The 72,089-nt window shown below is 35.0% G+C and overlaps 3 protein-coding genes and 1 pseudogene across 6 annotated transcripts; 1 reads left to right on the top strand and 3 right to left on the bottom strand.

The window, feature by feature from the left end:
• Positions 1 to 6,701: 6,701 nt before the first annotated feature.
• LOC111985028 (G-type lectin S-receptor-like serine/threonine-protein kinase RKS1) lies at positions 6,702 to 12,595 on the bottom strand. 2 transcript variants are annotated; one of them, XM_065774453.1, is made up of 6 exons: positions 11,330 to 12,595; positions 9,890 to 10,018; positions 8,369 to 8,568; positions 7,955 to 8,165; positions 7,564 to 7,801; positions 6,702 to 7,098 (listed from the first exon to the last, which is right to left on the bottom strand). In XM_065774453.1, coding segments are annotated over exons 1-6 (2,043 nt in total). In that variant the 5' UTR covers positions 12,594 to 12,595; the 3' UTR covers positions 6,702 to 7,097. The 2 variants fall into 2 exon arrangements, with proteins under 2 accessions (XP_065630525.1, XP_065630524.1); XM_065774452.1 differs by lacking the exon at positions 6,702 to 7,098 and adding an exon at positions 7,224 to 7,326.
• A 17,044-nt stretch (positions 12,596 to 29,639) lies between these two features.
• On the bottom strand, positions 29,640 to 40,689 carry LOC111985004 (G-type lectin S-receptor-like serine/threonine-protein kinase RKS1; annotated as a pseudogene).
• An 8,387-nt stretch (positions 40,690 to 49,076) lies between these two features.
• LOC111984996 (G-type lectin S-receptor-like serine/threonine-protein kinase RKS1) lies at positions 49,077 to 50,860 on the bottom strand. The gene is made up of 4 exons (XM_065774429.1): positions 50,654 to 50,860; positions 50,240 to 50,450; positions 49,457 to 49,524; positions 49,077 to 49,379 (listed from the first exon to the last, which is right to left on the bottom strand). Exons 1-4 carry the CDS (start codon positions 50,858 to 50,860, stop codon positions 49,077 to 49,079), a joined length of 789 nt encoding a protein of 262 aa, XP_065630501.1.
• Positions 50,861 to 56,719: 5,859 nt separating this feature from the next.
• LOC112003243 (protein ACCELERATED CELL DEATH 6) lies at positions 56,720 to 70,105 on the top strand. Of its 3 annotated transcripts, XM_065774451.1 has the most exons (8): positions 56,720 to 56,931; positions 57,369 to 57,438; positions 58,188 to 58,237; positions 64,471 to 65,278; positions 65,374 to 65,906; positions 67,790 to 67,828; positions 69,087 to 69,521; positions 69,657 to 70,105. In XM_065774451.1, the coding sequence occupies exons 4-8, from the start codon at positions 64,519 to 64,521 to the stop codon at positions 69,810 to 69,812; spliced, it is 1,923 nt and encodes a 640-aa protein (XP_065630523.1). In that variant the 5' UTR covers positions 56,720 to 56,931; positions 57,369 to 57,438; positions 58,188 to 58,237; positions 64,471 to 64,518; the 3' UTR covers positions 69,813 to 70,105. The 3 variants fall into 3 exon arrangements, with proteins under 3 accessions (XP_065630523.1, XP_065630521.1, XP_065630522.1); XM_065774449.1 differs by having other exon boundaries at positions 56,722 to 56,931; positions 69,087 to 70,105; XM_065774450.1 differs by lacking the exon at positions 67,790 to 67,828 and having other exon boundaries at positions 56,725 to 56,931; positions 69,087 to 70,105.
• Positions 70,106 to 72,089: the final 1,984 nt, after the last annotated feature.

Genomic DNA, 72,089 nt, shown 5'->3' with positions numbered 1-72,089 from the left:
TTGTTAAAGTTTTTATAAAAACAATGTTGTAATTTTTTGCATTATCAAACTTCCACTTATAATTCTCATGTAATTATTTTTAGTTATTAAAGAAGCCTCAATACAGCTTATATTAATTTTTGTTAAGGTTATAAAATGATTAAATTATAAAAATTTTAAGACATTGTAAACATTATTCCTCATGTAAATGTCAGGCACCACTGGGTGCCTCAATACCATCAATGTCCCAAAGCTCTAAAAAAGGTTCTCAACCATAAACTCGATACTGAACTTAGGTTTTGGGGGCCTCAGAACTAACCAAACCAAATTTAGTTAGTTCAGACACAGATTTTTAATCCAGACCCAACTCAAGCCGTAACACCAATAAATTCTTTTAAAGCGTATATACACAACCCTTTTTCATTAAAACAAAAATATTATCCAATTTCGTGGTTTCCCTTGATTTAATACCCGATGACAAGGCTGCCAGAGGCTCAAGAGTAAAATAGTAAGTACACCAAGGCATTGGGAATAGGCACACACACAAACACCTGCTAATAATTCAATGGATAATGATTACAAGCTTCATGTTATCCTAAAGAGGTATGCAATAAACAATATGGGACAACTAGTACATATTTGCGAGTACCAAATTTTTTTCTTATGAAAATTTTTTAAAATTATATATAAACAAATATTTCTTTGAAAAAAGCTTTACATTGACAAAGGAGGCCTAAACATAATGGTAATAATGATGAAAGACATTGATGATAGATTAGATTGTGATTTTCATAAGTGATTCTTAAGAATAATTATTACTAATAAAAAATGAGAAACTTACATTGTGAGCCAACCTCGCACATAGTCAGAAATTAGTTTCTGGTCCCTATCAATGAAGGAAGATTTATAGTGTAATTTGGGCCGGTCAACTCAACACTGCTTTTGACGATCTAATTGCATCCTCATTAAAAAACATAATCTTATTATTTGATGCTAATTTTACTAGTAAATAAATGAAAAGGTATAGTATATTACTGTTTATAGTCCACCATGAAATAATGCTCTTTCTAGTAGCCAACACGTCCCAAATAATGACATTGACACCAGCTACCTATTAGAATTTTATGGTTATGGTTGAATATTTTTGGGGCCTTTGGGCCTAGTCCAAAATACTCAACAGAATTCACATGCTTGGAGTCATCAAGCACAAACAGTATCTGAAGTCTGAAGTACATGGATAGAGGATGGAGCAACTTTGAGCCATTTAAATATTTGCAATAATAATTAAAAAAAAAAAAAACAATACGTTGAAACTGTTAATAATGTCTATTTAATAAAATCACACACGTCTTCGATCTTTAGAACTGTACCCATGATCTCCAACCTTTTTCACTTTACCACCTAAACCAAGGGCCAAGGCTTGGAAATATCACTAACCTAGGTTTTAAGACAGGGTCAAGCAATGGCTCAGCTAAAGAAAGGTATATGAGACTAATAGAAGATGATGTTTATTTTATTTAGTTTGCCAATCAGCTCATAGTACCTCCTCTTCTTGTAAGAAGTTGGAGGATGAGATCGTTGGTTCAATATCCACCAAGTGTTTCCTCATTGACAAATAATGAAGGGCTAAAATGAACACGTTTAAAATAGAGTTAAATATCAAACACGTGTTATTAAAGACTAAATTTATATGGAAACGGCTGAGAGAACCCACACACACACATACACACAAGAAGACCCTGTCCACGAGTCCCTTAAGTAGTCCAATGCAACAAATATAAACAAATGCATAGAGAGATGATATGTCCACAACATTTTTATAACAAATTTTAAGTGACAGATTGTTACTGGATGTTATTGTTAAGGCAAAAAGGTAATCTTAGTGTTAGGTTTAAATTTGAACCAATAACAACTAACCGCCTATAATTTGTTGTGAAAATATTGTAGACGTAACACCTCTCAAAATGCATATCCATTTTCACACAAATTATAGTCTGCATGAAGAGATATAGGAGACACTGTCTCATGGAGGTTAGCTTGACTTCAGCTAAGCGCACAGAGGGGGGAGTATAGCCGACGCACTACTTAATTGTCTGGCCAGCACAGTTGAGTAAAAACCTTAAAAGAGATTCAAGTAAACTACTACCTAGTCTCTTTCCCTCCTCAAATTACTCGGTCTCTGAACCATTCATAGGCGAAGAATATAAAGTTGACAATAACAATCCCTACATCCACTTAAAAATAAAAAATTTACAAAAGAAAAAAAAAATTCAATAATTGATTTTTTGAAATTAAAGTACTATACAAAAAGAAAAAAAAAACAAAAAGATAAAAGATAAATTACTTCACGGTCCACACCCTCAAAACTAATTACTATCTTAAATATTTATAATCTACTTAATAATATAAAATTTACAAAAGAAAAAAAAAATTACCCAATACTTGATTTCTTGAAAATAAAGTACCACACAAAAAGAAAAAGAATAAGATAAATCACTCCACAGTCCACACTTTAAATACTAATTACTATCTTAAATATTTATAATCCACTTAATAATATAAAATTTACAAAAAAAAAAAGTGAAAAAAAATTACCCAATACTTGATTTCTTGAAAGTAAAGTACCATACAAAAAGAAAAAGAAAAGGTAAAGATAAAAATAAATCATTTCATAGTTCACACTCTAAATAATAATAACTATCTTAAATATTTATTGTTAGGTTCTAAATGTGTTGAACAATTGGCAAATCGTGAACACAAACTTGTCTAGATATAGATCTTAGAGTCTATAGGTTTTATTAGACAATGCTCAAGGTGATTCAAGTCAAGATTCAAGAACATACAAGCTGCAGGAAGAAGACTTCATATTCTGCCTGGTTCGATCGATCGAAGAACAGGCTCGATCTGTTGATTCAATTGAGCTGCTGTCTACACTTGCAACTGATGGATAGTAGTTAGGTTGAATTTGTTGTAATGAGCATTTTATTGTATTGGGTTGTTCTTGTATTTGAGCATTTCATTCTGTATGGAAGTTTTGTCACGAATTGCCAAAGGGGGAGATTGTTAGGTTCTAAATGTTTAGAACAATTGGCAAATCGTGAACACAAACTTGTCTAAATATAGATCTTAGAGTCTATAGGTTTTATTGGACAATGCTCAAGGTGATTCAAGTCAAGATTCAAGAACATACAAGCTGCAGGAAGAAGACTTCATATTCTGCCTGGTTCGATCGATCGAAAATCGTATCTGTAGAATTTTAAGTCGGCCTAAACAGCAGCTTAAGCCCATTAAGGGTTAGGGTTTCAGATCTAATTCTCCTACTATATAAAGGAAACCCTAAGCCACGTTTTTTAGAGTTTTTTTGGAGAGAGAGAAGAGAGTGTCTCTTTTGTATCTAGGGTTTTGTACCCAAACCTCTCTAAGTCTTTGTTGCTCATATTGCTGTTTATGTGAATCTCTTGTGAGATCTTTGAGGAGCTTTCCTTCACATAAACTTAGGGTTATCAACATCTTGATAATCATTCAGTTGCAGATTCAAGAACTTAAAGATACACAAGCGGGGGTGCTTGTACTTGATTGAAGAGTTCAAGAAAGAAGGAGTCCGTGGATTCGGAACTTGCACGTGGTCGTGTCAGTAAGTTCTACTGGTGGGTAGCATTAGGAAGTCGAGCGGGGAGCTTGTAGTCCTTCTGTATGAACTTCGATTCTTTCATAGTGGATTCAGATTTGCCTTGAGGATCGGTGGGTCAAATCCTCCCTAGGTTTTTACTGTGTGGTTTCCTGGGTGATCATATCTTGTGTTATTTTTTATTCCGTTGCATTATATTCTTGATATGATTGTTTGATTGTTTTAACCTAGAATTGTTTAATTTGACTAAGTAACAACTTGGCTAATTAACTAGGCTACGCAATCTGGTTGGTTAAAGGGGTCTAAATTTCCTACACATTGTTTCATTATAAAGGACCTGAGGCTAACAAAATATTTGAAAGAGAGAGAACGAGAAATCTGAGGGGCCGTTGCCTCTGTCATATTGGCCTCCCACCACCATCAAGACGTTGAAACCCCCATGGGTATTTTTTTTTTTTTTTTAAAATTAGGGGATTAAATATGATTTAAGTTAGGGTAATTTGGTTGGATAGTTTTTGTTTTGGGTATATAAGTAGAGAGAATATTTGGTATGCAATGTAAAGCCATATTCTACTATGGTTTTAAATCATCTATAAGACACGTGTGTACACACTTGCCCTCACCAGATTTTAATGTTACACTATTAATGGGTGGATGACAGTGAAAGAGTTAGACATACTTTTATTTCATAGTATTTAATATGTGAGCACAACACAAATTATTTAATTTTCATGACCCCGTTACTCTTTTGCATTTATTTTTGGTTTCATGGTTTAAATAAATTAAGGGCTTAAATATGATTTAGGTTTAGGTAATTTGGTTAGTTAGTTTTTGTTTTGCGTATATAAGTAGAGAGAATATTTGGTTTGCAATATTAAGTCATATTCTACTATGGTTTAATTTTAAATCATCTATAAGACACATGCATATACACTTGCCACACCATGTCTTAATGTCGCACTATCGATAAGTGGAAGACAGTTAGAGAGTTGAGTATACTTATATTTTATAGTATGAAATATGTGAACACAACAAAAATTAGTTGATTTTCATGGTCCCGTTACTCTTTTGCATTTATTTTTGGTTTCATGATTTAAAAAAAATAATAATCTTACCTTAAGAAGGCTACAAATATGTAGTGAAGCTACTAAACCAATTTTTAATATCTCAAAATATATACGTTTTTTTACTCTAATTTAGTTTACTTTTTCTTTATAATTTATGTATAACATTATTCAAAGCTGTTTTACATAAAATATCACAAAATTATCCGTGCATCGTATAGGCAACTTATTAGTTATAAATAGTTTCGTTAAACCATCCCAAAAAATATTAAAATTCTCTCAATGGATCTTCTCTTTTTCTTAACATTTTTACAAACCTATCCCCATTTTGCCAATAAAATAATTTAAAATAAAATTGGCAAACCTATAAGCAGCAGGTTGACAAATAGAAATTGTTTAAAATTTGTAGATGTCTAACATAATAAGAATTTCTACAATTATATTTATCACTTGTGTCCTGCTATATAACATTAATTTGGTCCATATGATGCTGATGTTGTCAAAACTAGCTTGAGCATTTTTTGTTTCCAGTTAAACTTCAAGGAGAGAATTACACACTCTCAATAAGGCACCTTCACATGTATAAGTGACCACAAAAGTAGAATTGGGCCAAATTTAAGCAAAAATGAGGAAATGATTACAACTTTTTGTCACCCATTTTCTCACACTTCTCCTTGCTGTACAAGAGGATCTGCCATCAAAGTTATAAACTGTTGTTCTAACTTATTTTGTAATATTGTCTTGGTTGAAGTGTTCTTTAATTTAAAAATATTAGCCATACCCAAGCATATCAATAGGCTTAGCACAATTCATAAATACAATGGTTTCGTTTTGAGTAAAACACCCTGAAATCCAAATTAAATTCTAGTATTATGCATTCAGCGTTCCTCTTTTAAATCTTCATGGTTAAACTTAGTAAATTTCACACCAAAAGAAAAGATCTTTGTAACTTTGGACATCTTGTTCTTGTTAGGTTCTAAACACTTAGGAACTTATGTATTTAGAATTCTAATGTGTAATGTTGGCAAACCATGATCAAAACAGGTTGTTTAGTCTTGTTTAGGCTTGCTCAAAGTTGTGTCTTTTATGTAAAGTTGGAATCGAGTTGATGCAGATGTTACTATACATTTCGGCCTGGCTTGATCGGTCGAAGCTTGGGCTCGATCAATCGAATTTCGAGTAGAATGCGTTTTTCTGCAGAATTCCAACTCAGCCCTAGCTCATTTAAAATGTTTAGAATTTTATGTTTTGCCCTAGGTATATAAGGCAAATCCTAGTCACGTTTTAGAGGTTGTTCATATTGCTGTTTGTGTGAATCTCTTGTGAAATCTGAGAGGAGCTTTCCTTCACACAAGCTTAGGATTATCAAGGAGGAGATTTCTTCAAGAACTTGATGATCATTCAATTACTACCATAAGAGCTTAAAGATAAACAAGTGGGAGTGCTTGTACTTGCTAAAGAATCCAAGAAAGAAGGAGTCTGTAGTCTCGGAGCTTGCATGTGGTCGTGTCAGTAAGTTTCTACTGGTGGGTAGCAATAAAATGTTAGTGGTCTAAATTCTATTGTAAAACTTCAATTCTTTCTATAGTGGATTTAGGTTTACCTTTAGGATAGCTAGGTTAAATTCTCCACAGGTTTTTACCGGTTTGGTTTTCCTGGGTCATCATATCATTTTGTTATTTATTTTTCTACTGCTATACATGATATGATTGTTTGATTGTGATAACCTAGATTTGCATAATTTGACTAAGTTAATCACTTGGTTAATTAACTAGGTTAATCCAATTGTGTTTTAATGGGTCTAAAAACAAACAGTTCTAAAAACCAATGAACTTATCTCCACAGAACATATATACGCAGTTAACTTTTTGTATATTAATTTCATAAACCACTTGGAAGAAAAAGCTAAAGGAGATGGTAGTGACTTCATCAAAAATTTATGGACAATAACAGTTTGTGTAATATTATATATTATCTTCTTTTTTGGAATAATTTTACAGTGCATACATTATGTACAATTGTTCATACAAAAAAAAAAAAAAAGTAATGTAGAGTAGACTTAGAGTAACTCGATCTTATGTTGTAATGGAATATTAGTACACTTGCTAAAAATTGTTTGGGGTTTTAACGACCGTCAATTGTAGAATGTGTTATTTCATTTATAGAATTAGATGCTGGACTAGTTGATCTGTTTGTACTAGTGTAAGTACCCTTCAAAATAAATGCAGGTTGTTTTGGAGAAGGAAGAGGAGTGTCATTACCCAACATGAAAACAACAGTTGACATGGTTGGCCGGTCTATTGCATGTTCTTGCACGCACAAAAGTCCAATTTGAATGCATCTTGAAACTTCATTAGTAGGGTATGTCTCATCTAGTAACGGGTCGACTACTTTCATGGAATTGTCTTCTCTCCATAGGTCCCAAACCTAAGACAAGATATTAATCATATTAGGCTCAACAATATAGGCTTAATTTTGCAGTCATTGTTTGCACATGTACTTACATGTCCAATTAAAGTTGAGGAAGGGCCATCATGATGGTAAGTACTATTCCTTTTCCCAGTTACAATCTCTAGTAGCAATACCCCAAAGCTATATACATCAGACTTTATTGAAAAAAGTCCTTACATTACATACTCAGGTGACATATAACCACTGTCATAGCACAATGAAAAGGAAGATATTGAACCTCAACATAAAATGATCAAAGATAGCCCTTTGGGCACTAACATACATGTAAAATTTGAAGTATCACAATATGAAAGCAAATTACAAAGATGTCCTTGGTATTTTTTTCTTACATAGGCCTGTAGTTTTTACTCTCCTTAGATGTAAAAATGGTAGTCAAGTAATTAGTTAAAAAAGTATATCTTTGTTTTCTAGCATACTTACTATGTTCCAACGATGCAATTTGTATTAGCTTCAATTTGGTCCCCTCCAACAATTCTAGCCATACCAAAATCTGAAATTTTTGGATTCAATGCATTGTCAAGTAGAACATTGCTGGCCTTTAAATCTCTATGGATAATTCTTAATCTTGAGTCTTGATGAAGATATAAGATCCCTCTACCAATTCCGCAAATAATCTCAAATCGCTTTTCCCAATCTAAACATGACCTTTTTGTTTCATCTAAACGAAGAAATGAGAACTTGGATTAGATTATATTGCATTCGTGCTTTCTTACTTACGTATAAATCCTGCTATTTGGAACTGATATGTTTGTAATGGGAGGATCGTTTTATACTGATGATGAGGGAGGTTAATGTGAAAAAGAAGACATACCAAAAATGAGAGAGTCCAAGCTTTTATTTGGCAAGTACTCATAGATCAACATCTTCTCTTCTTTGTGAATGCAACAACCTAGAATTCTCACAAGGTTTCTATGTTGGAGTTTAGCAATTAGTGCAACTTCTGCTTTGAATTGTTTTATTCCCTGTCTAGAGCATTTTGATAGTCTTTTTACTGCTATTTCCATTCCATTTTGTAGCAAACCCTGCAATTAAAGTCCAAATATCATTGTCATAGTGCACAATTGTTGACAGAAAATCAACTTGGTAAATTATTTGGGGAAGCCCAATTGCACACAACAAAATCGTACTCAATGAGTACCCGTAAACATTCATGATGAAATTTATGTTACATAAACACACTTGAAATGAGATTATGCAAATTTTGGGACTCGTTCAATGAGAGTACCTTATAAACTGGGCCAAAACCACCTTGGCCAAGCTTGTTAGCAATGGAGAAGTTATCTGTAGCTGCAATAATGGTTCTTAGATTAAATAATGGCAAATTTGAATTTCTTCTAATTCCATCGAGGTCCCTTCTACTTGGAGAGTCTTCGAAGTATGGTAAAGTGGAGTTAGCACTATCTAAATATGTGCTATGCCTTGTCTCTGTCATAAAACAAGTAATTAATAATGCTAGTAACCATTTTGGTCCAATTAGGAATTCTCACACAAAAGCCTGATTTAATAAAACTGAGAAACACACTAAAATAAAGGACTGAAACAAAGGAAAATAAGAGGAAAAATTGAAGTTTACAATTTTCTATTTATCATTGACAAGAAATCCCATTTGGTTAAAATGCACTTTTCTAAGAGGTAAGTGCTTATGGGTGATGAAGGTTCTTCAGTCTTGCTGATGGGGCTGGAGAAAATCTTAAAATGTCAGGGAATTGGTTGGTCCATTCATCAAGCTTTTAGTTGAAAGGGTGAAAAAACTATCCATGTGGCATGATAATTGACACCCTGAAGGTGTTTTGATCCCCAACTTTGTCCAAAAGGGGGTGTATGATACTACAATTTCTGAGTTTGCAAAAGTATCCAATATTCTGAAAGAAATGCAGTAGCCTTGGAAACCTATCAGATCAAAAGATACTACCCTACAAGCTTATTTTCATCAATTAAAATTAGCTAAGACAACTCAATGTACCGGATTTCATCTAAATATGCAAAAGTAACATGAATTTCAACCTGGAGTGAAATAAAAAACAAGGTGGATACAGCTGAATGGTGGAAAGTGGTATGGTCTAAAGTAGCTGCTTCTAAGCATTCCTTAATGCTTTGTCTTTGTTTGGCAATGAAGGACGTATTGCAATTCAGAGTAAAATTAAATAAGAAACATGTATGTCTCAATGAATGGTAGAAACTAGTATGGTCTAAAGCAGCTTTTCCCAACAAGTCCTTCATATCTTGGTTGGTAGTGAAGGACAGGTTTCCCTCCCAATAAAGGTTTGTAAAATGGGGTACAATGGTGCTCATGTATGTTTTTTTGTAGAAGCTGAAAGGGATTTTTGATCATGTCATCTTCGAGATCAAGTGTTCTTTCTTTTGAATTTGACATTTCGGTATGGTAGACATAAGAATATGCAAATGGAATGAGCCAATGCATTTATTCGTAGGCTGAAAGGCAAGAAGTTTAACAATAGCATTTGAAAAATTTCCTTGGCTGCTTCAGTATACCATCTTTGGATCCAAAGAAATGATTATGAGTATAATAACAAAATATATCCAGTTCTTTTTCATTTTTTCTTTTATCAACTTCTACGCTTGAAAAATATATCAAGTTCCATTCCATTTTATTTCATGATTTATGTATTCTGCCTATTCTTTTATAAACTCTGAAACATAGTGTTGGAGTAATCTTGGGAGCATTTGTTCACTGGCCTTAGAAGTATAAAAATAGGTGTAAAAAAATTGCTCTAAACTTCCTTACCTTTCTTCTTCTTCATTACAAAACAATACACAATTGAGACTATAAGAAGAAACATTATAGCAACAGAAACTCCCAGAATTGCCAGCATCCTCTTTTTTTGAGTATGACCATTTTTCTTAGCATATTGAGCTGAGTAAAAAAAAAAAAAAAATTATTCTAATGACATCATAAATTTCAGAAGTTGATTGAACATAAATATTTATTGATGCAGTTTTACAGGAAAATAGAGTAGGGATGAAACAATGGGTTTAAGGAAAATATGTGATTTTATTTTATTTTTTTTAAATGGAGAAAATGCATTTCTCATTTTGAGATCCAACGTATCAAAAGAACAAAACAAAAAGACAAACAAGTTCTCACAACAATTTCATGTCCATATGTGATTCTCTTTTTTGAGGCCGAAAACGTGTTAAAAGAAGAAACGAAAAACAAAAATTGCAAACTTATTTTTGTAACAACAATGTCAAATGCCAAGAGAGTATTTCTTATTAATATAAGTAGAATCACAGATCAAATTCTCTCTCTCCTATTATTGTAACTATATAAAAATAAAATAAAACAAGTATTACATAGTAGGACCTACTACAAGTGATGAATATAATTGTAGAAATCTTATGTTGTTAGGGGTATACAACTCTTAAATAATTTCGACTTCTCCACACATCATTTGAGTTTTGAATTATATGAAATAGATAAGGCAGCATTGTGAAAATTTTGAAATTTTTAGATAATTTAACAAAACCATATATAATTTCTTTTCCATATGGAATGTAATACTCATTTAGATTTGTAATATGAAATAGATCTATTTTAAATAGAGAAAATCATTTTTCAATAGTATGACCTAAATCAACTTTAGGGTTAGTACCATAGAAGGTTAGTACCATAGGGCAAATTAGATGTTGAACTAGTATTCTACATAAATTTCAGACTAATATAATACAATAGACATGAACTTTCACTAACACTCTATTTGTTTTGAAGTAAAATAAATAAAACTTTTAGGTATTTAGCTTGAGTCACTAGAATAAATAAAATAAATAAAATAAATCAGTAGCTGAGTCACTAGAATTGCTGGTGTAGGAGGTCTAGTGACCAGATTGTCATAATTGTAGCTTGAACAATGTCTTCTACAACCAGACATGAGGCAACTGCTGCCAGAGCGATGTCTCCGGCCACCAAATGGTGGCTTCGGTTATCAAACCTCTAGCAAATAGTTTTAGTGACCAGATTGCTAGCATCAATTGCTAGAGTGATGGCTCTAGCTACCAAAATGTTGGCGCTGATCATCGGAGTGGTGGCTCTAACCACCGGACTACCAACGTCATTTGCCTAGCACATGGAATTGGTGACCCAGCCACCAAATATAGTGAGAAAAGTCACTGTGTATTTTCATAAAATGTTTTACCAAATTTTTAAAGAAAAAAGATTTAAGAGTACCTAATACAACCGCATCCACACGAATGTATAAATCTTGTCCTCCATCAGGAAATGTTCTTGTGTCTACCAAGTCCCCTTGCCATGTCAAGCAACCAATCCCTCCCTCACTCTCATTTGCACTTGCGTAAGCCATGCAAGAACAATTCCTCAAACACTTTTGCTCACACTCTTTCATACTCAAACTCATGTCCACATGTGCTATTGAAGTATCCGGCACATTCATATGTGCCAACTTGACAAACCCTTCTCCGTTGTTGCACATGGACACTCCTTGCTTTTCCCTCATGCAATCACGAGATGACTTGGGTTCAAATCCAGGAAAGCACTTGCAGTCAATAATGACTTTATTGTGTGGGTCACAATAACTATTTTGACCACAATTCGAATACTTATCGCACAACTCACGTGGGGCGGACCAATAGTCAACCCATGTAGTCTCCTGCCATAAGGACCGTCGCACAATTCCTGATTCATCCACCATCATTTTAACAATAACTTTGGAGGGTAAATTTGAAAGTATACTGTACATATAGGTGGTTTCATCTTGATTATTCACAAAGCTAACTTTGAAGTAATTTGAATCAAATATGGGTACATTGCTCCATGTTAGGCCAGTCCAACATCCCAAACGAAATAATACAGTTTGACCCATGTATAAGCTCAATTGAGGGTACCCAGTTGGAACCATTCGAAATGAATAGCTACCAATTCCCGGGTCATCTTTGGACTTCCAAGATGTTAGGAACCGGTTCAGCCCGGTCCGCTGGTCCAGCCCAAGTTTCATAAATGGAAGCAGAGTATTTGTGGGATAATCAAAACTTTGCCATGTAACACGTTGGCTGTCTTGCTGAACCAAAACAAGATTTCCTATATCTAAGAGCTTAGCCATAGAATTATTTGTGGATGAGACAGAAAAAGAAACATTGGTGGACCAAATAGGAGTGGTTTGGTTTTGGGTGTGGAGTACAAGGTTTCCCTTACCGTTGATGGAGAGGACTCCGGAGGTATCATTGAGAGGAGCGCCTCTGTTTGCAACCCACACAACGGTTTTTTCGGTGATTTGGTTAAACCAAATTCCAACGTAGCGGTGACTGGAACTACCGGGGTTGAAAAACCCTAGTGCAAAGGTTTCTTGGTTTGAGAGTAGATGTTGACCATCCTTGAGGGGTTGGTCTGGTGTTATGGTGTCAAGGGAAGTGCAGATTGGGCAAACAAGAAGAAGGGAGAGAAGAAGCAATAATGTATTCCCTTTAGCAAGATTCATCATTTTTTCTAATGAAGAGTACAGTAATAGGACTTGTGGCTGAAAGACTAGTATAGACTATAGAGAACTTGATACTTGATAGCCATATAAAAAAAATCAGTTGTTCTTTTAAAAATAAAATTAAATGAGATATTTGACGTATGCAAGCTATCGTCCACTTGTCAAGGACCCACACACTTAATCGAGTTTACCTTGAAAATCCGTTCACATTAGAGTCATGCTATGGATGCATAAAAATGCATAATTTTGGCCACAACTCACCATATGGCGAGTTGTGAGTGGTGGAAGTGTGTTCCCACATGGCTCATAATTACATATTCACCATTTACAACTTGCCACGTGACGAGTTATAGCATAAAATTGTGCATTTTTATATATTCATAGTATTAATCGGTGAAAGATACTTGACAAAGCCTCCAGTCTTCTTTGGCAACTTTAATTTAAGTCTACGTAAACAATTTTTGACCCTATAACTTTGATGTACATTGACTAATGAAGAAAAATTATTGGGTTTATTTATTTATTTATTTTTAAATAAGATAGAAATTTTACTCTAGCCTAATCTAAGTGTGTATGTGTGAAACTCTCTCCTGAAAACTTGAACTCTATCTCTTGCCCCTACACCTTACAAATATTTATAATTGTGGAGTAACCATTCACCCTACAAACGTTTATAATTGTGGAGTGATTATTGTGCTAAGGGTGCACAGTGGTAATTATTGGGTTCTTTAAACAATGATTGTTTATTGCTAACAGTTGGGGGAGGTGCCAAATGTGGCCACCCTAACTTGAATTTTTTTAAAAAAATACCTTAAAAAAATTGAATTTTAAATTAATATGGGTTGTTGACCGCTTAAAAAAAAAAAAAAAACTTGACCACTCTAAAAAAACTTGAACACCTTAAATAACAATTTGAGACCATTAAAAATTAAATTCAACTTCTCCAAAATTTTGGTTAGTTGAATGTTGAACAAAAAAATTGAGAGAAATGCTATGTGTACAACATTTTCGCAATAAATCCTAAGTAGCAGGTTGTTACTTATGGACAAAAAAATAATTTTAATGATATGTTTAAATTAGAACTAGCTAGTAAAAACTTACCTCTTAGGCTTTGTTGTGTAAGTGTTGTAAAAATGTTTTGGGCATATACTTTCAAAAATTTCCCAAACAAACAAATTAGCCTAAAAGCCCAAATAAAACATTTAACTGTGATTTTTTAAATGGAGAAAATTGCTTTTTGCCCCTTTCTGAAAAAAAATCCAGCATTTTGCCCTCTTTCTCAAACTAATTAGGGAAATGCCTCTCTTTTGAAAATCGAGTTTCTGAAAATCGATTTAGACCCTATAGCGGCGTTTTTAAGGACCCTATAGTGACGTTTTAAGGACCCTATAGTGACGTTTTGTAACTCGATTTTCATAAAGTCGAGTTACAAAACGTCACTATAGGTCCTTAAAACGTCACTATAGGGTCCTTAAAAACGCCCCTATAAGGCCTAAATCGATTTTTAGAAACTCGATTTTCAAAAGAGGGGCATTTCCCTAATTAGTTTGAGAAATATGGCAAAATGCTGTATTTTTTTTCAGAAAGGGGCAAAAAGCAATTTTGTCCTTTTTTAAATTGTGTTTTCAAATGGCATATTTTAAAATTGCTGTTTTTTTTTCAAAAAAAATGCACACTTTTCAAATAGCTAGTCTGTTGGTGCTTGCTTCAGTCTTTAGTCAAATTTGTTGGATTTATGTGATACATTTTTTAAAAAAGGTAATGCATTTTGTTTATATTGTTACTTATTTAGGCAATATGTTGGTAATTGAAAAGAAGATCAGTAGTTTATTGATTGCTTAATTGTGTATATTGTTGCATAACTCCCGATTCATCCATGACCATTTTAGTAAAAACTTTGGGGCCAACTAATTTTGAAGATGTACCGTACATAATGGTGACTTCATCTTGATTATTCACAAAGTTAATTTTGAAGTAATTTGATGTCATTTTGGGTACACCGCTCCATCTTAGACCAGTCCAAGATCCAGCATGCCATAATAGAGTCCGACCCATGTATAAGCTCAATTGAGAGTACCCAGTTGGAACCATTCGATATGAGTAGTTGCCAATTCTTGGGTCATCTTCGGACTTCCAGGATGTTAGGAACCAGTCCAACCCGGTCCGCTGGTCTTGCCCAAGTTTCATAAATGGAAGCATAGTATTGGTGGGATAATCAAAACTTTCCCATGTAACACGTTGCCTGTCTTGTTGAACCAAAACAAGATTTCCTATATCTAAGAGCTTAGCCATATAATTATTTGTGGATGAGACACAAAAGAAACATTGGTGGACCAAATGGGAATGGTTTAGTTTTGGGTGTGGAGTTCAAGGTTTCCCTTACCGTTGATGGAGAGGACTCCGGAGGTATCATTGAGAGGAATGTCTCTGTTTGCAACCCACACAACGGTTTGTTCAGTAATTTGGTTATACCACATTCCAACGTAGCAGTGACTGGAATTGCAGGGGTTGAAAAACCCAAGTGCAGAGGTTTATTTGGTTTGAGAGTAGAAGTTGACCATCCTTGAGGGGCTGATCTGGTGTTATGGTGTCAAGGGTGATGGAAATAAAGATAAGTGCAGCGGAAAATAAGTTTTGAACGAATTTATTTCATTCGATATTGATAACACGTACTAAGTGAATTTCAGAATTTTGAGAACAAGAGATCGTACCTTGAAGCGGTGAATTTCAAAATCAAAGATTGAAGTACTCGGGAATACTTTTAATCTTCACTCCAATTCCACTAACGCTCAAGATGTGTGGTCTCTCAATTGGTAACAAAGGGATGACTAGTGAGTGACTAAGAACTCACTTGCACACCATTTCAATGTAGTTTTTCACACTCTGAAAAATCTGAACGTTTTTCCTTTTGTATCTAACCAACTTATCTAATTGGGCTGGCCTTTTGGGTCTTACCAATTGAGCTTAAGTGTGTGGCTTGGAGTGGGACCAAAAGGGACCAATAAGACACTAGCTCCAATGGGTCTTGGGCTTTTCTGTCAACTCTTGACAAGCCCAAAGTTACCATTAACTATATTTAATACCACTATATAAATATAGTTGCACTCTAGGTCTTATCTATAAATTATATCCCAAGACTTTATTATACATGCAACCCCTTCATAAAATATTCGTAGTAATACAAAGTCATTAGTGTAGACTGCCACTTTGTAAATTACTACATCTTAATCCTTGAGTACCCGGTTTAATCTTTTAATGTTATTCATTATATATTTATGAAATCCAATTCCATAAATATATACTTTAGTCTTACTAAAGTGGTTAGGCCTAACTCTCTGAATAACAAACTCATTAAACTTATCTCAAGGGAATACTTTATATCTCCGTTAACAGACTATGAATTCCATCTTGAGAATACATGTTCCATCAACACTAAATGTGGCTGCCCAACATACTGAGGTTTTGACCATAACTTTAGATCTCACTCCTGATATATCAAAGCAACCTACACCTCATGATCATGTCCATTATTCTCTCAGGATTAAGGGTTCATGCAAATGTAAGTCGTGAGATTTATTATTCATTTGACAGTCTTTAGGAGAATAATAAATCTCACAGCGGTCCAGTTCAATATGTCTTAACTCTTAAAACATATTAACACATCAACCAGAAGTCACCACTTCCATGACCAAGACAAATCATCATGATTGATATGTTATAGTCTTCGCAGATGAAATGCCCAATTTCATCACTGACTACGAACTATAATTCTGAGTTTACAAAGAACTTGTGATTTATATCTTCTGTGACTCTTCACATAAATCACATACTATGCATCTCATGGACTATGTGATAATGTCCGAATATTCATGTTACCATTATTTCAGATAATAATAAAACAAATTTATTAAACACAATATTAAGTCATACATAATGTCATATACAATGTCAAACTTAACATCATACATATTATCATACAATAGGATTTAAGGGCACTAATCCTAACAAAGGGAAATGCAAATTGGGCAGACAAGAAGGGAGAGAAGCAGTAACGTATTCCATGACCCTTTAGCAAGATTCCTCATTTTTTTTTTTTCTAATGAAGAGTATAGGTTGTGGCTGACCTGACTGGCTGGTATAGAGCTTGGATGTAGCTTCTTTTTATTTATTTATTTTTAACAAATATAATAGAATTTTAACTTACATGTCAGATTTTATGACAATTACTTTTTATTAGCAGACTTAAAATATTGATTGATTTTTAGTTTGGGAAGATTTGAAATCCAAATTTGACAAAAAAACTTTCCACCCACATGGATTTTGATAAAGTCTGACAAGGAAGTTGGAGATGAAACTATGAAAGCCATGACAAAGACACTACATGCAACTTAATTAACACGTCTGACTCAAAAGCTTAAGTCAGTCATTCTTCTTTTAAAAATAAAAATAAAAATAAATTAAATCAGTTAAAGAAGGAAAATGCAAGCTTTTGAATCAATCCAAAATACTCAAGGACTAAAAAAAAAAAAAAAAACCATCCACTCCACACTTCCATCGCAACAGCTTTAGCTCAAGGAAAACAATATATATCTCTATATCTTTTTTATTTTATTTATTTATTTAGAAATAATTACAATATGTTGCTAATCCTGCAACTTAAACATTTTTTCCTTGACTCTTGCAATTTGAACCTTTTCTCCCTCAAGCCTCAGACACTTTGTGTGTGGGGAGGTGCCAATTCAGCTACATGGCCCTCGATATATATATATATATATATCATTTAATAAATATAAAACTTCCTTTAAAAAAATTAATATTTTTATCATAATTAAGGGAAATCCTAAAGGGAACTTCACTTGAGCATATGTGAAAAAGGCATACGCATACCACAAATGGTAAAGGAGAAAGAAAAAGTTGCCAATCCCTTTTAATATGGCTAATTGCTTTGCCTCAATCAGTCGCCAAAACAACATACCGCTTATTCATAGCACAACTGAAAGTTCAAATAGCATGTAAAACACCAATGAACGTTTAGACCCTCAAATACAAAATTACCAACACAAACTTATAATCAAACAATATATGTGTAGAATATGAAATATAAGCTATATCCAAATTGGTAATACACTCCAAACCGAAATTAATCACAACCACAGTAGTAATTAAAAGGTAAAGAGTAAGGGAAGAGAGATGCAAATACAAAGATAACACAGCGATGTGTTATTGAAGAGGAAATTGAAGTACTCGAAGAAAAACCTCTCCGCCGCCCTCCAAGCGGTCAATAATCCACTAGAGAATGAAGTTGGGATACATGAATAGCAGAAGACCCTCCAAGCCTAATCTACCTAGTGCACTTAAGCCCTCTAAGCTTCTTGCTCCAACAGGGTTACACTAAACCTTGTCTTCTCTAGCTTACTGAATCCCGTAATCTCCCATTGCATCAACCAAAATGAATTGGTCCCTTCTTAACTGCTTCCCAAGAACCAAAAAGCCTTCTCATAGATATGGGTATGGTGAGATAAAGATTTGGCTAATGAACCTCTCAAGGATGTATCAATAGAGATGGTGAAAGTAAAGGAATTTGGAGAATCAAAAGATGAAGATTGTGGATGAGTTAATCTTGTTTTTCTCTAGGATTTCTCTCTCAAAATTCTCTCTAGAAGCCCTCTATATTTCGTGGGTATAAGAGTATATTTATAGTAGGGTGTATGAGAAATGCGAAGAGTCAGTTACAACCAAATAGAGTATTTTGATGACTCGAGCTCGCGATTGGAACGAGTTGCGAGTTTGAGTCATGAGCTAAAGCTCTGGCCTGACCGGAGGTTTTGTCCTGTAGTGCAACAGTTAGTGTGACCCTTTAGCTCCCCTTACATGCTTCACACGTGTGCCATTCTGGCGACTTGCCAGTCATGAGATCCAGTTGCGAGGCTCTTCTTGAGTGCACACTCTTGAGCTTTTCTTCGCACTCTCACACACACTACCCTTACATGATTTCTACCTAAATACAGGGTTTCTAAATGCTGAATTACAAGCAAACTTGGCACTGAATAAAGCCAACAAAATGATTGAATAAATTCAACCCTACAGCAACCACAAATGACAATGCAGCATTAGCCATCTGTAATTGCTAGTCTGAAAGTACAAATTTCTTTAATAGCTTTAATTTCATTTCTTTTGGCTAATATGTCTTTACTGAATCAAAATTAAACCACAAAAATCATATAAAAATCACCAAATTAGAGTTAAAATTATAATTAAATTTTTAAAAGATATTTAGGTACAGTTGCACAAAAATTCTATGTAACTAAGTCACACTTAGGAATATTGGACCATTTTCTTTTGTATAAATAGGGGGGTCCCAATGGGATGAGGGGGCTAATAATTTTCTCTCCAAAACATTTATTGTAGGAATATAAAAGTTTTCCATAGTATACTTTTCACGATTAAAGAATATGACTTGCCAACTAATCAAACTAGAGTTTTTAGTACCTATAGCAATTTCACAACATCAAGAACAGGGCCCAGTGTATTCATTGTCAAACTCCATAGTCTCCTTTTACATCAAATGAGTGTTTAATTTTTCTTGCAAAGTATTGAAGAGTAAATTTTCTGGGCCATAGTCTTAATTACAACTCTCAATCATGTTGGACTTGGATGACACCTATCAACAACGTATCATTATGAGATGCAGAAAAAAATTGGAGTATACACAACGTTTAGTGTGGATAGGAAGGAATTTCATCCTATTGCAATTGGTTAGGTTAGTAAGGGACCTATTCTAATTTAATGATCCTGGAATTTTGTATACAAGTAATAATCAAGGAAACTTCCGCCTAAAATAAGTTGAACTTTTCGCAAGAGAGAAAATTGATGTCTAGACAAATCAAGCTAAGGCCGGCCAAAATGGACCATATTCTTAATTTCTTATCTCTATTTGTTCCATGTACAAGACTTACAATCAATGCTTGGCATATAAAAATTAAACATTTTATCTAAAGTCCATCCTCTGAAAGCTTGAGAAAAAATTCATTTAAATCAACACAATATATAAATTATAAAGGATTCAAAGGAAAATTATGAAAAATAATGAAAATTTAATCTATGCTTTAATTCTTATAAGGATGAACACAATAGCAATATCCTTTTTCTTTTTTTTTTTCTTTTTTTTTTAATAAAGATAAAAAATCTATGCTTATTTTGTACGTATGATAAAGTCCTATCACAAAGTTTTTTGAGACTCATGTTGATTAGTGAATAGGAGTTATAAAGGAATAATTATCAATATATATATATATATAAGTAGAGATCTTATGCGGGAGTGCATGAGGTATTGCCAAGTGATGCTCTAATTTTGCATTTTGCATTTTTTTACCTCTTTCATTAAGATTTTTTTACTATTACCCAAAAGTTTACATTAACTTATTTTACTGTTATCTCATTAGTCTCTCATTAATTGCCTAAGCCTACATCACGCATTTCTCTCTTTTTAATGTCTTTTAGCATACCCACCATTTTAATATTTTAAAAAAAGAAAAAAAAATAATAATTAAGGACTAATAGTAATAACTAACCAGATAAGGCCTTAGAGGGAGATAGAGAGACACAAAAATGTTATGGATTGTTAAATAAAACGCATTGTTTCACTACAAAATTAAAACTCATTGTTTCACTATAAAAGACCTGAGGCTGACAAAACATTTGAAAGAGAGAGAAAGAGAAATCTGAGGGGCCACTACCTCTGTCATATTGGCCTTTCACCACTATTAAGATGCTGAAACACCTACGGGTATTTTTTTTTAATCTTTTTAAATTAGGGGATTAAATATGATTTAGGTTTGGGCAATTTGTTTGGATAGTTTTTGTTTTGGGTATATAAGTAGAGAGAATATTTGGTACGCAATGTAAAGCCATATTCTATCATGGTTTTAAATCATCTATAAGACACATGCATACACACTTGCCCACACTATATTTTAATGTCGCACTATCAATGAGTAGAAGACAGTGAAAGAGTTGGACATACTTTTATTTCATAGTATTTAATATGTGAACACAACACAAATTATTTGATTTTCATGGTCCCGTTACTCTTTTACGTTTAATTTTGGTTTCATGATTTAAAAAAATAATAATAATTAATCTTACCTTGAGAAGGCTTTAAATATGTAGTGAAACAACAATTATAAATTGCACACACATAACCATTATAATTATTTAATTCAAGGAATGAGTAATTTTTTTTTTTTGGGAGGAATATTGAAAAATAAAAGTTGTTACAAAATGTCTTTCTCTTAGAGGCCTTATGTGAGAGTGCATGAGGTCCTGTCAAGTGGCACTTTAATTTTGCATTTAGCATTTTTTACCTCTTCCATTAAGCATTTTTTTATTGTTACCAAAAATTTCACATTATCTTATTTTTTACCTCTTCCATTAAGCATTTTTTTATTGTTACCCAAAAGTTCACATTATCTGAGGGGTCACCACCTCCGTTATACCGGCCTCCCACCACCATCAAGACACCTAAACCCCTACGGGTAATCTTTTTTTCTTTTTAAATTAAGGGCTTAAATATGATTTAGGTTTTGGTAGTTTGGTTAGTTAGTTTTTGTTTTGGGTATATAACTAGAGAGAATATTTGGTGCGCAATACAAAGTCATATTCTATCATGGTTTAATTTTAAATCATCTATAAGACATATGCATATACATTTGCCCACATCATGTCTTAATGTCGCACTATTGATGAGTGCAAGATAGTTAGAGAGTTGAGTATACTTTTATTTCACAGTATGAAATATGTGAACACAACACAAATTAGTTGATTTTCATGGTCCTGTTACTCTTTTGCATTTATTTTTGATTTCATGATTTAAAAAAATAATAATCTTACCTTAAAAAGGCTACAAATATGCAGTGAAACTACTAAACCAATTTTTAATATATCAAAATATATATGTTTCTTTACTCTAATTTAGTTTACTTTTTCTTTATAATTTATGTACAACATTATTCAAAACTGTTTTACATAAAATATCACAAAATTATCTGTGCATCGCATGGGCATGCAACTTACTAGTATTCATAAACTTCCCATGTCACCAGAACATTGATTGCTAAAGTATAAACAAAACCCCTGGCCTTGGCTCAACCATATTTTCAGCTGTAACTTTTCACAATATGGTCCAAGTACAAAACTACCTAGGATAAATCAAGCATCTATACAATCCAAAAAAGAAAGGATAAAAAATTGTATGTGATTTTACATTTTCGTTCACAGGGCAAGGTAGTGTTGTTAAACAAGAAACATGGCTATCTGCAAATTATTTCTTGTGAATCAGTAATATCTCATATTCCAATATGTAATGGGTTTAGTCTCCCAAAAACCTATTTACTTTTTATTCCTTTGCAAATTGGTGAATATTGGATGTTTTATGCAAGAAAGGTGGGTTGATTCTGATGATCATCAAGTTCTCCTTCCCAATATTCATTAACAATCTTACCATTGCCAGTCACCAAGTCAAAAGCTTCGTATAAAGCCATAAAAATTATCTATTGGCTCTCAAGACACATATGATGGGCCTTCAAGTCACTGCTGTGCTAGAGCAAGCTATCCTTTGAGCTTCTTCCAAGTCTTTCAGAAACCTGCTTTTTTTTGGCCAAAATGATTATTGGATCAGAGGAAATCATGTAAAGCAAGGATAGTTTCCACTTAACTACATTCCATCAAATAACTAAACTAGCCTCAAATTATCACTATATAACTAAACGTATCCTATAAATATGACAAAAGTATAAAATAAATACAACTTATGGATATTTGTACTATTTGAGATTTAAGTTCAGTAAAGTGTGACTGAAGTTATAGAAGTCTGGCTTATAACAACCTTCCATTCTCTAGGCTTGGGTCGAGATTGGGTCAAAAATGGAACTTCAAAAGAATTTTGATTTGTAGATTTTAAGAAGCCACAAACCATTGCATGCTTGCAACCTACATGGGATGAATAATGCCAAACCAAAATCCACAAGTCTGTACTGTATATTCAAGAGTTAGGCCTTTTTGGATATATATCATTGTAAGTTTCTTTAAAACTTTCTCCCCTCTCTCCGTGTGTGTGTTAAAAATATTTAGTATTCTAAAAAAAAAAAAAATCCACAAGCCCAACATAGTTTCACCAAGTGTCAAATTAACATGATGCAATCCAACCCACAACTACATTCTCAAATTTGCAGCTGATGCAAGAAAGATGAAGGCCATAGAAGTTAGCATTTAGAGCTAGTGAGTGCCAAGCATGAACCACAGCTAGTACAGCAATAGTGTGCTTCTAAAATCACAATGGCGATTCAAAAGCATACATACTTGTTAGAATTCAGAACCACAGAACCACCAAGTATAAAACGAATTCCAGAATTGCTGGCATTTTGTTAAGCAACAGAACGTGACTCTTCATGTGTCGTCCCTCCAACAATGAATATGACTACTTCCTGTGGCCTGCTCAAAGATGAAGTGTTTGTCATTCAAGCTATATTACCCAAAGCCTTTTAAAAATCTTTATTTACAGGCTATAACTTTCACTTCAAAGGCTATGGCTATCTCAAATATAAATTAATATTCAATCCAACAATAGTCTGTACATGCTTGAAAAGCCTTTACTGTAGGATGTAACAGCAAAATGAAGGGGAAAGGTAGGAGACTTGAGTAAAATGGTAGAGCTTGAGAGGATAGGTGATCAGGCGCATATATAACTGATTTTGACGTTGACATCTACTTCTAGCTTACCATTACTTTTGTTTCTGGAATTTATAGACATTTTTAGTATTTTCTTACAAGGGAAGAGATTCCCTTTAAGCCGGACCTCATTAGTTTTACTTTATCTTTTGTACATGCTAATTTTATTTCTTTTGGGTCTTCTTTTTGTAAAGATCCCATGTACTAGGATTGTGCCCCCTTTTGCACTTTCTCAATGGAAAGAAAACTATTACGTACATAATTTTTAATTTAAGTGCTTTCCTTGCATACCTCCCATGCATTAGGATTTCCTTTTGTTTTTTGTTTTTTTGTTTTTTTTTTTTTTTTTTTGTTTTTCCTCTTAATACAATTTATTACTTATCAAAATTGTATATCTGATTTGGATGCTACGCAGACATAGTAATAGTTTCCATTAAATGAGCAATAATCTAAGTTCTGGGGGTTGGCTAGATGGCTTAAAAACTGTCTTCAACAAATTTAGGGAACACTGCCACCTCAGTTGACTCATATCAATCCTTATGACTATATATAGCATAGTGTCAGGGTAAAGCATAAATGCCCAAAATATGCACAGGGCCAAACTCACAAAGATAAGAAATCCCTAATTGATACCTTTGGTGTGTGACCTGCCATAAACTATGTTGATATATTCAAATGAGCCATTAGCGGACCAGCATACCTTCATTGCTTTTTTTTTGGGGGGGGGGGGGAGTTACGGACTAGCATACCTTGTTTAACAAGTGCTGAAAGCTGGACATTGGCATCATATATCTGATGAGAGATAATATGTTATTTAGACTGAGAAATTTGTGTGATGTAGGTTTTTACTCAAACTCTTCTCATTATTAAAGAGTAAAATTAGTAACATGACTAGAATTATCTTGGCACTACTTCTTGATAATATGCACACATACATGTACATACAAACCTACACACATACATAAACATGTACCACACACACATGCACAACAAGTTCCAGTTACCAGTTTTTGCAGTCTGGCCACAACCATTTAGTTAAGCCTAGTTTTTTCAGAAAATCTTCTTTTACCATTTTAGGCTATATTTGGATTGGTATAGAGTTCTTGATTGAACCAGTTGAATCAACTGGTTTGCTCCAGTTCTTGAAACAGTGGAAAGAAACCATGCTACATTCCAAAATTTGCAACAGATAAACTGCAACCTTCCTGGGAAGAAGCAGTTATTTTAGAAAATGAACCTGCCCTGCTGAAAGTGATTGCTAACATATGGGTAGTCCACATATCTCAACCGTCCCTTGGAAAAGCTTTCCATGGTTTGGAACAAAAGGAGCTGGTGCTGGGTGTAAACATTCTCAATCCCTATAGCATGTGGGAAAATGATGTATAAGCATCTAACCACATCTGCAAGCAGAAAGTGAAGTGTTTTCTAACTAACCTTCAGTCCACGAGCCATGTTGCGAGCAATATTCAAAAGATCTCGATTTCCAAAAAGATCCCCAGTTCACTTATCAACCCCTGCTTGCTTCAAGACGAACTGGACAAGCTGTTATACCATGATGGCCAATTTTTCAAAACCAGTGAATCATCTAGCAACTAGCAAGGAACACAACAATTTCAACATATTTGCAGCTTTACTAAAGCATCAAAGCATGCAAAACAGAAATGCTGGTTTGGTTATTTTACCCCTGGTTTGTACTTGACAGACCGAGAGGCTAGTTTGTTGAAAAGTTGCATCAATTGAACAGGGCTTTCCCTCTCGTAGCGCAAAGCATAAAGTGTTTGGTTTTAAGACCTTGGGGACTAATATACTAGGACTTCAATATGTAATGTGTTGGCAAACCATGATCAAAACATCGAGTCTAGGTTTAGGCTTGCTCAAAGTATGTTTTATTGTAAAGTTGGAATCGTGTAGAATTAATTTTCTGCAGAATTTTCAACTCAGCCCAAGCCCGTTTGACGTGTAGGGTTTTATGTTTTACTTCACATATAAAAAGAAAAACCCTAGCTACATTTTAGAGGCTTTTTGATATGCTGTGTGTTTGAATCTCTTGTGAGATCTAGAAGTGTTTACCTTCATACACACTTAGAGTTATCAAGATCAAGATTGATGTCAAGAGCTTGGTGATTGCTTCAATTGCTGCATAAAGAATTTAACGAAGATCTGAAATCTTTGAGTGGAGTCTCAAAGTCACAAGTAGGAGAACTTGTGGTTGCAGTGGATGAAAAAAAGAAGTAGTCCGTGGACCCGTAATTGTCATATGGTCGTGGTAATAAGTTTTCTACTCGAGGCAGCAATAGGATGTTAGTGGTCTAAGTTCTATTGTACAAACTTCAATTCTTTCATAGTGGATTCATTTTTACCTTGAGGATAGTTAGGTTAAATCCTCCACAAATTTTTTACCTATTTGGTTTTCCTAGGTCATCAAATCTTTGTGTTGTTTACTTTCCACATTATATTTGTTTAACTTAGTTAATTAACAAACTTGTTAATCAACTTGGCGTAATATTAGGTTAAACATATTGTGTTATGGGGGTCTAAAACTTTACATAAAGCATCACTAAGCGTAAACAGTCAATATCAGACACTTTCATTGTTTAAAAGATTTGTCACTGCCTGCATTGAAGTTTGAAAAGGGAAGAAGGTCATTGCTCAACATTTGAGCCATATACTAGATATTTCTGGCTCTAATTTCAAGCTGTCAAATTCAAGAATCTTAAATCATATATCAGTAGGTAAGTCTATTGACACCAAAAAGCACCAACTATCACATCTCTCCCTCCCTAGTGTTTATTGATGTGCCCATGTCAGTGTACATGCCCGGGGGGGGGGGGGGGAGGGGGGTGCTGTTTGTTGAAAAAGTCTCTAAACGGTGTTATGTAGCACAACTCAATATCAGTAGATGAACACTTTGTTTTAGACAATAACTTGTAGGGAATAAACATTTTTTTTTTTTTGGAGAATGCGAAGGGAATAAACATGATATGCTAATATAAACAATAATTCAGGAGACCAAATAGCATTATAATCTTGTAACATAGAAAGGAAAATTAGGTAATCAAACATAAGCAATATTTCTTGCATAGGCATTTTGTTTTTATGAGAAGGCATAAATTTTGTGTTAATCCTATCAGATGATGTCACTAACTGCTAATATCCCCTACCCTCCCAAAATAAAAAACAGATCCATAGCCAACCCCAAAGGACTAAGGCTAAACCTAGGTTTTGTTGGTTTCATTAAGGAAAGAAGTTTAAACCCAAAATTCAAACATTGGGCAGATTAAAAACTTGTGTGGAGCTTAAAACTAGGATGTGACTTTTCTCCCAATTGACATGGAAACATAGACACAATAACACCCAAAACACTTGAAATTGGAACTCCCCAGAATGCCCAGCACATGCTGTTTAAAATCTTCTACTTAATTTTGCAAAATGAAGCAGAGATGCAGGTTACCAAACCTTAATTCCTTGAGTTATCCATTGATCTAAACTCAAAGGGAAACTAAAGGAAATTTCCCCAAACAGTCCTTGAGTTGGATAGGGGCATCCTATTCCCCCTAATATGCTCCCTACGGCGCAACTTCTTACATAAATGATCAATCTCTAGCCTGAGATTCCTCATTTCTTCATTATGAGAGATATGACTTCTAGGCCTCAAATGACTTTTGTTAGTATGATCCGTGTAGTCCATTTCAACCCGTACACTAGGAGTTTGGTTAGCCTCTCGATCCCTTCTTCTCCCCAAGCTGACAACATGGTCTACACGTTGCAACCCAACGGACTCCTCTCTGTTTTGCCTAGAGCCTCCCATCTCTTCTCCTTGCTATTAGAAAGAAAGCCTGACTAACAAAGATTGTAGGTGCCTTTTCCCATAGATGGTGCCAATTGGAAGGACTAGGATTGTGGCCCAAGCCACTTAGAGCAATGTGACCCAGTATAACAAGCCCAAAACAATAGATTTGTAAGAGAATGAGTTTTATGAGACAACTACAATGCAGAGTAAATACAGACTTGTCATTAACTGGGCCAACGCTATTAATATGAGTGCAAGAGACGCAAATTTCATAAAATCTTCCTCAAGCAAGTCCAAGGAGGAGTTGTTCATTAAAAATCACTGTTGATAATTTTACAATGAGATTCAGTTTTCTCTACTTTTCTCTATTTCTTATGTTAAATGTGCATCCCCTATTTCTGTGGGATTCCTTTCCTTATATAGTCCCTCCCATTGCATCTCAGCCATCCATCTATATGTTTCAAGGAACCATTTGGATGCATGTCCCATCAAGACCCTTCTAGAGGTGGTAGAGAGGGCTGTGAGCTGTGAAATGTTCAAGTGTCTTTTCCTCATAAATGCGGCCAGTTCAGTTGGTGCAGTGCATTAAATGTGGAGGTGGCAGTCACATTCCAAGATATTTCCTCCTTCCATTACTTACATGGCTCTATTGTCTTCCTTGAAGCTTTACTTTCTGGAGTAGGCAATTACTTAAAGTATTCCCAAGGTGTATATGCTCCTCGGGATTCTCGGTCAGTGGACCAGTCTACCTTTTCTCCTCGAATCTCTCATTCACAGCTTTTGTCTGTTTCTGTATGATCTAGACGTCTTCCCTTCTCAGACCTGGTCCACGTGTCAAATTTTGGTTGACATATATGTGGATCTTTATTCATCCTCGAATAGGGTCATCATATCTTGTTTTATTTATTTTTCCGCTGCATGATTTTGACATGATATTGATGTTTGTTGTTTTAACAAGTTTTATTTATAATAAATCTAATTAACAACTTGGGTTAAAACTTGTTAATTCTATTAACCAGGGTCTAAATTTCCCAACATGTTGTACATGATTACATGTATGGTATGGTAGCAACTCTCAAAAGCCCATTTTTGGTGTTTAAGCCCATTCTCAGTGAAGGGCTTGGAAAGCAGGCTACATTCGTCTTTGGGTTCTTCACTAAAAAAAAATTGTATTTGGGTTACTAGCATTCTTTTTGATTACCCGACATAGTGTAATTCACATTGATAAATAAAAATAAATAAATTGGAACCACTTCTTGTTTAAAGATAGTAAAATCATCATAGCAAGGTCTTAAGAAAGGTTGTCAATACACTTGTATTTTCATTTAGATGTTAAAAATAATATCATTTAAAACAATGTCTTAAACAAAACACTATATAATATTTAGTTCTACCTTTTAACTAAATGAAGGTTTGAATAGGATGTTTAGCACATCTAGAACATCCAAATTTTATGCTTGTTGCAAAGAAATTATATATAGTTTTGTTAAACCATCCCAAAAAATATTAAAATTCTCTCAATGGATATCTTCTCTTTTTCTTAAAATTTTTAGAAACCTATCCCCATTTCACCAAAAAAATAAAATAAAATTGCAAACCCATTAGCAGCAGGTTGACAAATTGAAATTGTTTAAAATTTGTTGATGTCTAACATAATAAGATTTTTTGAAATTATATTCATCACTTGTGTCCTGCTATATAACATTAATTTGTTCCATATGATGCTGATGTAGTGAAAACTAGTTTGAGCTTTTTTTTTTTTTTTTTTTTTTTTTTTTTTTTTCACGTGAACTTCAAGGAGAGAATCACACACTCTCAATAAGGCACCTTCACAAATATAAGTGACCACAAAAGTAGAATTGGGCTAAATTTAAGCAAAAATGAGAAAATGATTACAACTTTTTGTCACCCATTTCTTCACACTTCTCCTTGCTATACAAAGAGGATCTACCATCAAAGTTATAAACTGTTGTTGTTCTAACTTATTTGGTAATATTGTCTTGGTTGAAGTGTTCTTTTAAGTTAAAAATAACAGCCATACCCAAGCATATCAATAGGCTTTGCACAATTCATAAATACAATGGTTCTATTATGAGTAAAACACCCTGAAATCCAATTAAATACCAGTACTATGCATTTAGCATTCCTCTTTTAAATCTACATGGTTAAACTTTGCAAATTTCTCTCCACAAGAAAATATCTTTGTAACTTTGGACATTTTGTTCGGAAAACCAATGAAGTTATCTCCACAGAACATATATACACAGTTAAATTTTTGTATATTAATTTTAGAAACCACTTGAAAGAAAAAGCTAAAGGAGATGGTAGTGATCTCATCACAAGTTTTGGACAATACCAATTTGTGTAATATTATATATTATCTTCTTTTTTGTGATAATTTTACACTGCATACATTATGCTCAATTGTTCATACCAAAAAAAAAAAAATTGTAATGTGGAGTAGACTTAGAGTAACTCAATCCTACGTTGTAATGGAATACTTATACACTTGCTACAAATAGTTTAGGGTTTCAACGACCGTCAATTTTAGAAAGTGTTATTTCATTTATAGAATTAGATGCTGCACTAGTTGATCTGTCTATACTATTGTAAGTACCCATCAAAATAAATGCAGGTCGTTTTGGAGAAGGAAGATGAGTGTCATTACCCAACATGAAAACAACATTTGGCATGGTTGGCTGGTTTGTTGCATGTTCTTCCACGCACAAAAGTCCAATTTGAATGCATCTTGAAACTTCATTAGCAGGGGATGTTTCATCTAGTAACGGGTTGACTATTTTCATGGAATTGTCTTCTCTCCATAGGTCCCAAACCTGAAAAAAGATATTAATCATATTAGGCTCAACAATATAGGCTTAATTTTGTAGTCATTGTTTGCACATGTACTAACATGTCCAATCAAATTTGAGGAAGGGCCATCATGGTGGTAAGTACTGTTCTTTTTACTAGTAATGATCTCTAGTAGCAATACCCGAAAGCTATATATATCAGACTTTATTGAAAATAGTCTTTGCATTGCATACTCAGGTGACATATAACAACTGTCATAGCACAATGAAAATGATGATATTGAACCCCAACATAAAATAATCAAAAATAGGCCTTTGGGCACTAACATACATGTAAAATTTGAAGTAGCACAATATGAAAATGAATTGCAAAGATATCCTTAATATTTTTTTTTCTTACAAAGGCCTATAGTTTGTACTCTCCTTAGATGTAAGAAAGGTAGTCAAGTAATCAGTTAAAAAAGTATATCTTTATTTTCTACCATACTTACTATGTTCCAACAACGCAATTTGTATTAGCTTCAATTTGGTCCCCTCCAACAATTCTAGCCATACCAAAATCTGAAATTTTTGGATTTAATGCATTGTCAAGTAGAACATTGCAGGCCTTTAAATCTCTATGAATAATTCTTAATCTTGAATCTTGATGAAGATATAAGATCCCTCGAGCAATTTCTCAAATAATTTCAAATCGGTTTCCCCAATCTAAACATGACCTTTTTGTTTCATCTAAATGAAGAAATGAGAACTTGGATTAAATTTGAATGTTCAAATAGTGTGTAAAATACCTTGAACGTTTAGACCCCCAAAATATAAATTACCAATTCAAGCTTATTATCAAACGATGTACGTGCGGAATATGAAAATAAGCTAAAACAGAATAGATAAAATAATCTAAACCAAATAAAATCACAATCACAACAGAAATTAAATGGCAAAGATTAAGAGAAGAGAGATCCGAACACAAAGACAACACATCAATGTGTTATCGAAGAGGAAACTGAAGTCCTCAGCATAAAACCTCTCCGTCGCCCTCTAAACAGTCAATAATCCACTAGAGAATGAAGTTGGGATACATGAATAGTAGAAGACTCTCAAGCCTAATCTACCCAGTGTACCTAAGCCCTCCAAACTTCTTGGTCCAACGAGGTTACGCCAAACCTTTGTTTTCTCTAGCTTACCGGATTCCGCTATAGCCCATAGCATTAACCAATATCAATTGGTCCCTTCCTAACTGCTTCCCAAGCAGCAAATAACCTTCTCATAGATATGGGTATGGTGAGAAAAGGATTTGGCTAAATGTACATCTCAAGGATGTAACAATGGAGAGGGTAAGAGTAGAGGAATTTGGAGAATCAAAGATGAAGATTGTGGACGAGTCAATCTTGTTTTTCTCTAGGGTTTCTCTCTCAAAATTCTCTCTAGAAGCTCTCTACAATATGTGGGTATAAGGGGTATTTATGCTGGTGTGTGTTTGGAATGCGAAATGTCAGTTTTTCCCAAACAAAGTGGTCTGGCAACTTGACCTAGCGACTTGACTGAGTCGTGAGCTAACGGCCTAGCCAGACTGGAAGTTTTGTCCTGTAGTGCTCCAGCTAGCGTGACTCTTCAGCTCTTTTGCATGATTCACACGTGTGCCTCCTTTAGCGACTTGCCAGTCGCAAGATCCAGTCGCGAGGCCCTACTTGAGTGCACATTCTTGAGCTTTTCATCACACTCTCTCACATACTACCCTTACATGATTCCCACCTAAATACAAGGTTTCTAAATGTTGAATTACAAGCAAATTGGTACGGAATAAAGCTAACAAAAAGGTTGATAAAATTCAACCTTACAAAATTGCATTGCATATGTGCTTTTTTACTTACATATAAAATCTTGCTACCTGGAACTGATATGTTTGGAATGGGAGGATCGTTTTCTAGTGAGGATGGGTGAAATTAAGGTGAAAAAGAAGACATACCAAAAATGAAAGAGTCCAAGCTTTTATTTGGCAAGTACTCATAGATCAACATCTTCTCTTCTTTGTGAATGCAACAACCTAAAATTCTCACAAGGTTTCTATGTTGGAGTTTAGCAATTTGTGCAACTTCTATTTTGAATTGTTCTATTCCTTGTCCAGAGCATTTTGATAGTCTTTTTACTGCTATTTCCATTCCATTTTGTAGCAAACCCTGCAATTAAAGTCCAAATATCATTTTGTCATAGTGCAAAATTGTTGAAACAAACTCAACTTAGTGAATTATTTAGGGAAGCCCAATTGCACACCACAAATTCATACTCAATGAGTACCCATAAACATTCATGATGGAATTTCTGATGCATAAACACACTTGAAATGAGATTATGCAAATTATGGGACTTTTTCAATGAGACTACCTAATAAACCAGGCCAAAACCACCTTGGCCAAGCTTGTTAGCATTAGAGAAGTTATCTGTAGCTACAATAATGGTTCTTAGATCAAATAATGGAAAATTTGAATTTCTTCTAGTTCCATCAAGGTCCCTTCTACTTGGAGAGTTTTCGAAGTATGGTAAAGTGGAGTCAGCACTATATGAATATGTGCTATGCCTATTCTCTGTCATAAAACAAGTAATTAATAATGCTGGGAACCATATTTGTCCAATTAGGAATTCCCACACAAAAGCCTAATTTAATAAAACTGAAAAACACACTAAAATAAAAGAATGAAACAGAGGAAAATAAGAGGAAAAATTAAAGTTTACATTTTCTATTTATCATTGATAGGAAATCCCGTTTGGTTAAGATGCACTTTTCTAAGAGGTAAGTGCTTAAGGGAGATGAAAGTTCCTCAGGCCTGCTGATGGTGCTAGATAAAATCTTAAAATGTCAGGGAATTGGATGGGCTATTCATCAAGCTTTTACTTGAAAGGGTGAAAAAATTATCCATGTGGCATGATAATTGACACTCTGAAGGTGTTTTGATCCCCAACTTTGTCCACAAGGTGGTGTATGATACTGCAATTTCTGAGTTTGCAAAAGTATCTAGTATTCTGAAAGAAATGCAGTAGCCTTGGAAACCTATTAGATCAAAAGATACTACCCTACAAGCTTATTTTCATCAATTAAAATTAGCTAAGACAACTCAATGTACTGGATTTCATCTAAATATGGAAAAGTCACATGGATTTCAACCTGAAGTGAAATAAGAAACAAAATGGATACAACTGAATGGTGGAAAGTGGTATGGTCTAAAGCAGCTGCTTCTAAGCATTCCTTAATACTCTGTCTTTGGCTGGTAGTGAAGGACGGATTGCAATTTAGAGCAGAATTAAATAGAAAACATGCATGTCTCAATGAATGGTAGAAATTGGTATGGTCTAAAGCAGTTTTTCCTAACAAGTCCTTCATATTTTGGCTAGCAGTGAAGGACAAGTTGCCCTTCCAAGAGAGGCTTGTAAAATGAGGTACAATGGTGCTCATGTATGTTTTCTATAGAAGTCAAATGGAATTTGTGTCCATGTTGTCTTCGAGTATTCTTTCTTATGAATTTGACATTTGTGTAAGAAGCATTTGAAAATTTTCCTTCGCTGCTTCAATATACCATCTTTCGTTCCAAAGAAATGATTATGAGTATAATAACAAAATATATCAATTTATTTTTCATTTTTCTTTTATCAACTTCTATGCTTGAAAAATAAATCAAGTTCCATCCCATTTTATTCAATTTTTCATGATCTATGAATTCTGCCTATTCTTTTATAGATCCTAAAACATAGTGTTCGAGTAACTTGGGAGCATTTGTTCACTGGCCTTAGAAATATAGAAATAGGTTTTAAAAAAAAATTGCTCTAAACTTCCTTACCTTTCTTCTTCTTCATTACAAAACAATACACAACTGGGACTACAAGAAGAAACATTACAGCAACAGAAACTCCCAGAATTGCCAGCATCCTCTTTTTCAGAGTACGATCATTTTTCTTAGCATATTGAGCTGAGTAAAAAAAAAAAAAATTCAAATGACATCATTAATTTGAGAAGTTGATTGGACATAAATAGTTATTATTGATGCAATTTTACAGGAAAATGAGAGTAGGGAGGAAACAATGGGTTTAAGGCTGTGTTTGTTTCGTGTAAAACGTTTTCCGGAAAATATGTATTTTCCGGAAATGCTATTTTCCGGAAAAGGAAAATATTTTTAAGTGTTTGGTTGAATTATGAAAATTGTTGTGGAAAATATTTTTATGCGTTTGGTTGTATTAGGAAAATGCTATTTTCCGGCATCAAATTCCGGCAACAACACAACCAAACTCCGGCAGCAACAACAACAACACAACCAAACAACAACAACAACAACAACAACAACAATAATAATCAGTTCATTAAACAACAACAACAACAATAATAATCAGTTCATTAAAAAAAAAAACAACAACAACAATCAAATTAAAAATACAACAACAACAAAATCAAATTAAAAAAAAAAAAAAATCTGAGAGATCGAGGAAGAGAGAGCGTGGAGGCGATGGGTGTGATGGCGCGATCGCGATGGGCTCTGGGCTTGGAGGCGATGGCGCGATGGAGGAGACGACGCGATCGAGGAGACGACGCGATCGAGGAGGCGATGGCGCGATCGACTGGTCGACGACGTGCGATGGCGCGATGAGGAGGCGATGGCGCGATCGACTGGTCGACGATGTGCGATGGCGCGATCGAGGAGACGACGAGGTGCGATGGCGCGACTCGTGGGTTTCGCCGACGCGGTGCGACTGGTGGGTTCGTGGTTCGAAGGTCGCCGGCGATGGGCTCTGGGCTTGGAGCGCCGGTTCGTGCTCTCTCTGGGTCGGTGCTCCTTTCTCTCTTTTCCGGTTCGTTCTCCTTTCTCTCTTTTCTTTCTCTCTTTTCCGGTGTGCTCCTTTCTCTCTTTTCCGGAAAATTTGATTTGAAGTGAAAATAAGGCCGGAAATGAATTTCACCCGTTTTTGGCCTTATTTTCGGTCAAACGGAAATCAATTTCCGTTGACCCAATTTTCCCAAGCACCCAAACACAGCAATTTTCCGGAAATTGATTTCCGGAAGTGGTTTGAAGTTGAAACAAACACAGCCTAAGGAGAACGTGTGATTTTATTTTATTTTTAAAAAAAGGAGAAAATGTGATTCTCTTTTTGAGGTCCAACAAATCAAAAGAACAAAACAAAAAAAGCAAACATGTTCTCACAACAATGTCAAGTGCCATATGTGATTTTCTTTTTTTGAGGCCGAAAATATGTTAAAAGAAGAAACAAAAAACAAAAATTGTAAACCTAACAACAATGTCAAACAACAAGAGTGTTTCTTATTAATATAAGTAGAATCATAATTCAAATCTTCCCTCCCCATTATTGTAACAATAAAAAAAATTCAAATAAAACAAGTATTACATAGTAGGAGGACCAACTACGAGTGATGCATATAATAGTAGAAATCTTGTGTTATTAGGTGTATACAACTCTTAAATAATTTTTACTTCTCCACACATAGTTCTGAACTATTATGAAATAGATAAGGTAGACATTGTGAAAATTTTGATATTTTGAGATAATTTAACAAAACCATATATAAATTCTTTCCCATATGGAACGTAATACTCGTTTAGATTTGTACTATCTAATTTGAAATGGATCTATTTTAAATGGAGAAAACCATTTTTCAATATTTTGTTGTAAATCAAATTTAAAGTAAATATCATAGGGAAAATTATATGTTGGATTAGTATTTTGTATAAACTTCAGACAAAAATAATACAATAGACATGAATCTTCACTAATGCTCTATTTGTTTTGAAGTAAAATATATATATATATATAAATATATGATTTTTAGGTGTTTAGTATGGCAAATAATTTTTTTCAAGCAAAAAACCAAGATTAGGCAACTACTGCTAGAGCAGTGTCTTTGGTCACTGGAATGGTGGCTTTGGTTATTGAACCTCTGACACGTTGCTTCAGTGACAAGACTGCTAGCATTTGTTGTCAAAGTGATGGCTTTGGCCACCAGAATGTTGGCACCAGTCGTCTGAGCGGTGGCTCCAACCACCGAAGTACCGACATCGTTTGCCTAGCTCACTGAACCGATGACCTAGCCACCAAATGGGATGTGAGAAGTCACTATGTATTTTCATAAAATGTTGTTCCAAAATTTTAAAGATAAAAGATGAAATAGTACCGAATACAACTGCATCCACTCGTATGTATAATCTTGTCCTAGATCAGGATATGTTCTTGCGTCCACCAAGTCCCCTTGCCATGTCAAGCAACCAATCCCTCCCTCACTCTCATTTGCAGTTGCGTAAGCCATACAAGAACAATTCCTCAAACAATTTTTCTCACACTCTTTCATACTCAAACTTATGTTTGGATGTGCTATTGAAGTATCTGGCGCCTTCATATGTGCCAACTTCACGAACCCTTCTCCATTGTTGCGCATGGACACTCCTTGCTTTTCCCTCACGCAATCACGAGATTACTTTGGTTCAAATCCAGGAAAGCACTTGCACTCAAAAATGACCTCATTGTATGGGTCACAATAACTATTTGGACTACAATTCAAATACTTATTACATAACTCTTGTGGGGCGGACCAATATTTGACCCATCTAGTCTTATGCCATAAGGGTCGTTGCATAATTCCTGATTCATCCACCACCATTTTAGCAAAAACTTTGGGGTTAGCTAAATTTGAAAATGTACTGTACATAATGGTGGTTTCATCTTGATTATTCACAAAGCTAACATTGAAGTAATTCGATGTCATTGTGGGTATACCGCTCCATCTTAGGCCCGTCCAAGATCCAACACACCATAATAGCGTTTGACCCATGTATAAGCATGCTTGAGGGTACCCAGTTGGAGCCATTTGATATGAGTAGTTGCCAATTCCTGGGTCATCTTTGGGCTTCCAAGATGTTAGGAACTGGTTCAGCCCAGTCCACCGGTCCAACCCAAGTTTCATAAACGGAAGCAAAGAATTGGTGGGATAATCAAAACTTTTCCATGTAACACGTTGGCTGTCTTGTTGAACCAAAACAAGATTTCCTAAATCTAAGAGCTTAGCCATAGAATTATTTGTGGACGGGACAGAAAAAGAAACATTGGTGGACCAAATAGGAATGGTTTGGTTTTGGGTGTGGAGTACAAGTTTTCCCTTACCGTTGATAGAGAGGACTCTGGAGGTATAATTGAGAGGAGTGTCTCTATTTGCAACCCACACAATGGTTTGTTCAATAGTTTGGTTATACCAAATTCCAATGTAGGGTGATTAGAGCTGTTGGGGTTGAAAAACCCAAGTGCAAAGGTTTTTTGGTTTGAGAGTAGAAGTTGACCATCCTTGAGGGGTTGGTCTGGTGTTATGGTGTCAAGTGAAATGTAGAAGGGAGAGAAGAAGGAAGAATGTATTCCCTTTAGCAAGATTTAGCATTTTTTCTAATGAAGAGTATAGTCATAGGACTTGTGGGCTGTGGCTGACTGACCAGTATAGAGAGCTTGATAGCCAAATAAAAAAATCAGTTCATCTTCTTTTAAAAATAAAATTAAATGAGTTATTCCACATTTGCAAGCTATTTTCAACTTGTCAAGGACCCACACACTTAATCACGTTTACCTTGAAAACCCATTCACATTAGTGAAAGATGAGTCATGTTAGAGACCAATAAAAATGTACAATTTTGTGCCACAACTTATCACGTGGCGAGTTGTGAGTAGTGGAAGTGTGTCCCCACAATCACACATTCACCCATCACAACTCGTCACGTGGTGAGTTGTGGCATAAAACTGTGCATTTTTATGTATCCACGGTATTAATTAGTGAAAGATACCTGACAAAAACTCTAGTCTTCTTTGGCAACTTTAATTTTTAAGTCTACATAAACAATTTTTGACCCTAGAAATCGGATGTACATTGTCTAATGAAGAAAAATTATTGGGTTTATTTAATTATTTATTTTTATACAAGATAAAAATTTTACTCTAGTCTAATTTAAATGTATATGTGTGAAACTCTTTCTTGAAAACACGAACTCTGTCTTTTGCCCCCTACACCTCACTAACATTTATAATTGTGGAGTGACCATTCACCCTACCAATGTTTATAATTGTGGAGTGACCATTATGCCAAGAATGCGCAGTGGTAAATTAAGTTCTTTAAATAGTGATTGTTTATTACTAGAAGTCGAGGGAGGTGCCAAATGTGACCACCTTGACTTGAAATTTTTTTTTAAAAAAATACCTTAAAAAATTGAATTTTAAATTAATATGGGTTGTTGACTGCTCTAAAAAAAAAAAAAAACTTGACCACTCTAAAAAAACTTGAACACCTTAAATAAAAATTTGAGCCCATTAAAAATTAAATTCAACTGCCCCAAAATTTTGGTTCGTTGAATGTTGAACAAAAAAATTGCAAGAAATGCTATGTTCACAACATTTTTACAACACTTTCTCAATAAATTCTAAGTAGCAGTTTTTTTCGTGGACAAAAAATAATTTTAGTGATATGTTCAACTTAGGACTAGCTAGTAAAAACTTACCGCTTAGGCTTTGTTGTGTAAGTGTTGTAAAATTGTTTTGGACATAGCACTTTCAAAAATTGCCAAACAAACAAATTAGCCTAAAAGCCCAAATCAAACGTTTAATTGTGATTTTTTAAATTGTGTTTTCAAATGGCATATTTTAAAATTGCTATTTTTTTTTAAAAAAAAAGGCACACTTTTCAAATAGCTAGTTTGTTAGTGTTTTCTTTAGTCTTTAGTTGAATTTGTTAAATTTATGTGAAACATTTTTTCAAAAAGGTAATGCATTTTGTTTATATTGTTACTTATTTAGGCAATATGTTGGTAGTTGAAAAGGAGATCAGTAGTTTAATGATTGCTTAATTGTATATATTAAAAAAGCCATGGTTGATAACATTGATGGTGAAGCTATTAAATCATACAACGATTTCAAAATATGAAAACTTGTGAAGGAAATTTTAAAACTTTATGTAATTGCGAGTTTTTTTTTTTTTTTGGGGGCGATTTAATATATTCAAGTTTTATTTTTATTAAATTTTTTAAATTTAATTTTTTTAATGACCACTCTGAAAAAAATTTCTAGACCCACCAACAATCAACCAGGTTCAAGAGATAACTCAATGATAATAAATAAATAATTATACATCATTTGTTGTGTTTTATATCACCACCTCCATTATCTATCTACTTCAATAATAAAATAATAAAATTTGTAGTCTACTTCATCGTTTATTGCAAAAGTTGTGGTGATAGAATAATTATTATTAGGTTCGTCTAAAAAGTGATTGTTTAACTAAATAGTCAACCACTAAGATTCAAGTGATAAACCAATGATGATAAATAAATAATAACATATCCTTTGTTGTGTTTTATTAAAGTACCTTTAATATATATATATATATATATAAATATATCCAATATATCATGTCAAACAAAAATACATTGAAAAATACATGTTTTCTATAATTAAACGTATATCAAACATTTTTCATATTATACTTGTACACAAATATTTCAAACTTCATTACTTTTATTGATGGTATTTGTTAAGGTGTGTTGTTACATATGTAATACTATTTACCAACAAATAAGGAAAAGATATAAATTACTTTATTTCTCTACTTTAAGTAAAAGTTTATAAAATTACTTCAATTCTATAATTTTTTGGGTGGTTTAAATCCATACATGATGTTAGGACATATGTGTTTTCACTTATTATGAACATATGTCACTTATTTGTGTAAATTGGCTAATCCTTTGACAAAATGCACTCTACTTGTAATTGGGTAGTTCTAGGTGTTTTTAATATTTCAAGAAACAAGGTTTCAAGGTCAAGTGTTGAAGTCATCAAGTCTGTCCAAGAAAAAGCAAGCTGAAGTGCAATTTCATTAAAACTCGACATCTGCTCGATAGCTACCTCGACACCTGCTATCTGTCTAGATTTAAAAATTCAGATCTTCTGATCTGATTTTCTTGGGATCCGCGAGATCCGCGCATTGGTTAGTCACGTACTTGGGAGCCGTGCATCAAAGGTGGGAAGTGTTGCTACAGATCAAGTCCAATTGGGTATTGGGGTAAGGGTTCAACTGTAGGTTGGTAAGGTACTTGGGATTCTTTTACTTGTAACCGCTTGATTTGATAATAGTGGAGTTTCGGAAGTGGTGACCTGAAAATCACTAGGTGGGGTTTTTGCCGCGAGGTTTTTCCCCATTCGTAAATAAATCATCGTGTTATTTAATTTCCGCTGCATATTTAGTTATTTGGTGATTTGTTTGTGCTTCCACATATTTGCATGCTAAATTGATTAATTAATAACTTGGCTAATTAATTAATTGGTTTAATCACAAGGGGTCATTCAGATTGTGGCCTATCACATGATATGATTTTTATACATAAAAAAAATGAAAAAAAAAAAAAAATGAAGTGACCCTATCAAGGATTTTTTTTCTCCTTGTGTGAATGCTAGAGAGAGAGAGAGAGAGAGAGAGAGAGAGCATGCTGAGAGTTTGATATGCCTACAATAGAATTTAAGGGTTTAAGAACTTGTAGCAATTGAAGTAAAATAAGATGAAAAAATCAACAAAAAATATCCTTTATATTTTTTCTTACAAAGGCCAGTAGCTTGTACTGTTCTTAGATATAAAATTGGTAGCAAGTAATTGATTGGAAAGTATAAATATAACTCTGTTTTCTAGCACACTAACTATGTTCCAGTTAGGCAATTTTGTATTTGCTTCAATTTGATCACCTTCAATGACTCTAGCCATACCAAAATCTGAAAGTATAGGAAACACTGTTTAAAGTATGAGAAAGAAAGGAAAATAAAGGTTTGAATAGGATGATTTTCCAATTAGGTTTGTAAAGACTTTTTAATAATTTCTTATTATAATGTGATATAATAGCTATCTATCTCACATTTTCTAACACTTTTCATATATTTTGCACATCTAGAACGTCCAAATTCTATGCAAGGTGCAAAGTAATTATATATAGTTTCATTATACCATCCAAAAAAGTATAAAAATGTTCTCAATGGCTATCTTCTCTTTTTCTTAAAATTTTTCCAAGCCCATGCCCACTTCACCAAAAAAAAATGCAAACCTATAAGTAGTAGGTTAACAAGTTGAAATTGTTTAAAATTTGTAGATGTCTAACATAAAAAGATTTTCTACAATTATATTCATCACTTTTGTCCTGCTATATAACATTAATTTGTTCCATATGATGTTGATGTTGTGAAAACTAGTTTGCTCTTTTTATTTTTTCAAGTGACTTCAAGGAGAGAATGACACACTCTCAATAAGGCACCTTCACAAATATAAATGACCACAAAAGTAGAATTGAGCCAAATTTTAGCAAAAAGGAGGAAATAGTTACAACTTTTTGTCACCCATTTCTTCACACTTCTCCTTGCTATACAAGAGGATCTACCATCAAAGTTATTGTAGGGACTCAATTTAGATAGGCCCCAACAATACATTTCTAGAGAGTGGGATGAAGAATTAGGCCCTAACAGACTAGCAACCTTACACCCAGAACCTTTTCTCCTTGAAGGAGGATGAAGCCAACTTAGTGCTAAGGGTAGCTCCTCGGCCCTTGTTCGAGGAGGTTCTTTTTTTTTCCTCCCCTCGAGCTGCTTTGCTTGCCCTTCTTATATAGTCCTCTTTCTCCTATCTCTTTCTTCCATCTGTCGGCCATTCACTTGCCTTCCCTCTGACCATCCGTCCCATCAGAGGCCTTATCAGTACTCGAGTGGTTCACAAGGACCAATGTTACCCTGTCTAGGCCTTACATCTCTATTAATGCGGCCAGGGGGTTAGGTGAGTGCATTTAGTGCAGGGGTGACAACCTGTTCTTGGCCCGTTCTCCCACCTGGAATTAGCCTCGGTACGCCGAGGACAGGGATGTCCTCGGCGTGGATCCAAAAAAGCTTAGGTCTTCATACACCATCCTCGGACGATCATTCCTTCTTGGCATGGGCCATGGGCCGAATGCAAGATGGGCCGAGGCTACCAGGCCCACGGGCCCCACAATAGCCCCTCAAAATCCTGCTGCCCGTTCACTCGGACGGGGAGGAGGGTTTTGATATCCACGGGCCCTCTGGATGATTCACCCCACCTCGGCCCACGTCGAGGCTGGTGACTTTTCGCCTGCCCAATGTACGTTTTGGCGTTTCGAGGCTCAGTGTGCACCCGCATTAAATTTTGGCGGCTCCACGTTCCCCAGTTCCAACGGTGTGATGGTAATCGTTCGGTGGGGACTTCCTGCTTTTATAAGCGGGAGCTACGCTTGGTGAACTTAAATTAGGGATATAAATACTTGTTTGAACCGCTAGGCTTCCTTATTTGTGCGCTCGCGAACTTTGGTGCGCATACCTTGAATCTAATTCAACTTCCACACTGCCCGAGGAGGATCTCTACATTTCTGTAAGTCTTCCCCTTTTAGTAGCACAAAATTTTCTTTGATCCTACTCTTTCTTTCCTTCTTTCGGATCCTTTGGTCGTTGCTAGGAATGGGTAAGTTTAAGAAGCTGGTTGAGTCCGACGAGATGATGAAGAAATTCACTGTCGATTATGGGATACCCAGTAATGTGGGTTTGAGGTATTGTGAGGAAGGGGAGTGGCGTATTAAGAGAAACGAGGGTGAGGTTGTGATCCCTATAGTCGCCTTCGTAGAGGGAGGGATGAGAATCCCTATGAGGCCAGTGACGAGCAGATACCTTAGGCATTTTCGGCTGGCTCCTACCCAGTGTGCTGTTAATGTATTTAGGATACTAGGGTGTGTAGACACCTTGAATGAGAAAATGGGGTTGAGATTAACTCACCATAACGTAAACTGGTGCTACAACCTTCAGCACTTGAGGGGTAAAACGTATTATATGAAGACAAGGGATGATAGGGTCCGACTTATCCAGTGCCTTCCCGATTCTAATAAGGGGCTGACTCAAGATTTCCTCATTGTGTCGGGGGAATGGCACGTCGGTCTCCACTGCCCGACAGTAGAGGGAGAGCCAGGTAGGGTACTCGAAGTAGGGGGCGGTCTAGATTCTTGTATTATTTTTTTTGTTGTGTATCTGTTTTGATTGATTAATCACAGGAGCTTTGTTTCTGTTTCTGCAGATCCGCACACCTTCGCGCGTCATTTTCACCTGGTCAACAAGGAGGATTTGGAAGCCGTTCTTAGGGCGGAACTCTTTCTGAACGAGGCTGATAACCAGGTTAGAGCCGCCCACCACATCCTCGGATGTGACCCAGCCCAGAAGTCATTCCCGGTCCCAAAGCACGTTATTAGGGCTCGTGATCCTCGGCTTAGGCAAATTACTGTGGTGGAGGACGGTTTTACATTTTCTGAAGGATCTTATACTCCGGAAGGCATTCCGTTGGCGGGTTCTTCCTCATCTCATCAAGAAACAGAGACCGAGGAAGGGAAACCTGAGGAGGCAGGGAAGGTGGTCGAACTGAGCTCGTCCGAGGACGAATTTAGTGTGTTTAACCTAGCTGATCAGTCCGAAGATCCCTCCAGTGACTTGGGAGACCCCCATTTGTCCGAAGCCGATCTTCAACCGCCAAGGGTTGGTATTCAAGCCGAGATGGGTTTAAAAAGACAGCCCCAAACTAGCCTTCTTGACCTGCTTGAGGGCAACTCTGAGAAGGGTGTGCCAAGAGAGTCACAGCCCAAGCCCCCATCACTTCTGCCCCAGCCTTTGCCTGTGTGCACCAGGTCGTCCTTAATCCCTCCAATCTCAGTCCCTCAGTCCGAGTCTCCCGACCTAAAAAGGAAGAGATCTTTTAAGGGCAAGGACCCAGTGGATGGGGGCAAATCCCATTCTCCGCCAGAGGAAGGTGGAATCCCCCGACCTTCCAAACAACTGAGGCTCGGTGGTCAACGTAAAGGAAAGGAGATCGCCCAGCAGTCCGAGGCCCAGGCCTGGCTACCCGCTGCCATGCTCCATGGTCAACCCCTGATGGATGACGCAACGATCCGAGAATCCCAAGGAGGCGAGGGGGCTCTCGTAGCCGATGCCCTGGAGAAGTCTCTTCTCCTTCCCGTCGACATGGCCGAGCTTGGGAGCATGAGTGGGCCAGAGGTTGCCCTTAGCCTTAAGAGATATCTAGGCATGGTGGGTCCCCTGGTATTAGTTTACTCTTATTCGAATTTTATTGCTCAGCACCTTCCCTTCTCTTTACGGCGTACTTGCTTTTGTTGGCAGGCTGTCCAGGCCATTTTCAGGCTGGATGAGGAGGTCGACGGCCAGAGTAACGCTTTAGCGCAGAAGCGTGACAAGTTCTTGAAAACTGCAAGTACCCTTAAAAGATCTGAGGCAGATCTAAAAAAGGCAATCGAAAATTTGGAGGAGATGACAAGGGCTAGAGATAATGCGGCCTCTGACCTAGCCACGGCTACGAAGCATGCCGGGGATCAGACAAGGCGCTTGCAGGATCTCGAGGGCCACCTATGAACTGCTAAGGAGGATAATGCCGACCTGAAGAAAAATTTGGCCGAGGCAGTCAGCGCGAGGGGCATTGCCGAGCATGCCAGGGACGAGGCTGTGAGGGCCAAAGGCAAGGCGGTTTTTGCGAGAATAGACGTTGAGCGCTCCGTAGAACAGGTGGAAGAGGAGGCTTTTGCCGAGGGGGTGGCTAAGACTGAAGCCACCCTTAAAGCTCAAGTTCCTGTAGTGTGCAGGCGCTTCTGTTATGAGACCTGGCATGAAGCCCTTAACCAAGCGGGGGTTGATATCTCGTCCGACCTCAGGAGGGCAGAGAGAGTATATTACCCCTCCACAATTCGCGAGGTTGTCCTTGTTGCCTCCGAGGAGGGGTCTGCATTACCAGCGGCAAGTGAAAGTCATGACAGAATTGCTGGGGACACATCTTCAGCTGACAGACCTTTTGAGGAGGCTGAGCCCTATAAAGCGTTGGAGGGGGCCGGAACCGAGGACCAAGAAGTGTCCCAAGATATGGTGAGGCTTCCTGCTGACTCCCAAGCCAATCCCACAGTCCCTCCGATTTCCCCTACCGTGGAAGGGTTTTCTGAAGCAGCCCCTCCGAGACATGGTCCCTAGGTGTTGGTTGAAGCCTTTTGACAAGCCCCTCAAGACAATTGGCCTACTAAGTTGGAAATGGCATACGGCATAGGACACTTTTATTTGCTTTCTTTTTCATTTCGTTTTGCTTCTTGCCTCGGGGGCATTGTAATGAAACTATACATTTTCTATTTGAAATGAATATTCAATACTTTTCTTCTAGTTATTAATGCTTCCTTTTACTTGCCGCACTTTAATATCTTGCCCAATACCTTGGTTCTGTTCTGGACTTAGTCTCATGAGACCATCAGCTATCCTTCAGGCATGAATCCGAGGACTGGATCACAATTCGGTTCTGGCTAATGCTTTGGTTCTTCCGCAAATAGTTAGTTTAACCCCCCGGTTCTTCTGCATGTATCTAGTTTCCCGTAGGTTTGAGTCCTTGGGCCATGCAATACCTTGGTTCTGTCTAGTACCTAGGTATAGTTGAGTGGTTAGTTTTCCCACAGGCTTGAGTCCGAGGACCATGCAATACCTTGGTTCTGTCTAACACTTCCATTCTTTTGTAAGTATCTAGTTTCCCCATAGGTTTGAGTCTTTGGACCATGCAATACCTTCGTTCTATCTAGTACCCAGGTATAATTGAGTGGTTAGTTTTCCCACAGGCTTGAGTTCGAGGACCATGCAATGCCTTGGTTCTGTCTAACACTTCCATTCTTCTGTAAGTATCTAGTTTCCCCATAGGTTTGAGTCTTTGGACCATGCAATACCTTGGTTCTGTCTAGTACCCAAGTATAGTTGAGTGGTTAGTTTTCCCACAGGCTTGAGTCCGAGGACCATGCAATGCCTTGGTTCTGTCTAACACCTCCATTCTTCTATAAGTATCTAGTTTCCCCATAGGTTTGAGTCTTTAGACCATGCAATATCTTGGTTCTGTCTAGTACCTAGGTATAGTTGAGTGGTTAGTTTTCCCACAGGCTTGAGTCCGAGGACCATGCAATGCCTTGGTTTATCTAACACTTCTATTCTTCTGTAAGTATCTAGTTTCCCCATAGGTTTGAGTCTTTGGACCATGCAATACCTTGGTTCTGTCTAGTACCCAGTATAGTTGAGTGGTTAGTTTTCCCACAGGCTTGAGTCCGAGGACCATGCAATGCCTTAGTTCTGTCTAACACTTTCATTCTTCTGTAAGTATCTAGTTTCCCCATAGGTTTGAGTCTTTGGACCATGTAATACCTTGGTTCTGTCTAGTACCCAGGTATAGTTGAGTGGTTAGTTTTCCCACAGGCTTGAGTCCGAGGACCATGTAATGCCTTGGTTCTGTTTAACACTTTCATTCTTCTGTAAGTATCTAGTTTTCCCATAGGTTTGAGTCTTTGGACCATGTAATACCTTGGTTCTGTCTAGTACCCAGGTATAGTTGAGTGGTTAGTTTTCCCACAGGCTTGAGTCCGAGGACCATGTAATGCCTTGGTTCTGTTTAACACTTCCATTCTTCTGTAAGTATCTAGTTTTCCCATAGGTTTGAGTCTTTGGACCATGCAATACCTTAGTTCTGTCTAGTACCCAGGTATAGTTGAGTGGTTAGTTTTCCCACAAGCTTGAGTCCGAGGACCATGCAATGCCTTGGTTCTGTCTAACACTTCCATTCTTCTGTAAGTATCTAGTTTCCCCATAGGTTTGAGTCTTTGGACCATGCAATACCTTGGTTCTGTCTAGTACCCAGGTATAGTTGAGTGGTTAGTTTTCCCACAGGCTTGAGTCCGAGGACCATGCAATGCCTTGGTTCTATCTAACACTTCCACGTGGAATGAAGGAGTTTGTCCTCGGCTCTTAGAATCTTACTTTTGGTATGATGACGTCCTCGGACCCGCTTCATTGGAAATGGTTCCTTCTCGGGTCGGGCCATTAACTCTACGGTGCTCGGGACAGAGGCGGTTCGGACTCTAATCTTATATGTGGCAGTGACCTCGCCTTCATCTCAAGCTCCCGTCCACCTCAATTACGAGGTGTCCCCTGATTGTTCGCGCTCTGCGCTTGATGTTTCGATGCGCGAGACGCACTCTCATTGATGTCCTCGTGAATTGATACAAATCCAGCAGCCTACGATCTCCTTGGGATGTGGTCAGGATTAATACCGCTGATAATCCCCTTTTCGAACTCTGTGTGGATCAATTCCTACCAGTCTCCATCCTCTATATAAGGCTCTCTAGAGGGAAACACCTCTCCACACTCCGTGAACTCTCCAATCATAACTAGAAACACGTCCTTTCAGCTCCCCGAGCCCCTTCAGCAACCCTGCCAAGATTGTGACTAGAGTTGGGAGACATAGGGCGGCCCTGAGTGGGTGTAAGGACACACAGGGCAAAAGCCCTACCTTCCCGGCTGAAAGTCGTTGCGGCTGTTGTCCCCGCCAGACTTCCGGCGCGGTAGAGCCTTGGTGTCACCCTGATAGTGCCATGCATGGTGGCCAGGAGGGAAGTCCTTGAAGTACCTAACGCTCTTCCCTAGGGCGCACCCCTGCCGGAAGAGCCGCGCAAGATCACATCATGTCTGGTGCCCGAGTGTTGTCGTCTCCGACGGCCAACCTTCGCGAGGCCTAGAGAGAATCAAGGGAATGTCATGGGGAAGGGCCTTTCGGTGCCCTTGCATCGGCTTCTCTCTTTGTTCCAGCTCCGCCGCACCGGCCAAGGAGTTGTTGGTAGCATTAAAACATGTCTGCCTCAGCCCCATTCCCTCTAGCTAGTTTTAGAACAGGTCCGCCTGGGCCTCTGTTTGTAGAATTGGCTTTAAAACACGCTTGCCTGAGCCTCTGTTTGTACTCTATATTTTCTCTTCATTCAATAAAATACTATTATGTTTCCTCTATTTTCTGTTGAATCTTCTATTTTTCTGCAATGTTTTCTTTCTTTTTTTTTGCGACGCATTGTTGTCAACCTTCCATAAACTAGATACTTAGGAGCGATCGGCCGTTGCGCCCGCTAGTGCACTAATTCTCCCCACAGACGACACCAATTGTAGGAACTCAATTTAGATAAGCCCTAACAATACATTTCTAGAGAGTGGGATGAAGAATTAGGCCCTAACAGACTAGCAACCTTACACCCAGAACCTTTTCTCCTTGAAGGAGGATGAAGCCAACTTAGTGCTAAGGGTAGCTCCTCGGCCCTTTTCCGAGGAGGTTCTTTTTTTTCCTCCCCTCGAGCTGCTTTGCTTGCCATTCTTATATAGTCCTCTTTCTCTTATCTCTTTCTTCCATCTGTCGACCATTCACTTGCCTTCCCTCTGACCGCCCGTCCCATTAGAGGCCTTATCAGTACTCGAGTGGTTCATAAGGACCAATGTTACCCTGTCTAGGGCTTACATCCCCATTAATGCGGCCAGGGGGTTAGGTGAGTGCATTTAGTGCGGGGGTGACAACTTGTTCTTGGCCCGCTCCCCCGCCTGGAATTAGCCTCGGTACACCGAGGACAGGGATGTCCTCGGCGTGGATCCAAAAAAGCTTAAGTCTTCATACGCCATCCTCGGACGATCATTCCTCCTTGGCATGGGCCATGGGCCGAATGCAAGATGGGCCGAGGCTACCAGGCCCACGGGCCCCACAGTTATAAACTGTCGTTTTAACTTATTTGGTAATATTGCCTTGGTTTGAAGTGTTCTCTTCAATTACATATTAGCCATACCCAAGCATATCAATAGTAAAACACCCTAAAATCCAAATTAAATTCCAGAATTATGCATTTAGCGTTCCTCTTTTAAATTTTCATGGTTAAACTTAGTAAATTTCACACCAAAAGAAAAGATCTTTGTAACTTTTGATATCTTGTTCTAAAAACCCATGAAGTTATCTCCACAGAACATATATACACAGTTAACTTTTTGTATATTAATTTCAAAAACCACTTGAAAGAAAAAGCTAAAGGAGATGGTAGTGATTTCATCACAAGTTTTGGGCAATAATAGTTTGTGTAATATTATATATCTTCTTTTTTGTAATAATTTTACAATGAATACATTATGTTCAATTGTTCATACAAAAAAAAAAATGTAATGTAGAGTAGACTTATAGTAACTCAATCTTAGGTTGTAATGGAATATTAGTACACTTGCTACAAATAGTTTGGGGTTTTAACGACCGTCAATTGTAGAAAGTGTTATTTCATTTACTGAATTAGATGCTGAACTTGTTGATCTATTTGTAATCGTGTAATTACCCTTCAAAATAAATGCAGGTTGTTTTGGAGAAGGAAGATGTGTGCCATTACCCAACATGAAAACAACAGTTGACATGGTTGGCCGGTCTATTGCATGCTCTTGGACACACAAAAGCCCAATTTGAATGCATCTTGAAAATTCATTAGCAGGATATGTCTCATCTAGTAATGGGTCGACCATTTTCAAGGAATTTTCTTCTCTCCATATGTCCCAAACCTGAGACAAGATATTAATCATATTACGCTCAACAATATAGGCTTAATTTTGTAGTCATTGTTTGCACATGTACTTACATGTCCAATCAAATTTGAGGAAGGACCATCATGATGATAAGTACTGTTCTTTTTCCCAGTAATGATCTCTAGCAGCAATACCCCAAAGCTATATACGTCAGACTTTATCGAAAATAGTCATTGCATTGCATACTCAGGTGACATATAACCACTGTCATAGCACAATGAAAAGGAAGGTATTGAACCTCAACGTAAAATGATCGAAAATAGCCCTTTGGGCACTAACATACATGTAAAATTTGAAGTAACACAATATAAAAACAAATTATAGAGATATCCTTAAAATTTTGTTTTTCTTACGAAGGCCTGTAGTTTGGACTCTGCTTAGATGTAAAAATGGTAGTCCAGTAATCAGTTAAAAAAGTATATCTTTGTTTTCTACCATATTTACTATGTTCCAACAATGCAATTTGTATTAGCTTCAATTTGGTCCCCTCCAACAATTTTAGCCATACCAAAATCTAAAATTTTTGGATTCAATGCATTGTCTAGTAGAACATTGCTAGCCTTTAAATATCTATGGATAATTCTTAATCTTGAGTCTTGATGAAGATATAAGATCCCTCGAGCAATTCCACAAATAATCTCAAATCGCTTTCCCCAATCTAAACATGACCTTTTTGTTTCATTTAAATGAAGAAATGAAAACTTGGATTAGATTGCATTGCATTTGTGCTTTTTTACTTAAGTATAAAATCTTGCTACTTGGAACTGATATGTTTGTAATGGGAAGATCGTTTTCTAGTGATGATGAGTGAGATTAATCTGAAAAAGAACACATACCAAAAATGCAAGAGTCCAAGCTTTTATTTGGCAAGTACTCATAGATCAACATCTTCTCTTTTTTGTGAATGCAACAACCTAAAATTCTCACAAGGTTTCTATGTTGGAGTTTAGCAATTAGTGCAACTTCTGTTTTGAATTGTTCCATTCCTTGTCCAGAGCATTTTGATAGTCTTTTTACTGCTATTATCATTCCATTTTGTAGCAAACCCTACAATTAAAGTCCAAATATCATTGTCATAGTGCACAATTGTTGAAAGAAACTCAACTTGGTAAATTATTTGGGGAAGCCCAATTGCACACAAAAAATTCATACTCAATGAGTACACGTAAACATTCATGATGGAATTTATGATGCATAAACACATTTGAAATGAGATTATGCAAATTCTGGGACTCGTTCAATGAGACTACCTTATAAACTAGGTCAAAACCACCTTGGCCAAGCTTGTTAGCAATAGAGAAGTTATCTGTAGCTGCAATAATGGTTCTTAGATCAAATAATGGCAAATTTGAATTTCTTCTAGTTCCATCGAGGTCCCTTCTACTTGGAGAGTCTTCGAAGTATGGTAAAGTGGAGTCAGCACTATCTAAATATGTGCTATGCCTCGTCTCTGTCATAAAACAAGCAATTAATAATGCTAGTAACCATTTTTGTCCAATTAGGAATTCTCACACAAAAGCCTAATTTAATAAAACTGAGAAACACACTAAAATAAAAGAATGAAACATAGGAAAATAAGAGGAAAAATTGAAGCTTACAATTTTCTATTTATCATTGACAGGAAATCCCATTTGGTTAAAATGCACTTTTCTAAGAGGTAAGTGCTTATGGGTTATGAAAGTTCAGCAGGCTTGAAGACCTTTGATGGGGCTGGAGAAAATGTTAAAATGTCAGGGAATTGGTTAGGCCATTCATTAAGCTTTTAGTTGAAAGGGTGAAAAAAATTATCCATATGGCATGATAATTGACACCCTGATGGTGTTTTAATCCCCAACTTTGTCCAAAAGGTGGTGTATGATATTGCAATTTCTGAGTTTGCAAAAGTATCTAGTATTCTAAAAGAAATGCAGTAGCCTTGGAAACCTATTAGATCAAAAGATACTACCCTACAAGCTTATTTTCATCAAATAAAATTAGCTAAGACAACTCAATGGACCGGATTTCATCTAAATATGGAAAAGTCACATGGATTTCAACCTGAAGTGAAATAAGAAACAAGATGGATACAACTGAATGGTGGAAAGTGGTATGGTCTAAAGCATCTGCTTCTAAGCATTCCTTAATACTGTCTTTGGCTGGCAGTGAAGGATTGATTGCAATTCGGAGTAGAATTAAATAAGAGACATGTATGTCTCATTGAATGGTCGAAACTGGTATGTTCCAAAGCAGCTTTTCCCAACAAGTCCTTCATATTTTGGCTAGCAGTGTAGGACAGGTTGCCCTCCCAAGAAAGGCTTGTAAAATGGGGTACAATGGTGCTCATGTATGTTTTCTGTAGAAGTCAAATGGAATTTGTGATCATGTTGTCTTCAAGTGTTCTTTCTTATGAATTTGGCATTTGTGTAAGAAGCATTTGAAAATTCTCCTTGGCTGCTTCAGTATGCCATCTTTGGATCCAAAGAAATGATTATTAGTATAATAACAAAATATATTAAGTTCTTTTTCATTTTTTCTTTTATCAACTTCTACGCTTGAAAAATATATCAAGTTCCATCGCATTTTATTTAATTTTTTCATGATTTATGAATTCTGTCTATCTATATATTACTAAAAGCTGAAGCGTGGCATTTATTATTGCTAAACTCCTATTGTGCCAACTCATCGTCACGTCATTCGCCACATAATTATTATTTATTACTTATTCCTATTTTTTTACAATATATATATATATATTTATATATATATAAATTATTGACTTTACATATTCATCTTTGTCAGTTTTAACATCAACATATATTTCTTTTTTATTTCCAATTTTCCTATAATTTTTTTTACATTCACTTATTTTTTAAATATTTATACTTTCTTCAACCTTTCTTCTTCCCTTACCTTTTCATCTCCCCACTACCCTCTACTTTAATATTGCTATTCATCTTTCCCTTCATCTTCCTTTATTTGTCTCTTCTTATCCCTTCCCTCTTACTATAAATTTGTCACTCTTTTTCATTCTTTGCATAGTTTTCTCTCACAAAAAGGTTCTCTCTCTCTCTCTCTCTCTCTCTCTCTCTCTCTCTCTCTCTCTCTCTCTCTCTCTCTCTCTCTATTACATATTACATAAACACAAACACAACACAACCATATTTTGTATGTGAACGCTGTTGAGTTCAAATTTTTTTTTTTTTTTTTGCTGGGCTAAACGGGGCCCACGGGCCCGGCAGGGCGGGTCTGGGCTCCGGTAAAAAAAAACCCGTTTAATAATCGGGCCAAGTTCGGGTTGTAGATCTAGACCCGCGGGTCGGGTCCGGGTATGAAAAACCCAGCTCGAACCCAACCCGTTGCCATTCCTAATAAGGAGTCCCCCTCTTTTTTGTTAACTTAAGTATTTTTTTTTAATTAAATTATATATATTATTTTTTAAATATTGTATTGTGTTGATGTGAAAAATTGTAGTGTCAACAGAAGTTTTGGTTTTATATATAAATATAGATTTTTAAATATTGTGTTGTGCTTACTAAAATTATGGTACCAATAAAGGTTTCAGTTATATATATATATATATATATATATAATCATCATGAAGCCTTTCTCCAGAAAAAAAAAAATAATAATCATCACGAAGTGGATTAATGCGGACATTTGGATTTGCGTTATAGCATGGGCACCCACCGATCTCAATCCAGAAATAAAAGCTGGCAAAAGTTTTAATTGCTCACATTTTGCACCCACAAGCTACGTAGCCTACATGCGTGCTACTTGGGTGGTTTTTTTTTTTTTTTTTAAACGTCCATTTGCTTCGAATTTGGGCCCAAGACAGACCAAGGGGTCCAAGCCAAGATATTTTGGTTCCACTATATATATATATATATATTTGTGACAGTTTTATTTTTATTTTTAAAACACACACAATTCTGGTATTGTATACATCAAAGTTTAGTGAATTAAAAATTCTCGCGGTGTGCTACTAATTACGGAGATAGTGAGCTTTTGGAGTATTTCGACCTTTAAGGTGTGTTTGGTTGGAGGTGAAATAAGGTAAATGGAAAATTTTAGAGAAAAAATGAGAAAGAAATTTTAGAGTGTGTTTGGTTGAGTGAAGAAGAAGAAAAATAAATTGTGAGATTCGAGTGTTTTCTCTCTGAGCCTACCTAAAAGTTCTCTCTCCAAAATGGAAAGAAGACTGAAAGGAGAAAATGGGGCAGTTTAATGGACGAAAATGCCCATGTACTTGCACATAGGCCAAGAATGTATTGACCCATTTTGATGAATTAACCAATTAATTAGCTAAGTTAACTAATTAATTCAATTAGCATGCAATACACATGGTAGCACAAACAAATCACCAACTAAGATAATAAGCAGCGGAAAATGAAGTTGATACGGTGATTTGTTTACGAATGGAGAAAACTTTCAAGAAAAAAACCCCACCGGATGATTTTAAGGTCACAATTCCCGAGAATCCATTATTATCACAACAAATAGTCACAAGTAAAGGAATCCTAATACCCAACCAACTTATAGTTGAGCCCTTACTCCAATACCCAATTGGACTTATTCTGTAGTAACAATTTTTCATTTTCAATGCATGGCTTCCAATACGTGACTAACCAATCGATAGACAGATCCAAGTACGTGACTAACCATCAACTTGAAAAGGATGTTGATTGCAAAGTTCTTCAATTCATCAACACGATGAAGATCACGAAACTCTTTAATTACAAAACCTTACGATATATAAACGTAGTAGCTTCTTCAAGAGAAAGATGAATTAGGACATATGTCTCTGATCACAATATGCTTGTGACAAACTTTAAAAATAAGTTGCATTCACTTGCATCAGCTGTGATGACCCTTAAAATAATCATTATATATGTTTAGGGTTGTGAGAAAAGAAAACTTAAACAAATATACATGGATTTGTATGAAATCAGATCTAGAAAACTGATTTTTGTAAATCTCGATAGATAGGTTATCTATCGAGCAATTGTCGAGCATCGAGCTAAACAAGCCCTTTAAACCTTGATAAATGCTATATGTTGAGCTAGCTATCGAGCTAGCTGTCGAGTTTTAATATCCAACACTTCTTCACTTGCTTATTGGACAGATTTGCATGACTTTAACACTTTGACTTGAGCTCTTGTTCCTTGAAGTATTAAACACATCCTAGATTTACTCAATTACAAGTAAAGTGTGTTTTATCAAAAGATTAACCAATTCTAGATGACATATGTTCCTAACATAATTCACATATGTCCTAACATTGGACATTACCTTTTTCCTTCTCTCTCTTTTTTTTTATTTTTTTATTTTTTTTATTTTTAAACTAGACATGATTTTTATTTTTTAATTAATTGGGTGATTGCNTCTCTCTCTCTCTCTCTCTCTCTCTCTCTCTCTCTAAATGTTTTGGTAGATTTTTATTTTTTATTGCATCTCCACTTTAGGTTGATAAATTTTTGTATTTTTAAGAACTCTAATTTAGGTTGATACGATTTAGTTTTGTGTTTTAAGTTATAATTATTATTATTTTGCTCTTTTATTGTTAAATTTTATTCGATTACATTATAAAATATTAAAGATAGTAGATAAAAATATAATAGTATTCCATTACATAGCATAATTTGCATAATTTAGTGTTTATTGTTATATCTTTCAATTTCAATTTTTCTTATTTTTTTTCTTATCTTCTATTTTACTCAATAATGAAATTCAACCACATCCTCCTTATCATTAAATTATTTATATTTTCTCTCTCTTTTTGTTATAAAAAATTTTAAAAAAATGTAATATTTTACTTAAATTCAAATAAAAGAAAATTGTGCTCATCAAATTGTACTCATTTTTTTTTAACATTTACACTTGCTCCAACCTTTCTCCTTCTCTTTACCTTTTCATCTCCCCAAACATTCTACCTTGATATCACTCTTCCTCTTTCCTTTTATCTTCCTTTATTTATTTATTTTTTTTTATTATCATCCTCTTAGTATAAATTTGTCATTCACTCTCCATTTTTTTTTTTTTTTTTTGGTCACTTTTTTTTTAATTGGCCGTCATTTTTTAATTAGGATATATAAGTAAATTTTTTCAAACTCGTTTTTTCCATCATTCCACTTTTTTCAATCTCAACCAAACAAAAATGAGAAAAATTAAAATCTTTTCTATCCTCTCACTTTTCTTTTATGAGGTAGCAATAGATTTATGGTTAAATCTGATTGTAAAAATTTCAATTCTCTTATAGTGGATTTACTTTACCTTGAAGATTGCTAGGCCAAATCCTCCACGAGTTTTTACATTGAAATGGTTACTTTCATTGGTTTTCCTGAATCATCATATCGTGGTATTATTTATTTTTCTATATCTTTGCATGATATGATTTATTTGTGTTTCACCTAGATCTGAAAATTAATTTAAGTAATCACTTGGTTAATAAATTAGGTTAAACAATCTGTTTAAAGGGGTCTAAACAAACAAACAGAAAGTGTAGAGCATTAACAAAATCTTGCGCTATACCAAAGAACTTGGCCCTTTTAAAATATAGCTGGAATGTCCATTCCTTGTTAGTCGGGGATGCTATAAAAAAGGATCTCAAAAAAAAAAAAAAAAAAAAAAGCTCATTTTGTATAAAAGGTTGTGGATGATGATTTTTTTCCCCCAATTAAATTCAGTTTTATTTGTTTAATAAAATGTCAAATACAGATAATTTTTTTACAAAGCATCATCGTTTTAGATATTCAACATGCACAATATTATCGGACTTTGATGGAAGATTCGTATGGATTTCATAGATGAAAATGTAATCTATAAAATTTATTACTTAAAAATGAAAATAACTATTAAAATTTAGTGGAATCAAAACTATTTAAACCTAATTATGAATAACTGGACTAAAAGATTAAGATATCATATCCAAGGTGGTTGATACCATACCGGCCGGAATGTACCGTACTGGTACATATACTGGTATCAAAACGTCAACATTTCGTCACTACAAAAAATGCGGGTTTTAGCCGCGTTTTGTAGCCGCGTTTTTGTAAAACGCGGCTACAGGATGGAGTTTCAGCCGGGTTTTTAAAAAACGCGGCTCCAGGCTAGACTTTGAGCCGCGTTTTTGGAAAACGCGGCTCCAGGTTAGCCTTTGAGCCGCGTTTACTAAACCCGGCTATAGCCTTCCCTGGAGCCGCGTTTTTTCAGGGTGAGGCTGCATTTTTTGGTTTTTTTTTTTTTTTTCTTTTGCAAATATGTCTGGAGTTGCGTTTACCAAACGCAGCTCAGGTTATGGTTAGAGCTCCCTCTAACTCCAAGCAATTGAAGAAAAGCCTAACTCCACAAAACACTCTCAGACCACTATCAACGATCTCAAGCTGCCTCTCGATCGTCCCCTCCTTCCCTCACTTCCACCCTCTCCGAATCCCCTTCCTAGCTCCCTCCGCTCTTCCCTCCTCTCCAGTCACTTCTCATCGATCGATTCTCTTCCAAAATCGAGAACTGAGGAGAAGTTCTTACAAAAACTCTGACCCTTTCAAGACTAACAGTAAGTTTTTAAAATTGTTTGTTTTGATTTGTGTTTTAGGGTTCCTGTTTTTGGTTTAGGGTTTCGATTTTAGGTTTAGGGTTTCGATTTTCGATTTTGGGTTTAAATGGAGTTTTTGAGGGTTGAGATCGGTCGTTTGGCTTGCTGGCAGTGGGTTTGCGGTGGAGATTGGTGGTAGAGATTTCAGTGGGTTTGATCTATTGTCATTTCTTTTCTATGGTTTGATTCTTGGATGGGTTTTGGTATGGGTTTTTTCTATGGGTTTTATTCTTGGAGATTATAGTGGGTTTTGATTCATGTAGTGATGGCTTTTGTCCCGGTGGTTGTGTTGTGTTTGGATTGGTGGTGGTTTTGGATATGGAAATTTTTATATTGTTTCCTTTACTTTGTTTATCACCGTTTCATCTTGATGAACCCATTAATGATTGTTTTGATAGATTGGAGGAACGCCTGGAGTCATCCGCTACCTTTTGGAGCTTGGTTTTTTAGATGGGGATTGCATGACTGGTACATATATTTGGATTGTTGCGTTCCTCTGTTATTTTGTTAATAGTGGATGCTAGTTTTACTTTTCATGTCTTAATTTTGTTTAAAATTTTGTGTATTGATTGTTCTTTAATGATAAAAAATTTTGATTTAAGTTTTGGACCTCTAAATCAAAGTCCTTACTCCGATCCTGGTTTAAATGAACTAACATATTTTATAATATATGTTTGCAATTGGAAAATTGAAAATTGTAAAGAATTTTTCTTTTCTTTTCTTTTTGAGAAGAAAAATTGTAAAGACTTGGTGCACTTAAAAACAAAAAACAAAAAGATTGAAAAAAACATAGAAACCTGCCAAATGGTTTGAAGGTCAAGCCGAGACCAGAGTTGGGAATCTTTTAGGCAAGGGTAACATATTCACATTAACAAAGGAACACAAGTTAATTAAAGCCAAAAAAAGAACACACAAATGTAGAAACGTCAGATTTTGATGTTAACAAAGAACACAAAGGATCCCAAAGGTGATGTCATCTCACATGTTTCCTTCAAAGAAATGACCAAAGACCACAGAAACTTTGGCCTGGAAATACAAGTTTTTGTATCTTAACAACACTCCAACGTGATTTCAACTTCCTTCCCTTAGCCACAGGGCAGGTTTGACCGCTTTTATGTTTTTATTTATGACATCTTCTTTTCACAATGTTTCTGTCACTTTTACTGTTGATTAGACATGAAATTTAATGCAGTTATTTCTTTCTTTTTCTCATATAGGATATAATTAGACCAGTGGAGAGTAATTCTTCAGTTTAACCTCTGTTGTGGTAAGCTTCCATTTCCTTATTACTTTCGAAGATCAGAATGTTATGTTTTTAGTTTTTTTTGGAAATTTACGTTCTGGCTCTTTGATTCTCTGTATTGAATACATTCATGGTAAGGTTTTGCAAAAAAATTGGACTCTGGATTTGGGTATTGTAGGTTGATATATATATATATATATATATATTAATTCCATTATATGTTTTGTTTTAATCAGTTTGTGGGTTTTTAATTTGATGTGGTCTTTCGAATGGATTATTAGAGACGTGTAGTTAGTATAGGATGAATAAAATTGTCCTTCTCAAGCAAGCAAGCAAGCATCTCCTAATCCATAGCATCCAGATGTATTGGTCTAGTGTGCTTATCCTCCTTAAGAAAGCCGTCAAAAATATTGAACAAAGATTCAACCCTTTCTTTCTTCTTCTTCTTCTCTTTTGGTAAGGGTCTAATGATGGTAGGGGAAATTTAAAAGTTTCTTAGGATCAAGTGTGCATTCCAAAAAAGAAAGGGGTGTTACGGCTTAAAATGGTGGAATATTGGAACAGGGCAGTGGTCACTCAAACTGGCTCCTTGTGGGAAGCATAAGGTGTTGTTGAAGGGTAGGTGCTTTTTAATACTGACACTTTTTAGGGAAGGGGCTAGGCAATTCTTAAAACCATGATGTTGGTGATGGAAAGAAAATCTTTTTGTGTTTAGATAGATGGCGTCCAGTTGAATTTTTGTATCAAACTTATGGATATAGAATAGTCATAGCAACAAGTTCTCTTGAAGCAAAAGTTGGACAGTCACTATGTTGAAGAATAAGATGTGGTGTTACAAGCCAGCAAACTGAGTTTGGTGTAGATAAAATATAATAAATAAGGATAGTGTGGTCTAGTCAGAATCTTCTTCAGGTATATTCCACCGAGGAAAGAATTTGAAGCTATAAAGAAGGGGGTGCCTTTGTGGAAACTGACCTGGTTTCCAATTGTAAAAAAAAGGGCGGGGTCATATAATACTAATTAAAGATTAAAGACCTTGATTAATACCTATATATATAGTTAAAAACAACAAATCAGAAATAGGCCGGTTAAGTGTTAACTCAAAATAGGCAAAAAGAGATGGGTATAGCAAGATTGAGAATATGAATGTGGATGATCGAGGAGGGCAAAATGGTGAATGTGTGTTAGGGTTGGTAAGGAAGTAGAGCAGTACTATAATTAATTAATTGTATATAGGTGCAGAAGAGATGGGTGAACATGCAAAGGAAAGATTTATTAACATGGCACTGCAAAATAAAAAAGGGAAGCCTATAGCTCATACTCTTTCTTGGATGGAACAATAAAAAAGTAAAATCCTCTTTGACCCCTAGTCGGCTGTGCCAGCTGCCTCTGTAACTAGTTTACTGCTAGTGTGTGAATTGTGTGTGTGTGTGTGTGAGAGAGAGAGAGAGAGAGTGTGTGTTAGGGCGACTCATGCACCCTTAGGGTCACCATTTTCTCTCTCTTTATTAATTCTCTTTCGCCCACTTTATATATATACTCCCTCCGTCCCAATTTTTTTGTCCTGTTTGAAAAGTCAAACTTTTTAAGGGAACATTATTTATTGTCTTGTCTATCTTTTAAAAATGTATAAGTTTCCAAAATTACCCTTAAAAAATTTATCAAAAAATTGAATTAGTAAATTAATAGGGGTATAATAGGAACAATAGTAAATTAATGACTTTTATTTTTAGAAACAGGACAATATTTTGGGACATCTCAAAATGGAATAGAGGACAAAAAAAATGGGACGGAGGTAGTATATATATACATCATGTAGACATGAAGATGATGATGATGATGGTCTTTAAAAATAAAGACAAAAGAAAGCAAGCAGTGTTGCGATCGTGTGGATGGGACATTCATAAATAAAGCCTCACTTGCAATTTCTGTTGGATTTTTGTTCTGTTTGAATAACACTTCCAAAACTTTTTTTTATATATATTTGTGATGGAATTGGAAAGAAGTTGGCATGGAAGAAAAGAAGGCCAAGTACCGTTTGGTACTGCTTAGCGTACGGGGTAGGTGGTCACCAACGAAGGAAAGAAAAAAAAAAAGAAAAAATAGTGACTGTTGGGGTGCAGTTAACAATCCACCCAAATTCCATGTAGACAACACAACTCAACACCACACAAACACCTATTAACATTAACATTATGCATATAATAATACGTTTCTGCCTATACAAACAGCTTTGGCCTTTCCATTCCCAAACATGAAACACAGACACACTTCTTCTCACTCTCTCTCTCTCAGAGTCTCTGTAATGCTTTTGCCTTTGTCATTGTATGGCAGCCAATTGTCTCTCGCCGAGGGGTCGCTCTAAGCCTAGGCAAGCGTGTCGTCAGTTGGATCCGAACTTGCAACTCCAACTCTCGCGATCCACCTCTTACTACTCTCAGGTCAGTTTTTCCACTGACTTATTTGCTTTGATTTGGCCTTCAACTAGCTTGGGAAGGTCAAAATTAGGCACTTCGACATTATTGCAGAGTTGAGGGGGTTTGGGGTTTTTATTTTTATTAATGTGTTTTTTAATTTGGAAATAATAATTTTATTTATTGAATTTTCTTAAATTAGCTAAATGATGCCAGTCTGAGTGTGTCTTAACTTATCAGCATGACTATTTTTATCATTTGATATATATATATATATATATTTTTTTTTTTTCAACGTAAATTACATGTACGACCATGTTTAAGTTAATGATTCTTTAAATTGATAAACCCACCTATTTTGCAAGTTAAAAAAAAAAAAGCCCAAACAAAAATTTCAATCACTCAAAAAAGAAGTTAAAAAAATTTCAAGTCAAATGTCTTATAGTTGCTAAGGCAGTTCATTCTATATTTTATAACTAATACCCATGGTGGCCATGGGTGATGCGTGGACAATGGGCATCTTTGATCTGGGGTAGCCTTTATCAATGACTCTTGAAAATTTTCCTTTATGTAAAAATAAAGAATAAGTCAATACTCGATCTAGCGTTGAGTTCTAGATATTTGACTTTTTTTTATTCAATTAATTACTCTTTGCATTCGGTTCATTGAATATCACCCTTCTTTGTTGTCTTGGCTGTTGGTTTCAGAGTTTTCCAACCCCAAGAATAAGACTCAAGCTTTGTCAGTGAAAGCAAAAGAGTTTATTTGCTATCTGTAGATTATTAAATATTAAAAAAAAACAAAACTTTTCTTTTTGAGGAAAATACTATGAGGACAAAATCCAAGATGGTGGGTCTTATCCATTTGATCTTATATTCATGAAAGTTTACAACAATTTAGTATCTATTTAATGGGTTAAGAATTTTTTCAAAAGAGATACCAAAATATGTCAAAAGATATTTTGTACACAAAAGCAAGTGTTCTAATTTGATTGGTATATATATAATGTTATCCAATATTCAAATTCTTGTAAAAGAAGAAGTCATTTGGCATCACTATTATATTCAAAGATTTATTTGAATGATTTTGGTTTATAAATTATCTTTCAAATACATACCTAAATGGTTGAAATTCTATAGAAAACATTGACGCATGGTGCCCATCATAGATATCACATTTTGTTAGGTTCACTTGTGCTTCTACATGTCTAAACGAATTAATGATAATTTCTGACACATCAATATAATAATAATAATTGACTGCGTGCACATTACCATTTCATATGCAGCCTGATTAGCTGATTTTACTATATTTTATATCGATTATCAGGTTAAAATCTTGCAAAACAAAAAAGGAAAAAGGATGAACAATATAATATAATCAAATTGTTAGAAGATATCTGATTTGGCTGAGATTTTATTTTATTTTTTTTCCATTTTTATTAATAGTTTAGGTGAACTTCTAGCAAATTCAATGAAATTATTATGGCTTTCATTATAATATATATCAATACTCGATCTAGCATATTAAATCAGGTTTTAATATGCAACTTTCTTTTCACTTCGTTTTCAATTTTTTAACAGCGATGCTTGCGATCTAGAGATAGAGAAGGAGGAGAAAATAAACCTTGCGAGACATACATGAGAAGGAGACAGACATTTTGGAGAACTACCACTGGTAAGTTTTTCTTTTTTTCATTCAATTTGGTTGGATTGATTTTTATTTAGGTATTTGGGTAACATTAGGTTTTGATTTGCTTTTTAGAAATTTGGGGTTATATATGATTTTGGTTTGGAGTAACAAAGCCAATTCTGAATTGTACTTTTCTGATTTTGTCGGGGAAATTGAACAAGCTGGCTCTGGATCAGCTTTCTGTGTTTGATATGCAGAAAACGGTGTCGTTGGTTGCATTGGCCAATTATATTGCTCGTAGGCAAAAGTAATATAGGTATGTATCAATGTGCCTACTAATCTTATATTCCATAGAAATAGTATACTCTGTTTGGTGAAATGAAATGTAGATAATCTGTATGGTAAAATATTCCATAGAATTGTTTTCTTTATGTACATAAATGTTATGATTTATCAAAAAAATATTACACAAATATTATACCTTATGTTACATTTATAAATTAGTTAGAATTTAGAAAGATGATACACTCTCCTTATTATTTTATTTCTATATAAATATATTTAATTATGAATTATAAATTAATTACTCTACTATTATGAAAAAAATAATTATTTTTACATATATGTGTATACATGTGTTTTGAGTTTATCTTGATTGAACGATCTAATAATATCATATCTTCGTCCTAAGCAGAAATTCCTGCCACATTGTAGATACGAAGTAGGATAAATTAACCACATTTTATTTCTTCAAGTTCCTGCTATTTATTTATTTTTGCTTGATTTATTTATATAGCAACGCAAAGTAGTATAAAAGCTAAAATTTTGATGGAGTTATTTAAAAGGAAGTTATGTTTGGCAATTCATGTATGTAACTGTTTCAAAAAGGATTCACCAAATAGTTGAAGAATCTTGAAATGAAAGTGGAAATTAGGTCCTCAACACAATAGAAAACCATTGCATTGAAAGTGGAATTTGATCTGAATCTAAGCATTTGTGGGTGTGATTAAGTGCAATCAAGTTTTCGAAAGGATAAAATATATATCGATAATGGATGTTATGGTTGGTTCTGTCCGTGAATAATAAAGTCATAATACATTGGTCTAATTGAAATAAACCTTTGTGCTTTTAGCTTAAATTCAAGGATTGAAGAAGCTTGGGTGCAATATCTTGTAGATTTAGTCACCGGTGCACTTGAGCTAAATTTAATCATTGGGCTTGTTTTTCTTAGTGGGATTCTGATTCTCTTGGAATCTGTTTTTTATCTCAATTCATTTAAGAATGATGTGGAGTGTGGACATTAATTGGGTGCCATCGCAAAAATGATGAACCATTGCTGGGTAGTCACTTTGTCTCTCTACTAGCATATACAAACACAACAATACTTGGAAATTTTCATTTTTAAAACTTAGCATGCCATGTATATGTCAAGCACATGACAATATCCTCAAATGGTTTCCTTATATAACTACCATGCAAGCGAGAGAAATAACCATGGTGTTTATGATCTGTAAAGTACTAATTGAAATTTTGGATTTCAATACATTGATGTAGCCAAGTTGTTCACTCTCTCTTTTACTGCCATGTCACATGATACAAAAGGGTCCAATACCATGACGCTTCATGCTCTAGTTAATTTATGAATTATCTATTGCTTTATATTTATAAGCACTCTGCGATGGTCTAAACCTCCTTACTTGTAGTTTCCACTTGAAGCGTTGCAATATGCTTTTGGGATGTCTTGTTTTCCTTGCCTATTTTCAGATTTTCTTGGGATCACTTTTCCAATTTTTGTTACTGTTTGGTTGGTTCATTCCTCTCTTGGGGTTGAGATTTTCAGTTGCTTTCTTAACAATATTTTTTGATGATTTGTCATCTGGCCGATGATGGAGTTTATTGGGATTCCATATTTTTTTCACACCAATCATGATGATGCATTATTATTAGAGCTAGTTCCTCTTGATCTTTTTTATGAGGTTTCTTTGATAATGCCTTTGTATCTTTTGCAGTGAATGTCATTTGTCATATGAGTTTCTTACTTTCTTTGTACTGTCCATTTAAATCACCCCTGAAAATTTTCTCCTACTAAGCTCATCTAGCATTATATGGTTGCCTTGTCTTAATTACAAAAATTACAAAAATTATATGGTTACCTCTTGATCTGGTATCGAAATTACAAAAATTCTTAATATTCTCTTTGTTTGTTTGTAGATCTTTTCGAAGTCTTCAGTAATTTTTGGTCAGACATTTGTGGGATTAATGGCTCTAAAGATACCCATGGAAGACTATGCTTCCCAGATTCGGAGAAGGAACAACGAGAGGTTAGAAATATTAAAGGCGAAAGAATTCCCAAAGCTTCAATCCACAAATACCATGTTGCAGGGGACGGAAGACTATGACACAAATATATTGATGGATGTTGCTTTATATGAAGCAGTAGCAAAAGATGATGTTAATAATTTCATTAATACGTTGGAACAAGTTTCAATGGATGAAGAACTCAATTTGGATTCCATTTTAAACCAAATGACCATATCAGGGAATTCGTTGCTTCACAAGGCAGCAAGTTTTGGAAGTGTAGATATAGCTGAACTCATCATTGATCACTTCCCCTTCCTTCTTTACGGGAGAAACAATTTAGGCGATACTGCTCTTCATGTTGCTACCAAGGCTAAAAAGTTGAGCATAGTCAAAGTCCTCATAGATAAGTCTGGTAAACCATGCCCTCCTAATGATAATGATACTTTATCACAAATGAAAAATCACATTGGAAATTCTGCCCTGCATGAGGCTGTCATAGCTCGTTTTCCTGATGCCATCAGTGTTTTGTTTTTGGCAAATCCAAAAGTGGCATATTATTTGAATGAGAAGGGAGAATCTCCATTGCGTCTCGCTATTGAAACTGGTGACACAGAAATTTTTGAACTTCTGTTCAAAGCTCCCGGTGTATATGATGAGTTTGTTGGGGGGCCTCAAGAAGAGTCACCTGTTTATACTGCCATCTTAATGAAAAGAATAGGTACTACTGGTCCCAAACTTCATCAATTTAGTTTCCACTCTGTTTAAATCAGTTTCTTTAATTTTATTCACTTTTTTTTTTTTTTTTGAACTTAGATATTTTAAAAGATATATTCAAGAAGAATCCAATACTATTCTACATACGAGACAAAAAGAGGAAGACCCCACTGCATTTTGCAGCATCCAAAGGTTACACTGCAGGTGTTCGGTACCTGTTGAGTAAATTTGGACTACAAGCCCTCCAAAGGAGTACAAATGGTGACTTTCCTATTCACATTGCATGCAAAAAAGGCCACATAAAGGTAGTCGAGGAGCTGCTTAAACAAAAGTGGCCCAATCCAACAGATTTAATCAACAAAGAGGGACAAAGTATTCTTCATGTTGCAGCTGAGAGTGGAATGATCCTTGTAGTAAAAATCATATTGGAAAACTTAGAGCTTGAGGAGCTTTTAAACGCAGAAGACAACAATGGAAATACTGCTTTGCATTTGGCGTCAATGAACCTTCATGCCTTAATCCTATGTTCTCTCACGTGGGATAAGAGAATTGATTTAAATCGCAGAAACAAGAAAGGCTTGACTGCTATTGATATTGCTTTAGGGACTTGTCCATGTTCGTCATTGAGACAGGTATGTTAGAATAAACTAGAAATATTGGCTATCATGGTTTTGTTTTATCATGAGCTCCCATAGTTTTAGGATTACCCTACTACACATAATATATTCTAAAATATATACCCTCGTCAGGTTCACTGAAAAATACAATTCAAAATAGAAAAATTGTAGTCATTTGTGACTTTCTAGGACGTAAGGATATACATTTTGTTTTATAGAACAACTAAAATTTTGTATCTCAATTATAGTTATATTATCTAAAGAACAATAATTCTTACAACATTTATTTATTTACAATATAACAAAGGACGGTATAAAGGAAAAAACTACATTTAAAAGTAAATAAATTTTAAAATTTAAAATTATAAAGAATCTTCTAAAACAACATATATAATGTTCAGACTTGTGGAAAAGGGGTATTTAATCCAAACCTAATCCACGGTGTATATTGTTTGTTCTTGGATAGGCAATATTGGCATGCAAATCTATAAAATCACCTCCACAAAAACAGAAAATGAGAGTATTTAAAGTGAATGACTATGCATGGTTTTAAAACCTGGACCATTCAAAAAATTAGGTAAGGTAGAGGTTCAAAGTTTTTGAGGTTAGATCAAGGTCAAACCGAAATTGAACTGTAATAATGTCATAATTAAATTAATAATTATTTAAAATATAAATAAATATTTAAATTAGTAAGACATTGAGAATATATATTATTTTCATGTATATAAATTTAATTATTTGGTAAAAATTCCTATAAATTATCAAGAATTCCATATTTTTTTATTCCTCAATTATAAGTTATACATAATCTGACTCAACCCATTTTATGATTAATAAAAAAATTAATCAATGATAACTGCTAAAGAGGAAGTGACATGAGAAAGGGTCTTTCTAAATTTCTTAACTTTTCAAATTACCTAAGTCCTATCCGTTTTTCCTTTTTCTGTTTTTTTTTTTTTTTTTTTCTTCTTCCCTTCTTCTCCACCATTTGACTGAATGATTTGTCTCCTTCACCATCTTTAATTCTACATCTTTATTCTCTTTCTTTTTCTTTTCTCTTTTTGTCTTTTTTTACTACAGTCTTAAACTTTTCTTATCCACCCATTTAAAAATTTTACCTTCCCAATGCCTCTTTTACTTTCCCAATGCCTACATGTTTCTTCAGGTGTTCCCTCTTCTCTCTTTCTTCTTCACAATTTTCTTGGCGGGGGCTCTTGTTACTTCTTCGATATCTTTTGTTTGCTCTTTTTATTCCACACTTTATATTTTTTATATTTATTTATTGCTATTTGAATATTCATGCAATGAAAATTGGTTAATCACTTATATTGTGTATTGATTTTTAGTTTAGGGTAAAAGTGATTAAGTTGTAAAATTGGATAATTGAGATCTAAGTAATTATAATTTCTAGGGTGTTAGTAGCAATATTTCAAAATTGATATGATCAAATGAGGTAAACTAATAATAATTAATAAAAGTATCGTTGCAAAGAAAAGATAGCCACTTGGCACAACCATAACCTCTAGGACCCAATTTTATTATATAGTATAGTATATCACACACACACACGCACACATACACACATACACACACATGCACACATACACACATATAGATATGATAGGATTTGAACATACAACATTCGTTCCATAATGATTGTTTTTTTAAATTATCGTACCAAAAACACTCACTGGCTTTTAGTATATATGGAATTTGAATAAAAGGGTGTTTATTTAATAAAAAACACTTTACTAATTCAATTAATGTTGTGAGATAAGAATGGCATACTTGTAATAAAAATGGAATATGTTCGGGTATATCAGCCTTACTTATTATTATATAAATTAATTAATTAATTAATTTAAAAATAAATTTAAAAACCCTAATATGTGTAGGGAACATCCCGTTTGGAGTGTCAAGGGGGCTCCATCAAGGTATAGACTACTTCATTGTTTCCTATGACTTAATTCTATAGCATAACCATATCTTTTGAGTGGAGTTGTAGTGTGCTTTTGTGTTAGTTAAAACCCCTTTCCTTTTCCCTTGTATGTGTGTTTGTTTCTCAAAAGAATATATATATATATATATATATATTCATATTCTATAGTATAAGAGTTGATGTATACATATATTAAAGGCCAAAATATTATTTTGGTCTTTAAAATTCACCAAAAGTTTTTTTATTTTTTTTATCTTTAAACTATTGAAAAATTCATTTTTCATTGCTAAACTATTGAAAATGTTTCACTTTATTTCCTTAAACTTTAAAAAAAAAAAAAAAAATCATCCTTAAACTATTAAAAAAAAGTTTTTGTTGTCCCTATTTTTGTCACTAAACTATTAAAAAAGTTTTTTTGTTGTTCCTATTTTTTTGATAGATATAATAGGATTTGAAACATATGGCATTTATTCTATTATGATTGTTTTTTATCATCAAGCTAAGACACGAACATGTTCTCTTTTTTTAGGTGTTATTTGAAATTGAATTCAAGTCTATTATTTCATTTTCTTGACAACAAGATAATTTTCCAATTGACCTAATTGAAACCTACAACTTTAGAATTAATTTTTTATTTTTAGTTTAAGCACAAAATTTTGTGAGAGGTTCTATAGAGTATTAAAGAATTGTGTGTTCAATTTAACTGTTAAAATATCTTATTTTCAAATAAAGGATTTAAGATCAAATCTCTCTCACACACACACACATATATATAATATAAAAACAAATCCAATAATATATTGATCCGATAGTAAATAACCACGATCATGGATAGGATGCCATATATTCATATTATCATATCTTAAAAAATAAAAATGAACATAAAAAGAGGGAATTGATGTTGTGAGATAAGTATTGCATTAAAAGAAGTTGGCCTGAATATGTGTGGAGCATATTTGCCTAGTGAGTAATACCTAGGCACAATATTTTTCACAATATTTTTTACAATTGTTGAATTTACAAGTTTTTGTTGATTATGATATGGTTCAACTATTAATACCATTTTTTTTTTTTTGGAAAAAACTATTATTAATACCACTTAATTGTACATGGTACACAGTTTAGCAGCTTAGTAATTGTTGTGAACAAAATTTGTGAGAAAAATTGTCTCTCTAAACATTTTGTATTTATAAATAATAACATTCAGTTATTCGTGCCGATTTCTTACATTAAGTATTCAAATTTCCATGCAGCTAACAACAGTTTGGGCCTTAGGGTCAGCTGGCACACCCGTTAGTGAAAAGGGAAAGAAGACTTTCTTGCTAAATCAAAAAAAGCTACCAAACATGGAGATAATTAAGGGCCGGGTCGACTTTATTTTGGTGATAGCCGTGCTAGTGGCTACGGTGACCTTTGCTGCTGGCTTAACTGTGCCGGGTGGTTTTAATAGCTCTGATAATGGACCTACAAGCCAAGGGCTGGCAACCTTGGGAAATACATGGGCTTTCCAGGTTTTCATTGTCTCTGATTCCATGGCTATGTATTTCTCCATGACAGGGGCTTTCCTCCTCATATGTTCATTAGCAGCTAGAGATGTAGCAAAGTTTGCCAATTTCTGGGCTTTAATACTAGTGGAAGCAGCTATTTTTGCAATGTCCGTGGCATTCATGTCCGCTACATATTTAGTCGTAAGCAATATTTCTTGGGTTGCATATCTTGTTTTGGTCATGGGAATTCTCTACCTTTTCTGTTTCGTTGTATTTCTCATAGTGGGCTTTGTCCCATTTGGGATTCCCCATCCTATAATCCATCGCCTTTGTCAGGTTGTCATTCCTTTGATGCTTTATTATACCCAACCTTTTAATGATAAAGTAGATGACCAAAAGCAGGAGTCTTTTTCAGTGGAAAAAGACAAGCATGAAGAGTCTCAGCCAAGCAACAAAGATAGACAGGAGGAATTTCAACAGAAGAAAGACTAGCTCACTTCAAATATACCGGATGCTTGTGCATATGGTGATCAACCTCAAGAGACTTCTCAAATAATAAAAGCTTGTGAGACTTCTCAAATTATATAGAAGCTTTGTGATTGTAATAAACCATTCAATTCCTAGTATTTTAGATGTTTGGACATTAACAAGCATCATATCCTATGAATTGTAATTTTTCTTTTTTATGTTTGGACTTTAACAAGCATCATTTCCTATGAATTGTAAACAGTACTGCACGGTTTCTTTGCTTGTTCAACGATTAGTGTGGAATTTGTGGTTTTGTATGATATTCCTTTAATTAATATTCTGTTGTTGATTGTCTTCTTGTAGAAAACATTTTTGCAAATAAGAAATTTAAAACGTTGGCATTTTGGGTATATTGCAACAACATTCAGTAGTATTTAAACCGAGCTTTCCATGAACAACCCAGACTCAACTTGATTAAAACTGCTAGTTTATATTCTTTTATCAAGAAATAAGCAAGCTCAATCTGTACTTTGAGGCTTGTGCTGTAATCGATACAAGCTCGAGCAATTCTTTTTCGATGAACAAACTCACGAAATAAAGGCTTGAGTCTTGACAATAAATAATTTAAGCCCCAATATAAGCCCATTAATAAGACTTACTATGCATTCGGTAAAAAGTAATAAAGCTTTGCTATTAGCTTCGTATAGGCTTTGAGTTAGAACTTTTTTTAAAAAACACCCAAAAAGCACCAAAAAAACATCTAAAGGTGTGGCCTGTCCCACTTGGTCAATTTTTAGTCCATATGAACCCTAGAATCATGCCACTCGTCTATCCATTTAAAAATATGTAAGTTGTTTGATTAACAATTTTTTTTAGAATTGTAATTTCCATGAACACGAGCTTTATCATGAAATGAGAGAATTTTAATTCCTATCTTTTACATAAGAATTACTAAGGAGACACTTATATTCAACTTTTACTCTTCCTTCTCTGTTTTATTTTTTTTCCCCTAAAACTAACTAATGAGTTGATTTTAGAAAGAAAAATTATTTATAAGTCACCTAAATAAAATTTTTATCAATGTTCAATGACATTTTTTCTATTAAAATATTATCAATAATTTCCAAATGATTAATTCATTAGTTTTAAGTAGGATACAATTTAATGCCTAATATGACAATTTTAAGTAGGGCATTTTCTATATTTAAATATCAGTTAAAGAATATGTTAGGTTTTTACAGTTGGCCTATTCCATGATATTTATCTGTAATCAATTTCAAGTTCATTAGGGTCCGTTTGGATATAGCTTATTTTGCTAAAAACTGAAAACTGAAAACATTGTAGCAAAATAATTTTTAAATGTATGAATAGTACGTGAAACCCATTTTTAATATTTTTTTTCTGAATAAAATAGTTGTGGGTTCCGTGAATAGTGCTCAATAGTATATCAACAGTGCGTGAACAGTAATCTACAGTGCATGAACAGTGCACTTGTCCATGTAGAAACGCGTGCAGAAAAAAAAAATGCAAAACACCATTTCAGCCGGATCCAAACACTCACTAGTGTAATTTATTCATTGTAAAAGTAGGCTGAGTTTTGAGTTAGAAGTTGTTCAAAATTGATAAAGTTTTGATGTGTGCAAGATGAGGAGTTGATAAACTTTTGCTCATATCTTGTATAAAGTGTCAGTATAATTTAACTTGTTTTATTCATTTGCAATACCTTTGACTATATGTTATCTCCTCCCACCATTGATGTACTGAATCCTTTTTGAGAATGTCATGTATTTGCACAGGCTGTGTTTGGTTCTCATAAAATATTTTTCAAAAAATAGCCTATTTTCCGGAAAGGAAAATATTTTCAAGTGTTTGGTTGCATTATAAAAATTGTTGTAGAAAATATTTTCATGTGTTTGGTTATATTTTGAAAATGCTATTTTCCTACAATTTTTTCACATTTTCTCAACTATTTTCTTAGCATCCAAACAAATTTTATTACAAAAAATTTCAAAATTACAACCAATTCAACAACAAATTCCGGCAATCAAAAGGCACAACCACCAAAACATCACTACCACACCACCACAACAACAACAAAAATCAAACTTTAAAAAAACAAAACTGAGAGATCGAGAAAGAGAGAGCGAGGAAGAGAGAGTGATCAAGCGGCGAGATTGAGGAGGCGATCAACGAGATCAAGGTTCATGGGTATGGGTTGAAGGCAATGGGTCTGGGTCTAGGTCTGGGTCGACGACGAGATCAAGGTTCGTGGATCGGTGAGATCGAGGAGGCGATGGCTCT

Source organism: Quercus suber, unplaced genomic scaffold (genome assembly GCF_002906115.3).
Source record: "Quercus suber isolate HL8 unplaced genomic scaffold, Cork oak 2.0 scaffold_92, whole genome shotgun sequence".
Taxonomy (NCBI): domain Eukaryota; kingdom Viridiplantae; phylum Streptophyta; class Magnoliopsida; order Fagales; family Fagaceae; genus Quercus; species Quercus suber.
The sequence above is the reverse complement of the archived record's forward strand: the minus strand, read 5'-3'. Positions and strand labels throughout refer to the sequence as shown.

What these genes read in the sequence shown, in the direction of transcription:
- LOC111985028 (XM_065774452.1), bottom strand. Translation starts at nt 12,593, where the DNA reads ATGAATCTTGCTAAAGGGAATACATTATTGCTTCTTCTCTCCCTTCTT. An exon ending in TGTGGATGCGGTTGTATTAG is followed by an intron (nt 10,019 to 11,329) that starts GTACTCTTAAAT and finishes TTTTTTACTCAG; the next exon opens with CTCAATATGCTAAGAAAAAT. An exon ending in CTTGGACTCTCTCATTTTTG is followed by an intron (nt 7,802 to 7,954) that starts GTATGTCTTCTT and finishes TTCTTCGTTTAG; the next exon opens with ATGAAACAAAAAGGTCATGT.
- LOC111984996 (XM_065774429.1), bottom strand. Translation starts at nt 50,860, where the DNA reads ATGACAGAGACGAGGCATAGCACATATTTAGATAGTGCTGACTCCACT. An exon ending in GTTTTGACCTAGTTTATAAG is followed by an intron (nt 50,451 to 50,653) that starts GTAGTCTCATTG and finishes CTTTAATTGTAG; the next exon opens with GGTTTGCTACAAAATGGAAT. An exon ending in CCTCAAATTTGATTGGACAT is followed by an intron (nt 49,380 to 49,456) that starts GTAAGTACATGT and finishes ATCTTGTCTCAG; the next exon opens with GTTTGGGACATATGGAGAGA.
- LOC112003243 (XM_065774449.1), top strand. Translation starts at nt 64,519, where the DNA reads ATGGCTCTAAAGATACCCATGGAAGACTATGCTTCCCAGATTCGGAGA. An exon ending in CATCTTAATGAAAAGAATAG is followed by an intron (nt 65,279 to 65,373) that starts GTACTACTGGTC and finishes TTTTGAACTTAG; the next exon opens with ATATTTTAAAAGATATATTC. An exon ending in CATGTTCGTCATTGAGACAG is followed by an intron (nt 65,907 to 67,789) that starts GTATGTTAGAAT and finishes TAATATGTGTAG; the next exon opens with GGAACATCCCGTTTGGAGTG.